Source organism: Stomoxys calcitrans, chromosome 4 (genome assembly GCF_963082655.1).
Source record: "Stomoxys calcitrans chromosome 4, idStoCalc2.1, whole genome shotgun sequence".
NCBI classification, from domain to species: Eukaryota; Metazoa; Arthropoda; class Insecta; order Diptera; family Muscidae; genus Stomoxys; species Stomoxys calcitrans.
This window is the reverse complement of record NC_081555.1, coordinates 134,925,696-134,986,643: the sequence shown is the minus strand read 5'-3', so window position 1 is coordinate 134,986,643 and position 60,948 is coordinate 134,925,696. Positions and strand designations below refer to the sequence as shown.

The following is a 60,948-nucleotide window of genomic DNA, read 5'->3' as shown; positions in this document are numbered from 1 at the left end:
TCGTGTCAGTCATGCTTGGTATGAAAGCAAAGCATTTTGTATTTCTTAGAACATTAGAAAAGTGTTTTGAAAATTATACAAGCGTTGTGTGATAAAATGTGGCATTGAATTGATAAGAAATGAAACTAAGCTGAGTCTTGTCCAGCACTGGTACTTACTGGTGGGCTTGTTTCATTCTAAATCGTAGTTTATGACTTTTTATCAATCATTATGTTTTTGATGATTTTAGTTTGAAATTAAAAGGCGAAACGAAAACAACGTTCAGAAAGTATCACATTTTACTACTTCAAAAATTTCATTATAATGAAATTCTCCAAAATCTCTGCGATTTTGTTGGCAATTTTTATCATTGGTGCGGAAGCCACCCGGGTAAGACGCCAGGATGTTGCTGACGCCAATGATGGCGACAGCAATGCCATCGATGATGTTGTGGCTGCCGAAGATGGCGATACCAGCGAAGTCATCCTTGTCGATGACAACTTGGACAATGGTGACGATGAGATCCGAGATTTAAAAACGGTGGCCATCAAATCCCGCGTCATAACCTTGGATCGCGAATTGTGTCGCGAGCAATCGCGCTATCATCCCCACTATCCCAAATGCCAGTTGTACTGTGAGAATCTCAAGCACTGGATGGGTATGTGTCGTCGCGATACTTGCCATTGTTATTCGTAATTTGCGCATGCAACGCTTGGGGAAGCAGACAGAAATTTGTATATAAGAAAAAGATACCCGCCGGAGCATGAAGGCTTTCTGTGAATGAATTACTTAAAAAACGTATTTGTGTTTATCTTTAATTTGCGTGTATGATAATTGTCCCATGCTATGTAAAGTGGGAGAGATGTAAAACAAAAAAAAATAATAAAATGTATTCAATGAAGTTTTGCATTTTCGTTGAGCATTGCACATGGAGAAGTTGAAGCACTTTAAAAATGTTTTAAGTATAAGCGAGATTTTTAATGCCAACAATATAAGGTGGGATATAAGAAACAATAATGGCAACTAACAAATAAAAGCGGTCTAAATTCGGTCGGGACGAATCTTATATACCCTCCCCCATGAACCCAATTTGTCAACTTCTTTGCCCGGCATCTCTTTATAGGCGAACAAAGGATAATGGATACAAATTAGCATGCTATTGAAGCTTTATCAGCCGATGAACCGATTCGGACCATACCTGGTTTGTATGCTGGAGGCCATAGTAGCCGTCATTGTGCACAATTTCAGCTAAATCGGATAAGAATTGCGCTCTATAAGGGCTCATGAAGTAAAATCGGGAGATCAGTTTATATGGGAACAATATCAGGTTATGGACCGATTCAGACCATAATTGGCACATATGTTTAAAATCATAGTTAAAGTCGCTGAACAAAATTCAATTCAAAATTGAAATCAGCGAAATGGGATAAGATTTGCGCCCTCTAGAGGCCGAAAAAGTATAATCAGAAGATCGTTTTAAAAGAGAGCTTTAACAGGTTTTGGACCGATTCTGACCATACATGGCACATCTGTTGAATGTTATAGAAAACGTCTTAGTATAAAATTTCAAAGACATTCTTTAAGAATAACGCCCTCTAGGAGCTCAAAAAGTATAACCTGGAGATAGGTTTATATGGGAGCTATATGAGGTTATGGACCGATTTAGACCGTACTTGGCACAGTTGTTGGAAGTTATAACAGAACACCACATGCAAAATTTCAACCAAATTGGGCAACAATTGTGGTTTCCAGGGGCTCAAGAAATTTAATCGGGAGATCGGTTTATATGGGAGCTATCTCAGGTTATAGACCGATTTAGACAGTACTTTGCACAATTGTTGAAAGTTATAACAGAACACCACATGCAAAATTTTAGCTAAATCGGACAAAAATTGCCGCTTCCAGGGACTCATGAAATCAAATCTGGAGATCGGTTTATGTGGGAGCTTTATCTAAATCTGAACCGATATGACCCATTTGCAATCCCCAACGACCTACATCCATATTAAGTATTTGCGCAAAATTTCGGCTAGCTTTACGCGTTCGACCGCTAACGTGATTTCGATAGACGGACGGACGGACATGGCTAGTTCGAATCAAAATTTCAAGACGATCAAGAATATATATACTTTACGGGGTCTTAAATCAATATTTTGAGGTGTTATAACCGGAATGATCATCCTATGATGGTGGGTATAGAAATTGACATGCTATTGGAGCTTTATCAGGCTATGAACCGATTGAGACCATACCTGGTTTGAATGTTGGAGGCCATAGTAGAAGACATTGTGAAAAATTTCAGCAAAAATGAGATAAGAATTGCGACCTATAGGGGCTCAAGAAGTAATATTGGGAGATCAGTTTATATGGAAGCTATATCAGGTTATGGACTGATACTGACCGTACAGGGTACATCTGTTAAATGTAAAATAAAATTGCAGGTACATCCGATAAGAATTGCGCCCTCTAGAGGCTCAAAAATTATAATCGGGAGATTGGTTAATATGAGAGCTGTATCAGTTATAACAGAACACTTCATGCAAAATATCAGCCAAATCGGAAAAGAATAGCGCCGTCTAAAGGCTCAAGAATTCAATATCCCAGAATGGTCTGTGTGTTCGTCAGTTGTAATCACTCTACAGATTTAGGGTCTTGAGCCTATAGAAGCCGCAATAATTACCCGATTTCGCTAATATTTGAAATAGTGAGTTATTTTAAGCCTCCCGACATCCGACCCAAATATGGTTCAGATCGGACTATATTTGGATATAGCTGCCAAGTAGACCGATCTGCCGATTTAGGGTCTCAAGCCTATAGAAGCCACAATTACTTCCGGATTTCGCTCAAATTTGAAATTGTGAGCCATTTTAAGCTTCCCAACATCCGACCCAGATATGGTTCAGATCGGACTATATTTAGATATAGCTGCCATATAGACCGGTCTGCCGATTTAGGGTCTCAAACCTATAGAAGCCGCAATGTTTACCTGATTTCACTGAAATTTGAAACAGTGAGTTATTTTAAGCCTTCCGACATCCAACCCAAATATGGTTCAGAACGGACTTAATTTAGATACAGCTGCCCTATAGACCGATCTGCCGGTTTAGGGTCTAAAGCCTATAGAAGCCGCAATTACTACCAGATTTCGCTGAAATTTGAAATAGTGAGTTATTTTAAGCCCAAATTTTATCCGATCCAAATATGGTTTACATCGCACTATATTTAGAAATAATTGATATATAGACCGATCTGCCGATTAAGGGTCTTAAGCCCATAAAAGCCACAATTATTACCCGATTTCGCTGAAATTTGAAATAGTGAAGTGTTTTAAGCCGCCCGACATCCGACCGAAATATGATTCAGATCGGTCTATATTTAGATATAGCAGCCAAATAGACTGATCTGCCGATATAGGGTCTTAAGCCTACAGAAGCCGCAATTATTATCCAATTTAGCTGAAATTTATAAAACAGCCGACAGCCGACCCAAATACGGTTCAGAACGGACGTTTTTTAGATATATAGACCAATCTTCCAATTTAAGGATTTAATCACATAAAAAGCGGATTTCTTGCTCGATTTCGCTGAAACTGTGACTTGTATAAGAGTTCTTGGAACCTCAATCAAATAAGATCCAGATTAGCCCCAATTTGCATACACAATGGATATGGTAGTGGAGTTGTTTTAAAAGAGGATGGTTAATTAAATTATCCATGGTGGCGGTGGTATCCAAAGTTCGGCACTGCCTTTACTTGTTTCAAATGGCTTGGTACCTCACAAATGTCCCCAGCATAAGCAAGAGGAAAACCACCCCTGAAAATTTTGTTTCTAATGTTCTCGCCGGAATTCAAACCTAGGCGTTCAGCGTCATAGGTGGACATGCTTTCCTAAGCGTTATGATGGCCTCTAACACAACTCACTGTTCAAAATTACCCACCACCATAGGATGGAGGATATACTAAACTTGTCATTGTGTTTGTAACACCTCGACATATCGATTTGAGACCCCATAGGTTAGGTTAGGTTGAAAAGAGGGTGCGCACATTTATTTGCACTATGCCACTATGGAGCATGGGGCAATAAAAGGAGTTACTAGAAATTAACTTCGAGAAAGAATATCTAAGTCAAGTATTTCGTGCTATTTACAAAATCTATAATTGTTTTTCATGGAGGCCACAGTAGTGCAGAGGTTTGTATGTCCGTCTATGACGCCGAACGCCTAGGTTCGAATCCTGGCGAGACCATCAGAAAAAATTTTCAGCGCTGGTTTTCCCCTCCTAATGCTGGCAACATTTGTGAGGTACTATGCTTTGTAAAACTTTTTTCTACAAAGAGGTGTTGCACTGCGGCACGCCGTTCGGACTCGACTATAAAAAAGGAGGACACTTATCATTGAGCTTAAACTTGAATCGGACTGAACTCATTGATATGTGAGAAGTTTGCCCCTGTTCCTTAGTGGAATGTTCATGGGCAAAATTTGCAAATTGCAATAATTGTTTTTCATATCATGCCCCTGTTGTTTCATGTCTGGTATTGTGTTTCCACCTAAGTGCCGGTGTTTGTTAGCCCGGAAAGCCGGACAATGATATGGGATATGCTTCAACGTTTCATCATCTTCCCTACATGGTCTACAAATGCTATCACTTGCCGCAACGATTTTGCATAAGTACGCTCGTAGTCTTATGTGTCCTGTTATGATACCGAAAGCTATATTGACCTCCTGCTTACTTCCTTTCAGCAATAGCCTCGGATTCTCATAATCTAGATCTTCCCATAGGATGTTCGTCGTCCTACCGACCGTATCGCTTTTCCACAGTGTTAAATGTGCGTTCGTGGCCCACACCCTTAAATCGGACTGCGTCGACCCAAAAGGCTTCGGGTTAACCAAGTTTACTGACGGTAGTCCTCTGGCCTTCACTGCGAATTGTCTGCTCTTTCATTTCCCCTTAATCCGCTGTGGCCCGGCACCCAAACGATACTGATTGTGCCATTCCCAGATAAGGCGTTGATCTCCTTCTTACATTCCAAGACTTTTCGTGATCTTACCCTCCTGGTTGTTATTGCCCTCATGGTCTGTTTACTGTCTGGCTCGACGTGCTTGCGTTAATATCACACCAACTCTCGCATTCCGTGATCGCCCGGATCTCCGCCTGCTAGACCGTTCGTCCCTGTTCCTTAGTGGAATGTTCATGCGCAAATTTAAATTTTGCATTGGGTATGACAAGGATTTAACTGAACTCTGATTTTTGATTTTCAGTAAAAATCATAAACGCGTTACTTTTGATTTCTTGTAACGCAAAAATTTAAATTTATGCAAACTAATGCTCTTCCTGTTTTACTTTGTCGTCGAATATGCCATGTACAAATTTTCCCCAGCAGATATGAGTAAGAATGAGGTTTTGGAAAGTAACCCACCCCAGCGTCATTTATAATTTCCCCATTGATCCACCATTTAAGAGACATTTAAATTTAAATTAATAGCCCTAGGGTATATTTTGGATTGTGCCAAAGTTTCCTCCTTAAAGGTTTCACAAATATCTTTACTTCCTTAACACCATACTAAGAGACTAAACGTCATGTTGGTCCTGTGGACCTTAGAAAAGTAAAGCATTTCCATACGCGTATGTGAGGAATTGTAATCAAAACAAATTTGGCAAATATCCCTATTGTAATAAAGTCTCTAGGGTCTGCGTTTAATATATTTCATGGTCCATTTTTATTATACCCTCCACCATAGGATGGAGGGGTATACTAATTTCGTCATTCCGTTTGTAAGACATCGAAATACTGATCTAAGACCCAACAAAGTACAATATATACATGTTCTTGATCGTCTTGACATTCTAAGTCGATATAGCGATGTCCGTCCATTTGTCGAAATCACGATAGCGGTCGATCGCGTAAAGCTAGCCCTTAAAATTTTGCATAGATACTTCTTATTGATGTAGGTCGTTGGGGATTGCAAATGGCCCATATCGGCTCAGATTTCGATATAGCACCCATATAAACCGATCCCCTGATTTGACTTCTTGAGCCGTTAGAAGTCTCGATTTTCATCCGATTTGGCTGAATTTTTGAATATAGACTTGAGTTATGACTTCCAACATCCATTCGAAGTATTGATTCGGTCTATAAACAGATATGGCCCACATAAAGGGTGATTTTTTTGAGGTTAGGATTTTCATGCATTAGTATTTGACAGATCACGTGGGATTTCAGACATGGTGTCAAAGAGAAAGATGCTCAGTATGCTTTGACATTTCATCATGAATAGACTTACTAACAAGCAACGCTTGCAAATCATTGAATTTTATTACCAAAATCAGTGTTCGGTTCGAAATGTGTTCAAATTTTGACAAATTTTGTTCAGCGATGAGGCTCATTTCTGGTTGAATGGCTACGTAAATAAGCAAAATTGCCGCATTTGGAGTGAAGAGCAACCAGAAGCCGTTCAAGAACTGCCCATGCATCCCGAAAAATGCACTGTTTGGTGTGGTTTGTACGCTGGTGGAATCATTGGACCGTATTTTTTCAAAGATGCTGTTGGACGCAACGTTACGGTGAATGAACACATTTCGAACCGAACACTGATTTTGGTAATAAAATTCAATGATTTGCAAGCGTTGCTCGTTAGTAAGTCTATTCATGATGAAATGTCAAAGCATACTGAGCATCTTTCTCTTTGACACCATGTCTGAAATCCCACGTGATCTGTCAAATACTAATGCATGAAAATCCTAACCTCAAAAAATCACCCTTTATAAACCGATGCCCGATTTTACTTCTTGAGCCCTTAGAAGCCTCAATTTTCATCCGATTTGACTGAAATTTGATCCAAGGACTTAAGTTATGATTTCCAACACCCATGCCAAGAATGATTCGTATCGGTGTATAAAGAGATATAGCCCCCACATAAACCAATCCCCGGATTTGACTTCTTAAGCCCTTAGAGGCCTATATTTTCACCTGAATTTGCTGAAATTTGGTCCAAAGCTCTTACAACATCCATGCCAAGTTTGATCCGAATCGGTCAATATGGTGATAGATGCCCCCTAAGTACTAATATCGCAATATGACTTCTCGAGACCAAAATAATTCAAATACAAACTCAGTTAATAACGGTACATTTTTAGCGGAATGGTGGTGGGTACCCACAATTTGGCCCGACGGCACTTAGCACGCATTTACTTGTTATACTCTCCACCAAAGAATGGGGATATATTAATTTCGTCATTTCGTTTGTGCTAAATTTCCCATGAACATTCCATTTAGGAACAAGGGATACATCTCCCATATCAATGAGTGCAGGCCGTTTAAAGTTTAATCTCAATGATAAGGGGCCTCCTTTTTTATGCCGAGTCTGAATGGCATTCCGCATAGCGACACCACTTGGTAGAGAAGTTTAGCATTGCAGGTTACCTCACAAACATTGCCAGCATTTGCAAGGGGATAACCAGCGTTGAAAATTTTTTCTTATGTTCACGCCGGGATTTGAACCCAGGCGTTCGGTGTTATAGGCGGACATGCTAACCTCTGCGCCACGGTTTGTAACAAATCAAAATATTGATCTGAGACCCAGTCGATTTAGCTCTGTGCGTCTGCCTGTCCGCCTACTTTTAGGTCGGTTGGGATTATAAATGGGCTACATCGATCCATGTTTTGATATAGCTGCCATGTAAACCGATACCGGATCTTGATTTGATGAGCCTTTAGAGGGCGCAATTCTTATTCTTTTTGTCTGAAATTTAGCATGTGGTGGTTTGTTATGACTGCTTACAACTGTGCCTAGTATGGTCCAAATAGGTTCATAACCTGATATAGCTCCCATACAAACCGATCTCGGATCTTGTCTTCTTGAGCCTCAAGAGGTCGCAATTCTTATCCGATTTGTTTAAAATATTTGCATGAGTGGTTGTGTTATGACCTCCAAAAACTGTTCATAACCTGATATAGCTCTCATATAAACCGATTTCGGATCTTTTATTCTTGAGCAGCTAGGGGTGCAATTATTATACGATTTGGCTGAAATTTTTCACGAAGTGCTTTGTTTTGACTTCCAACAACTGTGCCAAGTATGGTCCAAATCGGTTCATAACCTGATATAGCACCCCAACAAACCAATGTTGGATCTTGATTTATTGAGCCGCTAGAGGGCGCACTTTTTATACGATTTGGCTGGAATTTTACATGAAGTGTTTTGTTATGACTTTTTACAACAGTTCCAAGTATGGTCCAAATCGGTTATTAACCTGATATAGCTCCCATACAAACCGATGTTGGATATTGATTTATTGAGCCGCTAGAGGGTGTACTTTTTATACGATTTGGCTGTAATTTTGCAAGAAGTGCTTTGTTATGACTTCCAACAACTGTGCGAAGAGTGGTCAAATTCGGTACATTACCTGATATAGCTCCCATATAAACCGATTTCGGATCTTGAATTCTTGAGCCGCTAGGGAGCGCAATTATTATACGACCTGGCTGAAATTCTTTGAAATTTGTATACGATTTGGCTGAAATTTTGCACGAAGTGCTTTGTTTTGACTTCCAACAACTGTGCCAAGTATGGTCCAAATCGGTTATTAACCAGATATAGCTCCCATACAAAACGATGTTGGATCTTGATTTATTGAGCCGCTAGAGGGCGTACTTTTTATAGGATTTGGCTGTAATTTTGCACGAAGTGCTTTGTTTCGACTTCCAACAACTGTGCCAAGTATGGTTCAAATCGGTTCATAACCTGATATAGCTCCCATACAAACCGATGTTGGATCTTGATTTATTGAACTGCTAGAGGGCGTACTTTTTATACGATTTGGCTGTAATTTTACACAAAGTGCTTTGTTTTGACTTCCAAAACTGTGCGAAGAATGATCGAAATCGGTTTATCACCTGATATAGCTCCCATATAAACCGATCTCGGATCTTGACTTCTTGAGCCGCTAGAGGGCGTAATTATTATATGATTTCGCTGAAATTTTGCATGAATTGATTTGTTTTGACTTCCAACAACTGTGGTATGTATGGTCAAAATAGGTTCATAACCTGATACAGCTCCCATTAAAACCGATCTCTGATGTTGACATCTTGAGCCGCTAGAGGGCGCAATTATTGAACGCTTTGGCTGAAATTTAGCATGGAGTGTTTTGTACTGACTTCCAACAATTGTGCCAAATATGATCCAAATCGGTTCATAACCTGATATAGCTCCCATATAAACCAATCTCCTGATTATACTTTTTGAACCTCCAGAGGCCTCAATTCTTATGCGATTGAACTGACATTTTGCACAATGACTTCTACTTTAGTTTCCAACAGCCAAACCAAGTATGACCCCAATATGTTCATAACTTGGTACAGCTCCAGTAGCATAGCAAATCTTATACATTAACCTTTGTTTGCCAACAAAGAGATATTGGGTAAAGAATTTGTTAAAGGCGATCCATGGTGGAGGGTATATAAGATTCGGCTAGGCCAAACTTAGCACACTTTCTCTTGTTCTAACTCGAATGAAATGTGTTTCATTTCATTTACAACCATCATTCAACAGGCAACGGAAGCAACAGAAGGTATTAAGCTAACCGGAAATGTGGTCGTTGTAATTACTGCCAAAAGAAATGAAGCGAATCTTTGGCAGCTAACCCAAGTCCCATGTGTTCAATTAGTACATATTATTATTTAATAAATTCTAATAACCTTGTTATTTATGCTGGAGTTAATTTTAATCAGTTTCCAAATGAGAATGCTCATCTCACCATTAAGTCTCACTTTGTGATGGAATGCTATTTAATGTGATTATGCAATAAAAAATTAAGTAGGCCATAAGGCTTGGGAAATTAATATAGAAGATATTTTTTTGTCATTGGTGTATCCACTGAATGGATTCTTTAAAACAAAATATCAATCATATTTTTTTCAAAGGCAAAATTGCTATTGGTTTCTATTAAACAAGTAAAAGCGTGCTAAGTTCGGCCGGACCGAATTTTATATACCCTCCACCAAGGATCGCATTTGTCAAGTTCTTTGCCCGGTATCTCTTTATGAACAAACAAAGGATATTGAATAAGAATTGCTATGATATTGAAGCTATATCAGTTATGAACCGATTCGGGGCATACTTGGTTTGAATGTTGGAGTAGGTGCTATTGTGTAGATGTTATTATACGAAATTTCAACCAAATTGGATAAAAATTGGGCTTTATTGAGGTTCAAGAAGTAAAATCGGGAGATCGGTTTATATGGGAGCTGTATCAGGTTATTACCCGTTTTGGACCATACTTACAAACACTTCATGCAAAATTTCAGCCAAATCGTATAATAATTGCGGCCTCCAGCGGCTCTAGAAGTCAAGATCCGAGGTCGGTTTATATGGGAGCTATATTAGGTTATGAATCGATTTGAACCACAGTTCTTGGAAGTTAAAACAAAATACCTCGTGCATGTTGGAGGCCATAGAAATAGTCACGGTGCAAAATTTCAGCCAAAGCGGATAACGCCCTCTAGAGGCTCAAGAAGTAAAATCTGGAGATCGGTTTATATGGGAGTTATTTCATGAACCGATTCTGACCATATTCGCCATTTATGTTGAAGGTTATAGAAGAAGTCGTTGTACAAATCGGATATGAATAGCGTCCCTGGAGGCTCAAAAAGTATAATCAGGGTGGAGATCGGTTTATATGGGAGCTATATAAGGTTTTTGACCGATTTGGACCATACTAAGCACAGTGGTTGAAAGTCAAAACAAAACACTTCATGCAAAATTTCAGCCAAATCGTATGATAATTGCGCCCACTAGCGGCTCAACAAGCCAAAATTCGAGATCGGTTTATATGGTAGCTATATCAGGTTATGAACCGATTTGAATCATAATTGGGACAGTTGTTGGAAGTCAAAACAAAACACCTCGTCCATGTTGGAGGCCATAGAAATAGTCACTGTGCAAAATTTCAGCCAAATTGGATAAGACTAGCGCCCTCTAAAATCTCAAGAAGTAAAATCTGAAGATCGGTTTATATGGGAGCTATACCATGTTATGGACCGATTCAGATCATATTTAGCACGTACGATAAAGGTCATAAAAAACTCACTGTGCAAAATTTCATCCAAATCGGATAAAAATTGTGCCCTCTAGAGGCGCAAGTCTTATTATCGGGGAATCGGTTTATATTGGAGCTGTATCAGATTTTGAACCGATTCGGACTATACTCGATACAGTTATTGAAAGTCAAAACGAAACACTTCGTGCAAAATTTCAGCTAAATCGGATAAGTATTGCGCCCTCTAGAGGCTTAGGAAGTCAAGAACCAAGATCGGTTTATATGACTGCTATATGGCAGCTATATAAAGTTATGAATCGATTTTGACCTATTTTGGGTCTTAAACCATATTGTCTTTAGAGAAAATTTCCTAGAAATTTTGTCTTTAGAAAAAATTTCCTAGAAATTTTGTCTTTAGAGAAAATTTCATAGAAATTTTGTCTTTAGAGAAAATTTCCTAGAAATTTTGTCTTTAGAGAAAATTTCATAGAAATTTTGTCTTTAGAGAAAATTTCATAGAAATTTTGTCTTTAGAGAAAATTTCATAGAAATTTTGTCTTTAGAGAAAATTTCATAGAAATTTTGTCTTTAGAGAAAATTTCATAGAAATTTTGTCTTTAGAGAAAATTTCATAGAAATTTTGTCTTTAGAGAAAATTTCATAGAAATTTTGTCTTTTAGAGAAAATTTCATAGAAATTTTGTCTTTAGAGAAAATTTCATAGAAATTTTGTCTTTAGAGAAAATTTCATAGAAATTTTGTCTTTAGAGAAAATTTCATAGAGAATTTTGTCTTTAGAGAAAATTTCATAGAAATTTTGTCTTTAGAGAAAATTTCATAGAAATTTTGTCTTTAGAGAACATTTCATAGAAATTTTGTCTTTAGAGAAAATTTCATAGAAATTTTGACTTTAAAGAAAATTTCATAGAAATTTTGTCTTTAGAGAAAATTTCATAGAAATTTTGTCTTTAGAGAAAAATTTCATAGAAATTTTGTCTTTAGAGAAAAATTTCATAGAAATTTTGTCTTTAGAGAAAATTTCATAGAAATTTTGTCTTTAGAGAAAATTTCATAGAAATTTTGTCTTTAGAGAAAATTTCATAGAAAATTTTGTCTTTAGAGAAAATTTCATAGAAATTTTGTCTTTAGAGAAAATTTCATAGAAATTTTGTCTTTAGAGAAAAATTTTCAATAGAAATTTTGTCTTTAGAGAAAATTTTCATAGAAATTTTGTCTTTAGAGAAAATTTCATAGAAAATTTTGTCTTTAGAGAAAATTTCATAGAAATTTTGTCTTTAGAGAAAATTTCATAGAAATTTTGTCTTTTAGAGAAAATTTCATAGAAATTTTGTCTTTTAGAGAAAATTTCATAGAAATTTTGTCTTTAGAGAAAATTTCATAGAAATTTTGTCTTTAGAGAAAATTTCATAGAAAAAAAATTGTCTTTAGAGAAAATTTCATAGAAATTTTGTCTTTAGAGAAAATTTCATAGATATTTTGTCTTTAGAGAAAATTTCATAGAAATTTTGTCTTTAGAGAAAATTTCATAGAAATTTTGTCTTTAGAGAAAATTTCATAGAAATTTTGTCTTTAGAGAAAATTTCATAGAAATTTCGCCCCAATGTGGATATCATATTGGTGCTCTACTCCCAAATACCTTCATTTGAGCCTTATTCTACTATGGTCGGTAAATATGTCAGGTATGGGGGTATTTTTGGGGGTGAGGTGGACCCCCAAATATCTGATTCGTGCTCTAGTCTCAAATACCCCATATTGTCATTTGGCGGGCTTCGAAGGTGGGGCGACCCCCCTAGATATCCCACGCTAAATTGGGATACAACATTTTTGATTTTGAGTTATTATAAATAAACCAAATTTCGCTTAAATCGTCCCACTCATCTCCGAGATCTGGCGTTTTTGACAATTGGGTAAGGGGAGGGTCCCCTCAATAAAGTTTGGATGTTAGATTTACTTCATTCCCTTGGTTTTGGTGGTGAGTTGGAGTAGCCAAACCCTTTGTGCCGAAATTGTGATATTAGATTCATACTCTACTCCAAAAAAAACACAATTTGAGCTAAATATTGCGTAAAAAGGCAAGTATGAGTGGTTTAGGGGAGTTTATGAGGTTAGGCGTCCCTGAAACACTTGACCATAAAACAGCCCCAAGGAATATATTTTTACATCAGCTTACTCTTCTTTTAAGTACCATTCAATTGATAACCATTTTGTCCCAATTGGTAAATATGTCCTGTTGGGGAGATTTGGGGGGTGGGTAATCCCTTAAACACCAAGGAATAAATTTCTATGTCAGATTTACTTTTAAATACCTTTCATTTGATATCCAAATTGTCCAAAGCGGTGAAAGTGTCCTGTTGGTTGGTTGGTGTTCTTCCGGGTGGGGGACTCCTCCCTATAGTTAATGCAAATGTTCGTACACTACTCTTAAATATCTTTAATTTGATACCCATATTGTCCCACTCGGTAAACATGTGCGTTCGGGTGGGTTTTGGGATGGGGTTATTTTACCCCAAAATTTTATATCAATTTCGTGTTTTTGGGGTACCATAAGGTGCAAAATTTCGCTAAAATCGTTGCACCCATCTCCGAGATCTGGCGTTTTAGAAAATGGGGGTATGGAGGAGGGTCCCAAATTTTGGCAAACTCGCCTTCTATGGGCCCAAGACCTCAAATCGGAAGATCGGTCTATATGGGAAAGCCCCTCAAACATCATGGAATAAATTTTTATGTCAAATTTACTTTTAAATAACTTTCATTTGATACCCATATTGCCCAAAGCGGTGAAAGTGTCCTGTTGGTTGGTGTTATTTCGGTTAGGGGACCTCCCGGATCGGACAATAAATACACCTTGTATGAGCCCAAGACCTTAAATCGTAAGATCGGTCTATATGGCAACTATATTGAAATCTGGATCGATCGGGCCAAATTGGAGAAATATGTGGAGGGGCCAAAAACCTAAAATCTAGAGATCGGTCTATATGGCAGTTATATTCCAATCTGGACCCGTCTGCGATAAATTGAAGAAGGATGTCGGGAGGCCTAACACAATTTACTGCCCCAAATTTCGGCTACATCGGACAATAAATGCGCCTTTTATGGGCCCAAAACCTTAAATCGGCGGATCGGTCTATATAAGGGCAATATCAAGATATCGTCCTATATAGCCCATCTTCGAACTTAACCTGTCAATGAACAAGAAACAAAAAAGAATCTGTGCAAAGTTTCAGCTCAATATCTCTATTTTTAAAGACTGCGTGATTTCGAGCGTGATTTCAACAGAAGGATGGACGGACATGGCTAGATCGTTTTAGATTTTTGCGACCATCAAGAATATATATACTTTATAGGGTCGGAAATGGATATTTCGATGTGGCGCAAAACGGAATGACGAAGTGAATATAGCCCCATCCTTCGGTGGTGAATATAAAAATATGGTACAATATTTTCTCTGGGGGCTCAAACTCTACCATCTGTGAGAATTTCATGAAAATCGGTTCTGACGTTTTTAAGTCTATACGGAACAGACAAACAAAGATCAACGATTTAATTTTTATATAAAAGAAGAAGATGTTCAACAAAAACATCGGCCGAGTGCCTATCCCGCAAGAACGTCAACATTCACAATTTATTAGACCATACGAACTAATGGGCATCTTTCATCTGCTGTTGTATCACAATGCATTAAAATGACTATGAGAGTCTGATTGCAGACTGTTACTAATACTTTAGCTTACTTTGAATGTTCATTAAGATTTTAAAACGCATATTTGCCAAATACACAGTCGATATGTTACTCATGAGTTTCTGAGGAAAGCCAAATATCCAAGTTGTGGAAAATTGATACACGGAACTAATTTCCGTTACTGAATAATTTAGTTGTCTAACCAGCATTTCTCCCAAAAGGGTCCTTGTCACACTTAGGAGGACACTCATCAAGACAACAACGAATAATTTTAAAGTTGCAAAAAAGATTTACCCAAAACCGTGTGTTGCATTAGCGAGCATATACTTCCGGCTGTGTAAAAAACTCAATTTTGCTATTATTTTTTAAGAAAAATGCCCAAGGGCTTTCAGCATCTTGTCACCCCACACCTTCAATAAGTAATAAAATCAAAAGTAATTTCCGTTTCTAGTCAAACTAAATACAAACTGGAAACTTTTAATCCCCAAGTTGAAATTAGTCCTTTCATAGCATCTTGGCGTTCTTCGTAATTGGCAGCGTGAAAAGTATTCAGCGGCAAAGAAGAAATCGACTTCATGATTTTATGTCTGCACTGGCGTTCAGCAAAATGCTTCAAGACACAAAAGTTGCTGCAGATAAAAGTAATCAGAGTCAATTATTTTAAGTTGGAAGACAACAACTAGACGGCGATGTCATATACAAACTTTACCAGTTGCATTGGCGCTTTAATTGCTGCTATAGTTTGGAGAAAGGACCAACATTTTGTTTTTCTACTTTGCTTGGCTCTTTGCGTTGTTTATTTTTGTAAACAGCCTAAGGCTGTTTAAAGATTTCGCGTGAAAATATTCTGCTTGCTCCAAGCACTACTACTATTTTGGCCTCGGCAGCAGGACAAAGTTTTGTGACCTAAATGAATGGAAATGCAATGCGAATATAAAATTGTTTAGAAAATCAAAAATCAAACATTGAATATTTAATACTATGTTGTATATATGTGTGATTGGAAAAACTACCGTACCCATCACCATAGGAAAGGGGTATACTAACCTAGTCATTTTGTTTGTAACACCTCGTAATATTGATCTAGGACTCTTGATCGTCTCGACATTCTGACTCGATCTAGCCATGTCTGTCCGTCTGTCTGTCGAAATCACGATAACGGTCGGAAGAGTAGAGCTAGCAGCTTCAATTTTTTCACAGATACTTAATGTCGATTAAGGTCGTTGGGGATAGCAAGTGGGCCATATCGGTTCAGATTTGGATGTAGCTCCCATATAAACCGATCTCCCGATTTGACTCCTAGAGACCTTAAAAACCGCAATTTTTGTCCGATTTGGCTAAAATATTGCATGTGGTGTTCTGTTATGACTACCAACAACTGTGTCAAGTACGGTCTATAACCTGATATAGCTCCCATATAAACCGATCTCCCGATTTGACTAGTTGAGACCTTAAAAACAGCAATTAATTTCCGATTTGGCAAAAATTTTGCATGTGGTGTTCTGTTATGACTTCCAACAACTGTGCCCAGTACAGTCTAAATCGGTCTATAACCTGATATAGCTCTCATCTAAACCAATCTCCCGATTTGACTTCTTGAACACTTGGAAGCAGGATAACACTTGTTGATATATGCTCCTCAATAAGAATAGGAAAGGGGAGTTTCTTTTCTATTCTCACTGAGGAGCATGTATCAAGAAGGTCATCCTGCAAAACTTACCAATTTTGCGGGATACCAACCTTGGGCATGACTTGAAGTGCCCTTGTATGTTTAGGGCTATTGAAAGAAGACCTGAAGTCTCATCGACAGATGAGGGCTATAACTGATTAAGACCGATCTGAACCATATAAGAGTTGGATATCGGGAGGCTTTTATCAATTCAATATTTAAAATTTTAACGAAATCGTATAATAATTGTGCCTTTTATGGGCTTACGACCCTTATCAGGAGATTGAACCTTATTTAAGAGTGATGACGCGAGGCTGATTCAAATTTCAACGAAATCGGGTTATAAATGCAGCTTTTATGGGGTCAAGACCTTTAATCGTCAGATCGATCGTTTATGACAGCTATATCTGAATATAGACCGATCTGAACCATATTTAAGTCGGATATCGTGAGGCTTTAGTCAACTCACTTTTTCGAATTTCAGCGAAATCTGAAATAATTGCTGCTTTTATGGGCTAAAGACTCTAAATCAGTAGATTGTTTATATGACTGCTATATCTTAATATGGTCCGATCTTAACCATATTTGAGTCGGATGTCTGGAGGCTTAAAACAACTCACTGATTCCAATTTCATCGAAATTGGATGATGAATGCGCGTATTACGGGCTTAAGACCCTAAACGAGCATATCGGTCTATATGGCAGTTAAATGTAAATTGGGCGGATATGGGCCATATTCGGTTTGAATATCGGGGCCTCTAGTTTCAAATTTCAGCAAAATCGGACAAAAATGCGGTTTTCACGGACTTAGGATCCTAAAGCTAGGCGCCAGATCGGTCTATATGGCAGCAATATAGTCCGATTTGGCCCATTCATACTTTGAAAGGTCAGAAATGGATATTTCTATGTATTGCAAACGAAATGACAATAAATATACCCCTAATGGTGGTGGGTACAAAAAAATTGGAAATCGGAACACAAACAAAGATTTGGCATCCCAAAAAAATTTCGAAATACCGTGGTGACCAACTTGAGGGGCCTGCCAAAATGCGCCCGTCCAACATAGGGCCTACGGAAATAAGGAAATTTTGGACGCGATCTCGATACAACCACCTCTGATCAAATTCAAATTTCAAAGAGATATCTCTACCCGTTCTCAATTGCCATATGAAATATTCGTCTAAGACCCCATAAAGTAAAAAGTCGATCTAGCCATGTTCGTCCGAAATCACGATAGAGGTCAAACGCTTCTTAAGTCGATCTAGCCATGTCCGTCCGTCTGTCCATCCGTCCGAAAGCACGCAAACTTTCGAAGGAGTAAAGTTAGCCGCTTGAAATTTTGCACGAATACTTTTTACTAGTGTAGGTCTGTTGGGGTTGTAAATGGGCCAAATCAGTCCATGTTTTGATATAGCTGCCGTTTAAATCAATCTGGGATCTTGACTTCTTGAGCCACTAGAGGGCGCAATTCTTATCCGATTTGACTGAAATTTTATACGACGTGTTTTGTTATGGTTTCCAACAACTGTGCTAAGTATGGTTAAAATCCGTCCATAACCTGATATAGCTGCCATATAAACTGATCTTGGATATTGACTTCTTGAGCCACTAGAGGGCGCAATTCTTAGCCGATTTAGCTGAAAATTTGCATGACGTGTTTTGTTATGACTTCAAATAACTGTGCCAAATTTGGTTTAAATCGGTTTATAACCTGATATAGCTGCCATATAAACCGATCTGGGATCTAGACTTCTTGAGACTTCTTGAGACTCTAGATGACGCAATTATTATCCGATTAGGCTGAAATTTTTTACAACGGCTTTTCTCATGACCTTCAACATATGTGTCAAATGTGGTCTGAGTCAGTTTAAAGCCTGATGCAGCTCCCATATAAACCGATCTCCCTATTTTACTTCTTGAGCCCCTAAAGGGCGCAATTCTTATTCGAATTGGCTGAAATTTTACTCAACGACTTCTACTATGGTCTCCAACATTTAATTCAATTATGGCCCCGAATCGATCATAACTTGATATAGCTCTAATAGCATAGCAATTCTTTTCTTTTAACCTTTTTTGCCTAAAAAGAGATACCGGGACAAGAACTCGACAAATGCGATCCATGGTGGAGGGTACATTCGATTTTGTCCCACTGTGCACCGGTCCAGCTAGTACTGTATAAGTGCGCCCGTAGTCCTACTCCTACCTTCTTATTTTCTCTCAATATTAGCCTTATCTTCCCACGATCATCATCGCTCGATAGGATTTCCGTCGTCCTACAGACCATTTGGAGGCCTCCGTAGCGCAGACGCCTGGGTTCGGATCCTGGCGATACCATCACAAAAAATTATCAGCGGTGGCTATCCCCTCCTGATGCTGGCATTATTTGTGAGCTAATATGCCATGTAAAACTTCTCTCCAAAGAGGTTTCGCACTGCGGCACGCCGTTCGGACTCGGCCCCTCATCATTGAGCTTAAACTTGAATCGGACTGCACTCATAGATAGGTGAGAAGTTTGCCCCTGTTTCTTAGTGGAATGTTCATGGGCAAAATTTGCAATTTGCAATTTTTACAGATCGTTTCACTGTGCATAGTGCTACATGCGAGTTCGTTTACCACGCTCTTAACTCGTTCTACTTCCCCGTGAAAGCTTTTTACTCGTCATGTTTATTTGTGGCAATACTCTGGTTTTCTCGGCCAAATCGTCTGCTCTTTCACCCCCTTACTCCGCTAGGGGAAAAGTACACTTTTCCTAAGGAAAGGGTAATGAAGGGACCCTTCCCTTAAGGAAAGGCTAATAAAAGTACCCTTCCCCTAAGGAAAGGGTAATAAATAAAGTACACTTCTCCTAAGGAAAGGGTAATGAAAGGACCCTTCCCTTAAGGGAAGTGTAATAAAAGTACCCTTCCCCTAAGGAAAGGTTAATAAATGTACACATCCCCTAAGAAAAGGGGAAGTGTACAGTACCCTTCGATTGGGTGTTTAGTATCCTTCCCTTGGGGAAAGGGTACTAAAAGTACCCTTCCCTGGGGAAAGGGTAGTTAAAGTACCCTTTCCCTGGGGAAAGGGTAGTTAAAGTATCCTTTCCCTGGGGAAAGGGTATTAAGAATATCCTTTCCCAGGGAAAATGGTAATAAAAGAACCCTTCCCCTGGGCAAAGTTTGATAAAAGTTCCCTTCGCCAAGGAAAGTGTAATATAAGAACCATTCGCCTTTAAAACAAAACCTTACACTGCGTTTATCTTCTTCTTACACTTCACGATTGTTCGTCCCGTTACCTTCATGGTTGTTATAGCCCCGATGGCTCTCCGTAATGATGTTCATACCCGATGTCCTCGAATTAACACCATACCACCTCAAGCACTCCGTGATCGCCCCCATCTCCACCTGTCGCAATCAGGCACAGATCTCATTCCCTGGGTCCGCAATGTAGACTCCCTGACCCACTCTGTCCTCTAGCTTTGAACTATCCGCGTAGCATGAACTACCAGATGGCAATACCAGATATCCCTCAATGCAAGACCCTGCCACTAGCATCAGTGTCTCGCATTAGACCTCAAATATCGTCTAAGGTATCCGACCTGAAAACCTGTGTCGTGTTTTCATACCGGAACGTTGATTATCTCGCGATGACATGATCTACTCCTATCATGTATCCACTCTCCTCATATCAGCAGTGGCTGCCTTATAGTCAACCCGTATGTCTAGAATAGTCTACAATACCCTAGTAGACTTGGTTCTCATCGCTCCGCCTATGCCAAGACAAGATATTCTCTCAACTTGTTAGACCTCAAATATCGTCTAAGGTATCCGACCTGAAAACCTGTGTCGTGTTTTCATACCGGAACGTTGATTATCTCGCGATGACATGATCTACTCCTATCATGTATCCACTCTCCTCATATCAGCAGTGGCTGCCTTATAGTCAACCCGTATGTCTAGAATAGTCTACAGTACCCTAATAGACTTGGTTCTCATCGCTCTGCCTATGCCAAAACAAGATGTTCTCTCAACTTGTTCTATTGTCCTTGTGTTGCGCTTTTTCGACATTGCAGTCCTCCAAACTAAGGAAGTGTAAGTTAATATTGACGAGTGAAGAACGAGAGGAATCACAATGAGCCAAAATCTGGCCAACGTGGATTTCTGGACATCTAAGGTCATCCCATTATCTTCTGGCACGTTAACCTAGTACTGGTCTAATCGAAACAGTGGACCATCCTCGACTATCCATTTAGGCCCCATATTGAGCCTACGGCTCGACTACATAATGCCAAACATTTCAGTACGCTCTTGCATGTGACACCTACAGTAAAGTTTCCTGTCCAAAATTACACCTAAGTATTTGACCTTGTGAGATACGAAATTGTTCTGCTGAGGAAATGTGGCGCATCAAATTCGCTCACCTTCGTCTTCCCCATGAACAGGCTGATTTAAGTCTTTTCTGGTTTAACATTCAGACTCATAGGCCTAGTCCAGTCGTAAGCCATCTCCAAGCCCCTTCATATTTTCTGCATAGCTGATTTGGACCTGTTAGAAGTATTATAACATCAAAACAGTCCATTTGTGAAATTCACAATTCGAGCACCAGGTGAAATGTCTGCTTAAAGCATTCATAACTCTTTTACCACATGCAGAAAAATCTTAGTTTTCCTGCTATGTGCTAAATACTAGCATTTGGGCTAACTCAAATAAAACATTAAAAATTTAATTTCTTTATCCAACTTCAATGATCTTCTTTAAATATTCGAATCACAAACAAACTTTCTTTATTCCTTCGATATTTAAAGTCAATAAAATTCTAAGCAAACTTTCCTCGTTGTTTTCGAACATGCTTATAATCTCCTAAATTCTATGGCACTTTGCGCTTTTATCTACTCGAGTTCATATAATTCTGCCATTAACTGCTGGAGGGTAATGTCGGCCATTATCATTGCAATTTAGCAACTGCGTATGCATCTGTTTCAAATGGTAGTAGGGTTGGGTGGGCTACATGTTGGCAGTTGCTTTAGCAGCTTTTTGCTATCTTCCGATGGAAATTGGGTACAATTAAGTTGGACATCCTTCTCCGCCGGTTAAGTTGAGTGCAAACAATCGTTAAATGCATTTGTTCCGCATGACTATATGGCATCAAATGGCGTTACGTGCATCGTTGTTGTCTAGTATTCATTGCTGCAATTTTTTGCTTTGTTGTACTACTTGCGGAGTGGGCATCAAAAAACAAACGCCATTTGGTGGTACTCTCAATAGTTGGACAAATCATAAGCAAGCAAAAAAAAACAACAAAACAAAACAATCGAAGACCTGTTGGCCCCATCGTTGGGTTTACTATGCTATTATGCGTTACAAATAGGTGGCATAATTGCGTACTGTATATGGTTCATATGTGCGTGCTTGGTTTTAGCCACTGTACTACTGTATTGCTGTTGGGTATTTCTAGTTTGATGTTTTGTTCGAACATGTCAGTGAGTACCAACTGTGTACCAAAGTGTTAAATATGTAACAAAAAGGCCAGGTGGTGGTATGATGTTTTTCTCTAATGTGGAACAGTGGTCCATGTCTAGATGGTAGAATTATAGGTTAGGTTAGCTTTAGGGGCAGTTAGCAATCAGACCGTTTTCGTTCATTGTGATAACCCAGGAACAACAAGGCAAATGTTTTCTTGTACACGACTCAAGGAATGCAATAAGATTATCAGAGCGACAAAACGGGCCTCCTGGAAGCTTTCCTACAGGTCGATAGCGTTAAGGACGCCGCCAAGATAAAAAAGTTTCTCTCACAAACCCACGTCCAAACTGAAACTTTAGTAGACGATATGGGAGTGAGAGCAGAGACAACGGAGGAGGTTGAGGCTTTTGATGAAACCCCATTTTCCACAGGATTCGACGGGACTCACGAAGACACCGGAATATTGGAATAATGGCGTTGATCGAAGGTTTATAATTACCGAATTTATGGTGAAGGAATCTTTGAGTAGCTTCATACCATTTAAGTCACCCGGACCTGGCGTCTCATTTGGACAAAAAAAAGTTTCTCTCAAAAACCCACGTCCAAACTGAAACTTTAGTAGACGACATGGGAGTGTGAGCAGAGACAACGGAGGACATGTTGAGGTTTCTGATGAAAACCCATCTTCCACAGGGTTCAAGGGGACTCACGGTCACTGAAGGCTGAGGAGGGTATCGGAATAAAAGTCGCCAAGACGGATTTGGGAGAACTTGTTTCGGATTCGCTTTCCAGGCAGGGAGGAGTAGGAGGCAGATGCTACGTTTGAATTGGATGAGACCTTGGTCTTAAATGACGATTCAAGAATGGAGTCTAGGACGGGACTGGAGTATACTCGGAGACACTCAATATCTGTGTCAGAATGCCGGACGAGTCGCCGGTGCCATTACGTTGGCCGCAGAGGAGATCCAGAGGCTGGACCTGTCACCATCGAAACCCAAAATATATGTGGAAAGTATGGCGGCCAGCAAGGCCTTGAACTCAAGGACGACGAGGTCGAAGTGCGTGGCGAGCGTTGTGTTGGCCTGGATTCCTGAACACCAGTATGCCAGTAGGGGATCCTCCACGACAAGCAGACCTGTCGCCGGTCTTGTACACGTGCCTTTTGGTCGAACTACTGAACATAGTAGAGTAGGAATCTGCGGATGGTTGCCGGGTTGCCTAGACACTCTGGACCATTATTGACCGGAAGAGGACGAGGGAGTTCTTGGCCCTCGATAAGGGGTCACTGAGTTACTATTACAGGAATCATAATCTGACAATGTGCAATAGGCCATATGGTTGCACGTAACGGAGTTTCGCACAACGACAACTGTAGAGGATGACATGATGAGTATGAGGAGGAGACGATCGAGCACCTGCTCTACTTATGAATAGTCTTACAGGAGCATGGTGGCCACCTCTTTTATGCTGTGTCCGAATGGCGTGCCGCATAGCGACAACACGTGGTAGAGAAGTGAGGGGATAACCACTGCTGAACAATTTTCTGAAGTTCACGCTGGGATTTGAGCCCGGCGACATAGGCGAACATGCTAACCGCAGCTCCACGCTGACCTCCAAGAAATCAAAAAACAGTTAATATGAGTCCCATATTGAGTAAGTCAGCTTACATCTCCATTTAGAAGGTATTATGAGGTTGAGGCGGCGCCCAGAATCATGTGGATAAATTAGCATTTAACATTCACGGTCGACTTTCAAACTCATTCAATTTGATACTCATATACTATCAATCGCTAAATAACTCCGCTTTAGTAGGATTCAAGGTGGGGCATTTCCCCAAGTTGCATGACCCGAATTCACATTAAAATTTCATGTTTAAGACTTACCACAGGATTGAAAACTAAACTTCGCTTAAATCGGACCAAATATCACTAAGATCTGATGGCAAGGGGGAACCTCATTCAGCCCTTTGGATATAAAATATTAGTTCCTTGCCTTCACAGGGAGCCCTATATTGTATGAAAATATCAGAAAAGTCGGTGAAGCCAGTAGATACAAAACATATAAACCTCATTTTATATATACATACATGAAGAATAAGATATAGGACCTGAAATGAGTTTTACTTAGTATTGCAAACAAAATTCATCCTTATCTTATACTAGCCGAACCGGGCCCGCGCCGCTGCGCCTTCTTTATCTCTCTAATATCTTTATTGGGTGGGGACACTTCGACCTGAATGTGAATATCGATTTCGTGCCATTGTAGCATATGTCCGCCTATGACTCCGAATTGTCTTGATTGGTCTATATACCCATTTGGCGAGTTTTGGGCAGCCCCCATGGTGACGGCCCGTTTTTGGTGACGGAAGGTTACGTTAGGTAAGGTTGAAAAGAGGGTGCAGATATTAATCTGCCCCATGCCACTATAGGCATACACCTAAGCCAATAATCGGCTTGTTGTGCACTCTAAAACTAAAAATTAATATCGAAGAAGAAAATTTTAATTTTTAGGAAATGCTCCAACGTCTCTTCATCTTCCCCATATGCCCAACACATGCTATCACTTGCCGCACCGACTTTGCATAAGTGAGCTCGTAGTCTTATGTGTCCCGTTATAACACCAAAAGCTATACTAACCTCCTTCTTACTTCCTTTCAGTAATACCCTCGTCCTCTCACGATCAGGATCACCCCATAAGATTTTCGCCGTCCTACCGACTGTTCCACAGTGTTACATGAGCGTTTGTCGCCAACGCGCTTAAATCGGACTGCGTCGACCCGAAAGGCTTCGGGTTAACCAAGTTTATCGACGGCAGTCCTCTGGCCTTCACTGCCAAATCGTCTGCCCTTTCATTCCCCCTTATTCCGTTATGGACCGGCACCCAAACGATGCGGATTGTGCCATCTTTAAAGAAAGCGTTAATCTTCCCCTCCTTGGTGACTGTAAGAGTGCAAAAAAATTTCGAACGATTCGTATCACCCATCTCCGAGATCTGGTGTTTTCAAAAATTAGGGAAATGAGAAGTGCTTTTTATGGGAGCGATGGCAGCTCAAACATTTCGACTCAAATATGGATATCGAATTCGTGCAACACTCCCAAATCCCTTTAATTTGAGCCCCATATTGCCATAGTCGCTAAATATGAACCGTTTGGAGAGTGTTTTGGGGCAGGGGGGGCCACCGGTACTTTGCCCTGATTTGAGCTCCAATTTGCCATTGTCGGATATGAAGTTCAGTTTAGGGGGCGTCATCCCTACATCCAACTTCACCAACTTCATATCCCCCCAAACACTTGGCTCCAAAATTGGATATCAAATTCGTTTTCTACTCTCAAATACCTTTCATTTGATTCCCATATTGTTAAAATGGGTCAATTAACCTATTTGATGTATTTTAAGGAGGAAAAGCGCCACCTGGAATTGAATGCAAATTTTAATGTCATATTCGTAATCTACTCCTAAATACCTTTTATTTGAGTTTCATATAGCCATGGTCGGCTTAGATGCCCATTTGGGGGTATGTGGGGGTGGGGCGACCTCCCATTACTTGGACCTAATCTTTTATGCCTAATTTTCGTTTGGTGCGGCCTGATGAGTGCAAATGCAAATTTTGCCTATGAACAATCCACTAAGGAATACGGGCAAACTTCTCACATATCAATGAGTGCAGTTCGATTCAAGTTTAAGCCCAATGATAAGTGGCCTCCTTTTGATAACCGAGTCCGAACGGCGTGCGGAATTGCGACACCTCTTTGGAGAGAAGTTTTACATGGCATAGTACCGCACAAATGTTGCCAGCATTAGGAGAGGAAAACCATCGCTGAAAATTTTTTCTGATGGTCTCGCCAGGATTCGGACCCAGGCGGTCAACGTCATAGGCGGACATGCTAACCTCTGCGCTACGGTGGCCTCCAATGAGTACTTGATCCAAAATTTTAATACGATATTCGTTTTCTAGTCTCCAATACCTTTGATTTGATAACCATATTGTGCCCATTTGTCCACCTTTGGTTCTGGATGCCGTTTTTGGGTTAAGGGGGAGGGACCGCCCCTTTCCTTTGTCTTAAAATTATATAGCCTATGTTTCCTATCAGACAAACTTACACAATCTGTGAAAATTTTAAGAAAATCGGTTCAGCCATTTTTGATTCTACGCAACCAACAAAAAATATAGTCATGATGGGTCATATGCCCATTTAAGGCATTTTTGAGTGGTAGGGTGACCTATACTTCGAACTGATTTTGTATGCCAGATTCGCAATCTACTCCCGAATACCTTTCATTTGAGGCCCATATTGCGTGAACGTCCAACTTTGGGGGAATTTTGTGGCTGGGGCGGCCCGATGGGTATTTAGTCCCAAATTTTAATACCATATTCGTATTCTATTTCCCAATACCTTTCATTTGCTACCCATATTGTTCCGATCGGCCCAGTTTGATTTTGGATGTTGTTTTTGGGTAACGGGGGAGGGTCCGCCCCCTTCCGAAATCAAGAAATTATTAAGCCTATTTCTCCTTCTTGACCATATTTGCAATCGACTACCGAATACCTTTAATTTGAGACCAAAAATGTCATGATCGTCCAAAAAAAAAATATTTTAGGGGTTTTGGGGTTCGGGCGGCCCCCCAAATACTATCTACCTACCTATTTTTTTTATATGAAATTCGAAATTCTACCCATTTTTAATATGAAATTCGTACTCTACTCCTGAATAACTTTCATTTGAGTTCCATATTGTCCCGATCGGTTCACTTTTATTTTTGGGTAGTATTTTTGGGGTAAGGGGAGGGTCCGCCGCCTTCCGATATCAAAAAATTATATAGCCTATGTTTCCTTCCAGACCAACATACACGTTTTTTAGTCTATACGGAATAAACAAACACAAATTAAATTTTATATATATGAAGAAGATGGACTAACTGCTGCTTATTTTCCGATTTGTATGTGTGCGAAACACTGTGCTACTCTCTTACCCCATGCATGGAAACAATAATGATGCCTAAATATAACCAACTTTGCCGCCACAATGTAGTTATTACATATCACATTCAGATTTGTGTTGCTGTTGTGTTTGGTTGATTATCGGTATTGAATGTTGGTTGATCTGCTCTGCATCTCTTTTCAATTGTCAGTTTTCTAATTTAGGCCTTATTCAAAATTACATCGTATTTACGTATCTTATGCAACAGAAATAGCCTAAACTAACCAGACTTCATACGTTCGTCAGTGTATTCGTTCATACGTTTGTCGCACTGGCCTTCAGTAGTTTGTCTGTCCATAAAACTGAACCAAGTCACAACCATGTTAGAGTTTATGGTGTTCACAGCAAATTTAAGTTGGGACAATGTTTTCTTATTTTTTTTCCCTTCCCTCTCTATTGGGGTGCAAATGGTTTATGGAAATGAGTTCATTTCCTGACTGGTCGTCTATCCTCGTACATGACCAAACATTTGTGTTTCGGGGTATTGGCGACCAAAACAGCTAGCCCGGACTTGGCCCAATGGATACCAGTTTGGTGGGCTGGCGATTTCATTGAGGAAAATTCATGGTATGACTTTTATCTCTGATACTGGCATTGACTGGAGCAACATTAGTGGTGATTTGTGTTTTGTGTCAGGTTGTGGTGGTGTGGTGCCATTGGACCAATGTGACCCAAAGTTGTGAATTTAAATCATCAATGCATGCTTTAGAGGTTAGCGAGGAATACGCACTTTAGAGAGTCACAAAATGTTTATGATTGAGATGGTAAAAAATAACAGCTACAAATGTGCTAAGTTCGGCCGGGACGAATCTTGGAATCCCTCCACCAAAAAAATTTACTCAAACGACCTTAGGTGAAGGGCATATGTCATTAGGAGATTGGTTTATGTAGGAGCTGTAGCAGGTTATAGACCGATTTGAACCATACTAACGTGGGATGTTGGCAGTCTTAACAGAACTCTCTGTGCAAAATATGCGGCCATCGGGGGCTCAAGATCTTAAATCGGCAGATTGGTATATTTTGACCGATTTAGATTCGCTGCGACTTCCAGGAAGTCGTAACAGGATAATGCGTGCAAAATTTCATCCAATTCGGGACATCGGTTAAAATAGGAGCTATATCGTCAGGTTTCACACCGATTTGTTTCGAACTTATCACGGTTGCTGGAATTTATGCCAGAACACTACGTGCAAGATTTTAAGGGAGCTATATTACGTTCTGCGCCGATGTTGTACTGTTACTGTGATACTGTGGAAGTCTTAACAGAACAATACATAAACAAGTAAAAGCGTGCTAAGTTCGGCCGGGCCGAATCTTATATACCCTCCCCCATGGATCGCATTTGTCGAGTTCTTTTCCCGGCATCTCTTCTTAGGTTAAAAAGGATATAAGAAAAGAGTTGCCCTGCTATTAAAACGATATCAATATATGGTCCGGTTCGGTTAAATTATATGTTGGAGACCTGTGTAAAATTTCAGCCAATTCGTATAAGAATTGCGCCCATTGGGGCTCATGAAGTAAAATAGAGAGAACGATTTATATGAGATCTATATCGGGCCATAGACCGATTCAGAACATAATAAACACGAATGTTGATGGTCATGAGAGGATCCGTCGTACAAAATTTCAGGCATATCGGATAATAATTGCGACCTCTAGGGGTCAAGAAATCAAGATCCCAGATCGGTTTATATGGCAGCTATATCAGGTTATGAACCGATTTGAACTTTATTTGACTCAGTTGTTGAAAGTAAAAATAAAATACGTGATGCAAAATTTCAGCCAAATCGGATAGGAATTGCGCCCTCTAGAAGCTCAAGAAGTCAAATCCCCAGATCTGTTTATATGACAGCTATATCAGGTTATGGACCGATTTCAACCATACTTGGCACAGTTGTTGGATATCATAACGAAATACTTCGTGCAAAAATTCATTCAAATCGGATAAGAATTGTGCCCTCTAGAGGCTCAAGAAGTCAAGACCCAAGATCGGTTTCAGCTATATCAGGTTATGGACCGATTTAAACCATACTTGGCACAGTTGTTGGGTATCATAACAAAACACGTCGTGCGAAATTCCATTCCAATCGGATACGAATTGGGCCCTCTAGAGGCTCAAGAAGTCAAGACCCAAGATCGGTTTATATGGCAGCTATATCAGGTTATGGACCGATTTAAACACTACTTAGCACAGTTGTTGGATTTCATAACAAAATACGTCGTGCAAAATTTCATTTCAATCGGATAAGAATTGCGCACTCTAGAGGCTCAAGAAGTCAAGACCCAAGATCGGTTTATATGGCAGCTATATCAGGTTATGGACCGATTTGAACCATACTTGGCACAGTTGTTGGATATCATAGCAAAACACGTCGTTCAAAATTTCATTCCAATCGGATAAGAATTGCGCACTCTAGAGGCTCAAGAAGTCAAGACCCAAGATCGGTTTATATGGCAGCTATATCAAAACATGGACCGATATGGCCCATTTACAATACCAACCGACCTACACTAATAAGAAGTATTTGTGCAAAATTTCAAGCGGCTACTTTACTCCTTCGGAAGTTAGCGTGCTTTCGACAGACGGACGGACGGCCAGACGGACGGACGGACGGACAGACGGACAGACGGACGGACATGGCTAGATCGACATAAAATGTCTCGACGATCAAGAATATATATACTTTATGGGGTCTCAGACGAATATTTCGAGTAGTTACAAACAGAATGACGAAATTAGTATACCCCCCATCGTATGGTGGAGGGTATAAAAATATTCGCCAAATTGAATTGCAATTGCGTCTTCCAGGAACTCAAGCACTGAAATCGGCAGATGGATTCAAATGGAGGATTTATCGGATAATAGACCGATTTGGATCGAACATTTCATGGTTGTTGGAAGTCGTAACAGAACACTTTGGACGAGTTTTCAGCCAAATCGGACAGCAATTGCAACTTTCAGGGGCTCAAAATTTCAAATCGGGACATCGGTTTATACGGGTGCTATATAACAGTTCGTATTTAATTCGACTATTATGACCTCCATAGAAGGTAGGCATAGAGCTTAATCGAGGTGGAAACGTTACAAAACACCAAAACTTCGCGAGGAGTGCTTAAAACCTATTAAGTTGGGATATATTCAGAAGTCGGAGAATGTATGGACAATGTCTAGTAAGGAAACATTAGATTTAGTCGTTGATTATAGACAATGTCTATAATTTTCTTAGGAAACCCTCCAACGGACAACGTGGCGTAAGAAGAGGTTGTCACTGATATGCATCCGTCGGAGGTTATTGTGAAAATTGTCTCGGAGTCGAAAATCCTTTGGGCGATAAAAAGTTTCAACTCCTTTAAGTCGCAAGGTCCTGATGATGCATCACCGGTTGAAAAATCAGCTGTGTCCCACATACTGAAGGAACTGGAAATTCTAGGCATCAAAACAACCGTAAGAAAGATTAATAATAACTTATTTTTAATGATTCTGTAAGCCTGAAAAGATGGGCAGCAAAGGAACACCTCAAGGATGTGTACTATCTCTTTTATATTGGAATATGGCCATTAACAATATATTATTATCTCTGGAAGAAAAATGTGTAAAAGTATGGTGATAACGTGGCTATTGCGGTAAGGGGAAAGTTTCCCAGCACTCTTAGAGATATAGTTAAGGAAGCTCTATGTGCGACAGCGAAGTTGGTTACCGAAAGTGGCGAATGCGTAAATCTGTGTAAACCAGAAGAATTTTTTTTAGCAGGAAATACCAGTTCAGCGGCATCTCTCTTCTTGGGAGGAGAATATATTCCATTTACTGAAAGCGCAAAATGCCAGAGTGTTTTGCAGGACAAGAAATTGAACTTTAAATCAAACATTTTGGAAAGGGTAAGAAAGGCAACTCTTGCCCTATATACACCACGTGCTCTGCACTGGGTATATACTTGAGTTGTCTGCCCTAAAATGCTATATGGTGTTGTGGTCTGGTGGACAGAGCTTCAAAAGTCCAACTATTGTTCAATACTCAGCCAGATCCAAAGGATGGCTTGGTTGTGCATCACAGCCACCTTGAGGACTACACAATCTGATGAACTTAATCTAATGCTACACCTAATGCCTCCGAACACTGTGGGTGAACAAATTGCTGCGATCACAGCCGAGAGGATCTTTTTCTTTAGTCATGTGGGGGCTACGATGATACAATGCTCGTTGATACAATGCTCCATGTTCCAGGCGGGCTTTTTGATGAAAAGTACCACTATCCTGATAGAACCGATTGGATCTACGATATCATTTGTAAAAGAAGTTACATAGACTTCTATACGGATGGTTCCATGAACTAGGGCTGGTCATATCGAAAAGGTTATTCTACCATTGCAGTATATATTAAGCGGAGATCCTTGCAGTTAAAGAAATGGTAGAATAACTAAGATATAATGTCATAACGACGATTGGCAAAAATATCTTCTTAGACAGCCAGACATTTATGATATCCCATGAGAACGTATTTCGCAATACAAAACCGCCCCAACTGCCGCAGATCTCTCAACAAGATGACTGAACAATTCAAAATTCACCTGTTCTGGTTGCTGGGGCAGTGGACTACCTCGGATTCAGGCCTAATTTCGAGCTTACAAAGTGTGCCTGTGAGCCTTCTTGGTACGCTCTTGAATGTAACAGTTCCAATTTAGTTTCCTGTCCAAGATCACACCTAAATATTTGAGCTTGTAAGATATCGTAATCGTCTTATTGAGGAAACGTGGTGCATTAAATTGACCCACATTCGTCTTCCTCGTGAACAGGCATATTTCAGTCTTCTCTGGGTTAAGATTGAAACCTCTGGGTCTAGCCCAGTTATATGCCATATGCAAGACCCTTTCGGTCCTTCAGCATAGTTGGTTCGGATCCTTGCCCCTAAGAAGTATAATATATCCCTCCTCAGTCAGCAGCCGCAATAGGTTATCTATGGTGGCCACCCATAGGAGTGGCGATAAAAAACTCCCCCCTCTAGTGTGCCTTGTGCTACATTCTCCCATACATTTATATCATGGTTCCCACAATTTATCGAACGTGTCTTTCCAACATATAACACGTTAGCCATAAACGTACCTTTGTTTAACATAACGTACTTTGTTTATCGTAAACCCCTTAGCCGCTTCGTTCACAGTACGATAACCTTTCTTTTGTTGTTGCGCATAGATCAGTGAATGGCAGAAGTACTGAAACTATTACACATTACAGTGTACGTATACAAGAAATAATCCCAAGCAAGCCCATGGGCTTGCAAATAATTGCAGTTGTGTGCTCGTCACTGCCATAGACTCATTCTCAAGTACAAGATTTTCAACTTTTTTTTGATAAAGAGCAGTCAGTGTATTGAGGAGCTCGGTAGAGTGACGAAAGTGAAAATTTTGCCTTAGGTACATGTCCAATGACAAAAATCATTAGCAACAGTCAAGAAAACACAACAAGAATTTCTTGTCAGGGTAAAATTTGGAATTTGTAAGAAATGTTCACAAATAAAAATGTACTTTCATCGTAAACAAAGCTCAACGTTTTTTCACAAAAGAAGTTTACTTGTCGAAAATTTTCGTTAGGTGAAACCAATTATCTTTTTGCGTGTTGGCTGATAAACGGCTGCCAACTCTTAGCAAATTGTGACTCGTTGAGCCAACGTAAGTTGAACATGGCACTTAATTTCATTATAAGTTATGTGCCTTGCACAACCGAACAGATAAAGAAAATGGAGAAAGTTGGGAACCACAACTTTGAGACAGTCAGTAACTTTATCTACCTCGTCACCGCCATAACCGAAACGAATGAGACCAGTTTTGAGATTAAGCGAAGAATAATACTGGCAAACAGGCAAACTTTGGACTAAATAAGCAGTTTAGAAACAAGGTCATCTCTCGACAGACGAAGATTACACTATACAAGACACTGATACTACCCGTGCTGAAGCATGGGTACTTGTCAAAGCAAATGAGGCAGTGCTTGGAGTATTTGAGAGAAACATTCTTCGTAATAAATATGTACCAGTTTGCGTTAATGGAGAATATAGGCGACGTATGAACCACGAGCTGTATGAGCTGTCTGAAGACGATAGCATAGTTACACGCATCAAAATACAACGGCTGCATTGTCTAGGTCATGTTGTCTGAATGGATGAAGAAGCTCCAGCAAAGAAGTCTTTTGAAAGCAAACACGGTGGTACACGCAAACCGGGTAGACCAAAAGCTCGATGGAAAGATCAAGTGGTGGGAGACACCTCGAAACTTGGTGTCTGAGATTTTAGAATGAGCGCAGAAGATCGAGGCGCTTGAAACGCTATTCTACGTTCGGCTAGTGGAACAAATATTCTGTCGTAGCCAATTAAAGTAAAGTATGTGTATGGGTTAAGAAAGAAGCAACATCTTCGCAATTTTCGATATCTTTTTATATCGGGAGTTTCAATTTCAATTGGATGTAAGTGGTCTAGTATTTTGAACAAAATTATGTGTAGACAAAACACGATATAGTAGAGCAAAAAGAATCATACCCCTTAGACTACAAAGCCTAGTGTCATACGTTTGTAACAAACAAAATGACTATGATAGTAAACCCCCATCCCATGGCGGTGGATATAAAATTTGCCACTATTTTTCAAAACATATCTCTTACTAGAATTAACAGAAATTGTTCAAATTCTATTTAAAGTTTTGTAATAGACAAAATAATGAGCTTAATTTTCCCATGACATATTTCTTTTAAAATAGAAAGTTTATCTGGATACCATTTGTAGTGCAACTCTTAATTAGGACCAAACTCTAGCAACACTGGTCGCAGTAGTAATTTCTGCAATTGCGAAATACCCTTAATTTGGCATAGCTGCATTTTTCGAGAATCTGGCCAAAAGCGAAATCTGTTCATATATGAAATTTCAAAGGAATTCTAATTAGCGTTCACTCTACGCCGGTTAAGTTGAGTTTGTTTTCTTTTCTAGAAAATCTGGTTAAGCTGCCAGACAAAGAAAAATGTGCACAACATTTCTACAAATGTGTTTATGTCGCTCCACACTTCCGAACTCGTAAACCAAGGCAAAGCCTCTACGCTATGCCAATGGGCAGAAGAAGAAAATTGAAACAGTGAACACCAGCCTCTGACCGGTTGGGAGGCAAAATATTGCAGTCAACAATTGGCGACCAACAAAAAGGGGTACAACTGCATTTGACAAAATCGGCTTAAAATTCCATTCATATGTCCATGGAAAAGAGGCAAAAAAAGTTGAAGTTCGCAAAAATGTTTATAATTGAGCACTCAACTTGAATGTTCATATGGTGCAACTAAGAAATCACCAGGTGAGTTAAAATGTAACAAAAAAAAGAAACACATACCTGGTGTGGCTTGTTGCAGTGGTCATCTGAATGTGGTTATGATTTAGTCATTGCACACTTCCCGAAAATCTAAAAAGAAACAACATTAGAAGAACTTACAACATGAACAACAAAAATTAAATAATACACACATTTTGATAATAATTTCTATGAAATAATAAAAGCTTGACAAACATATTTATTAAAATTAAATTTCAAAGAAAAGTTAGCAAAAAGTAAAATGCTTATACATTTTTTGGTGAAAGACAAATTTTGAAATTTTCCTTGAAACTCAGGGTTTGGAATATTGAATTTTTGTCATGAAAACAAATATTGACAAAGTTTTCTAAGCAACAACAAGCAACAGCGTGCTAAGTTCGGTCGGGCCGAATCTTGGAAACCCACCACCATGGATTCGGCCAAAAATTTATACAAAATAAATTGAGTTGTAGGGCACAATCAAATTCTACATACGAAACTTCTGTCAAACCAGCAAAAATTAAAGCTTCTAGGAACCGAACAAAGATGATCCAGAGACCGGTTTACAATGGAGCTATATCAGGTTATGGACTGATTTGGATCGCATTTGTGACAGTTGTTGGAAGTGGTAACAGAACGCCGGGTGCAAAATTTCAGCCAAATCGGACAAAAATTGGGGCTTCTAAGAGGTCAAGAAGTCAAATCGGGAGATCGGTTAAAATGGGACCTATATCAGGTTATAGACTGATTTGGACCGTACTAGGCACAATTGTTGGAAGTCATAACGGATCATCACATGCTCAATTTCAGCCAAATCGGACAAAAATTTAGTCTTCCAGTGGCTCAAGAAATCAAATCGGGAGATCGGTTTATATGGGAGCTATATCAGATTATAGATCAATTTTTACCGTACTCGGCACAGTTGTTGGAAGTCGTAAAAGAACGCCACTTGCAAACTTTTAGCCAAGTCGTACAAAAATTACGGCTTCCAGGGGTTCATGAAGTCAAATCGAGAGATCGGTTTATATGGGAGCTATTTCAAGTTATAGACCGATTTGGGCCGTACTTGGCACAGTTGTTGAAAGTTATTACGCTGCGTGCAAAATTTTAGCCAAATCGGACAAAAATTGAGTCTTCCAGTGGCTCAAGAAATCAAATCGGGAGATCGGTTTATATGGGAGCTATATCAGATTATAGATCAATTTTTACCGTACTCGGCACAGTTGTTGGAAGTTGTAAAAGAACGCCACTTGCAAACTTTTAGCCAAGTCGTACAAAAATTACGGCTTCAAGGGGCTCATGAAGTCAAATCGAGAGATCGGTTTATATGGAAGCTACATCTAAATCTCAACCGATATGGCCCATTTGCAAGCCCCAGCGACCTACATCGATATTAAGTATCTGTGCCAAATTTCAACCGGCTACTTTTTCGCGTTCTACCTCTATCGTGATTTCGACAGACGGACGGACATGGCTAGTTCGAATTAGAATGTCGAGAGGATCCAGAATATATGGGGCCGCAGATCAATATTTCGAGGTGTTACGAACGGTATGACTACATTAGTATACCCCTAGCCTGTGGTGGTGGGTATAAAAATCGACGAAATTTTTGTTAAAGACAAAATTCAAATTATTACCAGCTTGTTTGTATGTCATGTCTGTTAAAAGTATGACTACTAACTTCTAAAACACGGTTCAAAATGTCAGCCCTAATCGGATAGTAATTGCGCTCTTTAGTAGCTCAAGAAATCAACTCGGGCGATCGGTATATATGGGAACTATATCAAGTTATGAACTGAGTTAGATCAAATCGAATAAAAATTGCATCCTCTAGAGATTAAAAAAATCTATTGCGAAAAGACAGAATGGGTCGAGGTTCTTGGAATGTTATTCTAAGTTCAGCTAATGGGACAAATGTTCTGTCATTGCCAATTTGCAAACTGCTCCATATATAGGTCCCATACATATAGGTCCCATATATATCTTTCATCCGATATGGCTGAAGGAGCCACAGTTTTGGTCCGATCTTTACAAAATTTAGCACGAGACATTATATATAACGTCCAGATATGTGCGCATATTATCAAAGTCGGTCCAGATTAAGACATTGCTCCGACATATATCTTTCATCCGATATGGCCCTTAAGGCTGTAGCAGCCACAATTTAGGTCCTATCGTAAAAACATCTTTCAAGGTTCTATTTAATATTTCAATAGGCATGCAAATTAAAAGTCTGACTAGATTTCCCATGTAGAGCTCCCATGTATTGAAAGAAGTATTCATTCTCGGTAAAAGAATTACGTATTCGCCTCACTTGTTTTTATCTACTCGGGCGAATAAAACTTTAAGGGATTTTATACCATCCATTTTGTCTTATCTCCATTTGATACCAGACCCAATTTCCCAGATTCTCTTTCGATTCTTTCAAAGTCTGCAGTTACTTTTTATCTTATTGACTTTAGGTTTTAATCTTTCACACAATACGCTCGAGAGTATCTAGTATGCGTTGGCGAGGAGACTTATTTCTCCTTAGTTAAAACATTCCGTCTTGTGTACGGGACATAGTATGCTGAGGTTCCAAACATCGGGTATGCGTTCTTCTAGTCAGATCACGCAGATAAGCTGATGAATATGCCTTATCAACATATCGCCTGCGGTCTTAAATAGTTAAGCGAGTAACCCATCGGCTCCTGCTGCCTCGTTGTTTTTCAATTGGGTCACCGCTACTTTGATCTCATTCTGACTAGAAGGTAAACATTCTATACCATCCTCATCATCATCGGTCTTCAATAGTTCAGGGGGTAACCCGTCGGCTCCTGCTGCCTTGTTTTTCTTCAGTAGAGTCCATTATCATTGATTGGGTCTGCGGTATCCTCTTCGCCGCCATCGTCGGTCACTAGCAGTTGGGTAAAATGTTCTTTCCATATCCTCAGCACACTATATGTACCAGTTACCAGATTTCCTTCTTTGTCTCTGCAGAAGGAAACTGCCTGCACCATAGCCATCGGTTTGATGTTTAATTCTTTGGTAGAATTTCCGGCCTTGATTCTGAGTCCTCTACATCTCAATTCGCTTACACTCGCACCTTTCCATTTCATTTTTCTTCTGCAGAATAGATCTCCTTTTCTCCCGATACCTCTCCTTCATCTGGCGCGTTGCTACTGCTCTCAGGGTCGCTTTGTAGGCCGCATTCTTGGCTTCAGTAGTATTTCGACACTCTTGGTCCTACCATAGGTTCTTTGGGGGAGGATTTAAGGATTTCGAGGCATTTTCCATGGAGTGGTAAATATAACCACTGCGCTGTAATATTTATCATCGAGAGAAGGAGTGCTTTCATCAAGCAGGAGGTTATTCAGTCGAGTGGAGTATGCCGTTGCCATCTGCTGTGTTTGCAGGTTTTCAATGTCCAGCTTCCGGGCAGTGTCAGATGGTATGTTTCTCGCCACACTAAGACGGGTGTGAACCTTTGCTGCAACAAGGTAATAATCCGAAACAATGTTCGCCCCTCGGATCGATGGTACCTCTAACACGCTGGTTGAACGACTTACATTTATCACAACATGATCCATTTGGTTTCTCGTGTTTTGATCGAGTGACAGCCATGTGGCCGTGTGAATCCTTCGATGTTGGAATCTGGTACTGGTAACTACCCTAATTTTTCCGATTGTTGGACCAAAAATATTTTCCTTCCATATTGTCCCATTAAAATCTCCCAGAACGACTTCAATATCATGGTTGGTAAAATTCTCTTTCTAGGCGATCGTAGAAATTATCCTTGATCTGTTCGTCCTTGTCTTCCGTCGGGGTATGGGCGCAAATAAGGCCGATGTTGAAGAATTTGGCCTTTATGCGGATTGTGGCTAGCCTCTCATCCACCGGAGTAAACCTGGAGACAAGGTGTTTCAGTCTCCGACTAACCACAAATCCACAGTTAAATTCATGACTCGTCTCAGCTATAATATAGGGCGTCAGCACTTCGTGTATGGCAGTAATGTCTGCCTTGTACCTCTCCAATATATCCGCCAGTGCGTACACTGCACTCTCTCTATAAAGAGTGCGGCCATTCCAGGTGCAGATAGGCAAATCAAGGTCCTTAAAACGTTTGCGGGGGCCATTAACATGGGTCGGAAATTTATATTTTGATGTGTTGCAAACGGATTGACTAAATGAATATACCCCCCTATTCTACGGGGGGTATAATAAAACATCACGTGCAAAATTGGGTGATCGATTTATATGAGAACTATATCAATGCATGGGCCGATTTGGCCCATTTATAATTCTAACCGACCTATCCTAATAAAAAGTCGTTGGACAACATTTGAAGCGCCTAGCTTTACTCGTACGAGTGTTAGTGTGTTTTCGACGGACGGACGGACATGGCTTAATCGACTAAGAATTTCAAGACAATCATGATAACGTATTTACTTTGTTGGGTTTCAGTCGAATATTACAAACGGAATGACAAAGTTAATATACCTTCATCCTATGGTGGTATCCCCCCATCCAATGAGATTTATACATGTTGCCTTAAAAAAACATTTTCTGGCCTCTGTACACAATGATTATTTGAAGCTATTGGGTTGCCCAAAAAGTAATTGCGGATTTTTTAAAAGAAAGTAAATGCATTTTTTATAAAACTTAGAATGAACCTTAATCAAATATACTTTTTTTACACTTTTTTTCGAAAGCAAGCTAAAAGTAACAGCTGATAACTGAGAGAAAAAAGAATGCAATTACAGAGTCACAAGCTGTGAAAAAAATTGTCAACGCCGACTATATGAAAAATCCGCAATTACTTTTTGGGCAACCCAATATGATTTTGATGATACGGTACGCCTTCATTTGCTTGCTCGCCTTAAAAAGTGATTTAACCAAAATGAAGCAGGTGCTTGCACCCTATTGCTGTTACATGCAACAATATGTGGCGCTAACTCTTAACGCTAGCTACTGTTGAGTTACAACAGCAACACCAAAGAAATACCCAAACTAGCAACCGGCAATGTGAGGCACAAGTGCCATAAAGGCGATGCCTACTATGGCCTAAAACGTCATTGCACAAACGGGGGGGGGGACGAACGTGTTTTGTTTTCTTTCCTACCATGCAATGCATTGAGATAAGACGAGATGTTGTTGAGAGTGCTTCACCATCGCGTCATCATGCAGGGGTTTGCGGGAAATGGGTTTTGGGCCATTTTCTGGCTGTTTGCTGGTCTTTGTGGTCGTTGTCCGTTGGCTTTGTATAAAACCAAACTTAAATCCTGCACCAATTTCACTTTCATCGCTAAAGTGTTACAAAATAGAGCCAAATAACTTTCGACGCGTTTCGTGCAAACCCATTGCGGCGTTATTACAAAACCAATTCACTTCAATTCGGAAGGCGAGGAGTTTACGTGCGTGTAAGAAATTTTGCGGTGTTATTCCAGTGCGAAACGGTGGCATCACATAAAACAAGAACGTGGAACTGCCAGAGTGACGGTAAAAAAAAATGCAAAAAAAAGAACTTTCTTCTTAAAAACATTTCGGGGTCAAAAATTATGAAAAATCACAAAATGGACTTTAAGTTGGCATTCCAATGCGAGTGCATGCAGTGAGGGGAAACCTTAAAGGACTTAATTTGTGCATGTGTGTGCAGAATAGAGTGTTAAAGTGAGAACAGAGTGTTGTCCTTGATGGACTGTGAACTGTGATCATTTTTTCTACAAAAAGCATTAAAACTGAGGAACTTGGTACTCGTCCCTCAAAGGTGTCACACATTCGAAACAATTACGAAATGCTGATGTTTTAAGATGATATTACAGCAAAAAAGAACTCTTGAAAATTTTTGAAAAAAAAAAAAACACCATCAAGGACTTAAGTATATCATATCAATCTACAATACACATATATTAAATTTCCCATGAACATTCCCTAAGGAACAGGGGAGACTTTTCTCATATCAATGAGTGCAGTCCGATTAAAGTTTAAGCTCAATGATAAGAGGCCTCCTTTTTTATGCCGAGTCCGAACGGCGTGCCGCATAACGACACCATTTGGTAGAGAAGTTTTAACATGGTAGATTATCTTAAAAATGTAGCCAGCATTAGTAAGGGGATAACCATAGCTGAAAATTTTGTTGATGTTCACATCGGGATTTGAACCCAGGCGTTGGGCGTCATAAACGGACATGATAACCTCTGCGCCACGTTGGCCTATATACTATATTCAAGTCTATAAACAGCTCTATATAATTGTGGTCCGATCTAGACATTATTGGGCCAAGAAATCAAGGAGTCCAAAACTGTTAACAGCTCAAATTACGTCGATATTAGGTTAGTTATAGACTTTTAATGCGCCTAGATTACGTTGCAAATGTAGCCAGCATTAGTAAGGGGATAACCATAGCTGAAAATTTTGTTCATGTTCATGACGAGATTTGAACCCACGCGTTGGGCGTCATAAACGGGCATGATAACCTCTGCGCCACGGTGGCCTATATACTGTATTCAAGTCTATAAACAGCTCTATATAATTGTGGTCCGATCTAGAGATTATTGGGCTAAGAAATCAAGGAGTCCAAAACAGTTAACAGTTCAAATTACGTCGATATTAGGTTAGTTATAGACATTTAATGCGCCTAAAAGCTTAAATCGAGAGATCGGTCTATATAGCAGTAGTATCCAAACAAAGGAAGTCGGTTCTCACTTGCCACACCAATTTTACACAAGTGAGCTCTTAGTCCTATGTGTCCCGTTATGATGCCAATAGCTATACTGACCTCCTTTTTGCTTCCTTTCAGTAATGGCCTCGTCTTCTCATGATGTGGATCCCCCCATAGGATTTTCGCCGTCCTACCGACCGTTTCGCTGTTCCACAATGTTGCATGCGCATTAGTCGCCCACTCCCTTAACTTGGACTGCGTCGACCCGAAAGGCTTCGGGTTAACCAAGTTTATTGACGACAGTCCTCTGGTCTTCACCGCCAAATCGTCTGCCCTTTCATTTCCCCTTACTCCGTTATGGCTCGGCACCCAAACGATGCGGATTTTCCCATCCTCAGAGAAGGTGTTAATCCCCTTCTTACCGTCCTGGTGGCAATTTTACTATCGGTAAAGATGTTCATACTCGACGTCCTCGCGTTAGCACCACACCACTTCACGCATTCCGTGATCGCCCGGATCTCCGCCTGCAGAACCGTATTACGGTCAGGCAGTCTAAAACAGATGTCAGTCCCTGGGTTTTCAATGTAAACCCCCAGGCCCACTATGTCCTCTAGCTTTGATCCATCTGTGTAACATGATCTTCCAGATGGCAATACTAGGGATCCGTCAATCCAAGACTGTGCCGATGGCAGCAGTGCCTTGCACTCGACTTCAAGGTTCATTTCAGGTATCCGATCGGAAATCTCTTCCATTCCTGCCAGGTTTCCTATCGTCGCCTCGATTATACCGCGATGCTATGAGCTGCTCCCATCCTTAATCCATTCTCTGTAGGTCAATGGGTCGGATATCTAGAATAGTCTCCATTGTCCTAGTGGGCGTGGTCCTCATCGCTCCGCCTATGCCAAGACAACATGTTCTCTGAACCTGTTGTATGGTCCTTATGTTGCACTTTTTCTCCATAGCAGTCTACCAAACTACTGAGACGTAAGTAAGTATTGGTCTAATCACGCTCCTGTAGATCCAGTGGACTATCCTAGGATTTAGGCCTACATAGTGCCCAATATATGTGAGCCTTCTCAGTGTGCTCCTCAATGTGACACTTCCAATTCAGTTTCCTGTCCAAGATCACACCTAAATATTTGACCTTGTCAGATATCGAAATCGTCTTATTGAGGAAATGTGGTGCGTTAAATTCGACCACCTTCGTCTTCCTCGTGAACAGGTTCAGTTTTCTCTGGGCTAACATTGAGACCTCTGGGTCTAGCCCAGTCATATTGCAAATGCAAGACCCTTTCGGCCCTTCTGCATAGCTCTGTCGGATTCTTACCCCTGTTTTACTTTAGTAGTTACAATTCAAGATGGTGTTTGGTGATGGTTGGTGTCAGTCAGTGAGACCCGTAGGTGCCTGTTCTAGGAAATTGAGCCACTCGGCCGGATTCGGTAGATTTCTACGGTATTCGGACAGGTCGGAATTGTTAAACTTAAAGGCGGTTAGGGATTCGGCTAGTATTCGATTGTCTGGTATTCGGTTGCCTTTCGGCAGTGCGCTTATTCGAGGGGCTTAGATTTGGTTTATGCGTGCACAACAGGTTTCACAACTTGAGTCCCCGGAAGCCTCAATTGCTTTGAATTATAAGAGCAGAGTTACGGGGTGTGCAATGTAGTATGGATGGGAACGGATGGCGTTGGGATGCTAACAAGACAGCGCCAGGATGCGAACGAATCAGAGCTAGGATGCATACAAGTCAGCATTGGGATGCAGACGAGTCGCATAGGGATGCGAACAAGTCAGCGTTGGGATGCAGATGAGTCGCGATAGGATGCGATCGAATCAGCGTTAGGATGTAAACGAGTCGGCGTTGGGATGCAGATGAGTCGCGATAGGATGCGAACGAGTCAGCGTTAGGATGCGAACGAGTAGCGTTAGGATGCGAACAAATCATTGTCAGGATGCGAACAAGTCATCTTCAGGATGCGAACAAGTCAGCATTGTGACCCAAATGAGTCGCGTTAGGATGCGAACAAGTCAGCTTCAGGATGCGGACGAATCGCGTAAGGATGCGAACAATTCAGCGTTGGCATGCAGGTGAGTCGCAATAGTATGCGAACGAATCAGTGTCAGGATGCAAAAAAATCAGCTGCAGGATGCGAACAAGTCAGCGTTTGGATGCAGATGAATCGCGTTGGGATGCGAAGAGCTCAGCGTTAGGATGCAGACGAGTCGCGTTAGGATGCAGACGAGTCGAGTTAGGTTGCGAACGAATCACCGTTAGGATGCGAACACGTCAGCATTAGGATGCAGACAAGTCGCATTAGGATGCGAACAAGTCAGCGTTATGAAGCGGACGAGTCGAGTTACGATATGAACACATCGCATTAGTTGGTGATGAAATCCTCAGGGCTTCGAGGCTTTCTGACTGCGGACTATGCCACACGTCATACTATTCTGATTGCTCATTAACAACTTAAAAAAGATGTGACATTAAATAACAATTGCTACATTAACCAAGTGAGAATTATATTCCACTTGTCTCCCAAAATAGATGTCGAATAACAATAATCAATGCGAGCACCCGTGCCAATAAGCAAAATGCCCATTTCTATGGGCATATGCACTTACCATTGGTGTGTCTAAGTATTCATCATTTGTACTGAAACCCATACGTATAAGTATGAATGGTTGTGTGGCCAGGTCATGTGTATTTATGTAAACAAATATGTCTATCATGCTGGGTGGCCAGTCGTGACGATCGTATCTATGCATATTTAAATAAATGTGTGTGTGAATCGTTGTGTGACTAGGCCATGCGTATTTATGAAAATAAAAAATCTGATCTGCTGATTTAGGGTCTTAAGCCTATAAAAGCCGCAGTTGTTATCTAATTTCGGCGAATTTTGAATTAGTGAGTTTATTAAAGCCTGCCGATATCCAAATTGAATATAGGCTCAGATCGGTCTATATTCGGATACATATGCCCTATAGGGCGATCTGTCGATTAAGGGCCTTCAGTCCATAAAAGCTGCATTTATAACTCAATTTCGCTGAAACTTCAAACAGTGAGTTGTTTTAAGCCTTCCGTCATTACATCTAAATATGGTCCAGATCGGAAAATATTTTGATATCGTATAGCTGCCATATAGACCGACCTGTCGATTGAGGGTCTTAAGCCCATAAAAGCCGTAATTATTATCCGATTTCGCTAAAAGAAAATAAAAATAGTGAGTTATTTTAAGCTTCCCTACATCCGAATCAAATATGGTTTAGATCGGACTGTATTTAGTTATAGCTGCCATATAGACCGATATGCCGATTTTGGGTCATAAGACCATAAAGGCCGCAATTGTTATCCGATTTCGATGAAATTTGAAATAGAGAGTTGATTAAAGCCTGCCGATATTCGACTTAAATATGGTTCAGATAGGCCTTTATTCAGATATAGCTGGCATATATAGCGATCTGCCGATTAAGGGCCATAAACCCATAAAAGCTGCATTTATTATCTGACTTCGCTGGAATTTGATACAGTTACTTAAGCCTCCTGTATTCCGACCAGCATATGTCCCAGATCAGACTATATTTAGATATAACTGCTTTTCCATTTTTGGGTCTTAATCCCATAAAAAGCGTATTCCTTGCCCGATTTCGCTGAAACTGTGACTTGTACAAGAGTTCTCGGAACCTGAATCAAATATGATCCAGACCAGCCCTCATTTCCATATAACTATGGATATGATAGTGGAGTTGTTATCAAAGGGGATGGTTCATTTATCCGTGGTGGTTTGTATTCAAAGTTCGGCACGGGCTAACTTGACACGTTTTTACTTGTTAGTGTTCATAGGTTAAGTTCGAAAGTGGGCTATAATCGGACAATCTCTTGATATAGCACTCATATACATCGATCTCCCTACTAAGGGTTTAAGGCTCATTAAAGCTGCATCTATTATCCGATTTCGCTGAAATTTTGTTTGATTAAAGATTTGTGTTAGGTTTCCCGACATCCATGCTGAATATGGTCCAAATCGGTCAACACCTCCACATAGCTCCCATATAGACCGATCACTCTATTAAGCGTTTTAGGGTCATAAAAACTGCAATTATTACACGATTTGCCTGAAGTATGGCACAATGATTTTTGTTAATATACATCTGAGTCGAATATGGTTTTGTATAGGTTTATATCTTAATATATGCCCCATAGTGACCGATCTCCCGACCAATCTCAGACCAATTCCAGCCGCATTTATTGCCCGATTGCGCTCAAATTTAATACAGTGTGCTGTATATAGCTCTTCGACGTCCTTTTCGAGTTTGGATTAGATTGGACGATTTTTGGGTATAGTCCCCATATACACCGATCTCCCGATTGAAGGTCTTTCACCCATAAATAGCGCATTTATATCACGATTTTGCGGATATTAAGTAAAGTTAGCTATGTGAAACCCCTACACATCTTTCCCGAATATGGTGCAGATCGGACCATATTTGGATACATATATCGTTTCCCGATTTATATTTTTAACTCATAGACTCATTTATTGAGTTGTTGTTTACATCCGAGGTAGCGGTAATCCAAAGTTCGTTCCGGCCGAACTAAAAAGCCTTTTTATTTCCTCTTCAATTGCCTATGGCTAGATGGTGTTAGATTTTTTCGAGGACCACGAATATACATATATACAAGGTAGATGACACGAAGTGTTACCAATTTAAACGACCTTTTTTGTGAGAAAATATCTTATATTTCCGTTTCCGTTGTAATCTAGTTGTTCCGTTTGAAACACCTTAAAATATGGATCTGTGACCCCATAAAGTTGTATATTCTTGATTATAATTACATTCTTATTCGATCTTGCCATACCCGTCCATCAGCCCGTCTGTCAAAATAACGATAGTGTTCAGTAATAAGTTTCACATCCGTGGCAAGTATGGTCTAACTCAATGTAAAGGGTGAAAGTTTTTCAAAAAAAAAGCTCATAAAATTTAGAAATATGCATGAAATCTTTATTTGAATCGATAGAACCATATTAATTAATGTTAGAAGATTATTTCATGCAAATGTTGACCGTGATTTCGCCTTAAATAGTCCAATTTTGGCTTACCCTTTCCAACATTTCGTCCAGTATCTAACGAATAAATGCTCAATGAACCACAAGTGCCTTCGTAAATCGCAAAATACAAAGCCAATCTCGGCCAAAATAAAAATTATAATAAAAATAATTGTATACAGCGTTGCCAGTCGACAAAATTATTTCCTTCCAAAATTTAAGAAAAATCTTATTATAATCTATCAAATCGCCTCAAAACCTACCAAATGTTCTACAAGCCAAAAATGCGGCATATGTTTCTTTACACACCACCAAAGAGCTGGCTATTTTGTCATTCAATTTACAAAACATCCAACTATACATGTTCAAACATACAAAGAATACATACTATCGATGTTTGTTGGAATCACTCTATAGCCTAAAGTCCAAAGATGGCCTATATCACCATTCATACCGATCTCCCGATAAGAAATCTTTGGTTCATAAAAGTCGCACATTTTTGACCCGATTTCAATGAACAACTATACCGAGTTTGGATAAACCGATCTCGCGGTTTGAGGTTTTGTTCCCAGAAATACACTTTTAGTACCCATTTTCTCTGTTACCGTAAGTTGCAACATCTGAATATGTTCTAGATATGAACATATTTGTATGCAGCAGCAGCTGAAGGCACTGAACTGGTGAATATTAAACGCACAAAAATATAGCATTTCTTACCCTGACTATACGAAATTTGGAAGAGATCCCTTAACACTTGTACTATTTCACCACCACCATTTCACCATTTCATCAGTTTATCAGTGTTTGATCCCTAAAAATCCTTGGTTTATCCGAATGCACACAGATAAAAATAATTTTGAAAAAACAATTTTTGTCGAAAAAACGACGAGGAAATTTGTTTATTTTCCTGCAACAATTTATTTTGAATTTCAACGATCCAAAGTACACATTTGTTGTTGAAAGGCATTCTTTGCAAGCAGCCATACAACAACAATAAGTTCATAAGCAAGACAAAAAACCATTTAACCAACCACCAAATGTGCTTTGCTGCACAGCTTCAATGTGGTGGTGTTAGTATTTTCTTTGTTCGGCTCGCACTGCTTGTCTTGTTCGCTTACTGCTTTAGGTTAGGTTAGGTTGAAAAGATGTAGCGGATGTTAATCCGCCACTATGGACATACACCTAAACCAGTAATCGGCTTGTTGTGCGCTCTCAATACTAAAAAAAAGTAACCACGGAAAAGAAAATCTAAGTAAGTTGAAGGGAAGTTGATCTAAGAAGGGAAGATAATGAAAAGGGAAAATTAAAAAATCGGACCACAAATGAAGATTTGATGGCCCGATCAATTTTTCGAAATGCCAAGGTGGCCAAACTTAGGGTCCTACCAAGAAGCGCCGGGACCACCTAGGGCCTTGAAATTGAAATTGGGCACATGATCTCAATGACACCTTAGCTCTATTTGGCATATTTTTTAACTAGTCTTTTTCGATTCTATCCCACTGTGCTTTGTCAAAATAGTTTTTCGCAGATGTATTTTTTTAATTCCAATATAGTGAAGGGAAGCAATAACTTCCAACTGTAGTCCATACTGATTTATTTCAAATGAAAAATGTTTAGTTCATGTTAGCCTTTTTAGTTTAATGAGTTTCCGCATTAATATGCAACCAGTACTAGTTTAAATAATTCCTTTTCATTTAAAACTGGTTATTAAGCAAATTCAAATAAGGCGAAAAAATAAATATTAAAGGAAACACATTAAAGTTGTTGCTGCCAAATATTTTTCTCAAATGTTGAGCCATAAACATGCTTCATTAAATTTTAATGTGGCTCAGTATGGACTATTAGGTTTTGCGTTAAGTTTGAAGCTCAGATATTATGTTGCGCCACACAATTTGGTAGCTCCCGTTCACCATATATAAGATGCACTCACATGCTAAAGATGGTGTATTATACATTTTTTTCTGTTGCCCACCAAAATCAACCATCAAAAGCTGTCTTTATATTTTCAAAAAGAGATGCTGCGACGTTTTGTGGCACAACTGCTCTTAGCCTGTTGGCATGGATTTATGCGTTTGCTTGTGCATATTGTTGTTCGTTATTGACAACGCTAAGATTGAGGAAGAAAAATTGTTTTTCGCAAGAAGTCTTTGCACAGTGTCGATGGCCGAAGAAAAATCAAGAATGTATTCTTTTAAGGGAAGGCATGGTAAAAGATAAAATTTGGCCAAGAATATTATTTTGACACATATTCTATATATTCATTATTTAGAAGGTTTATACTGGCGAGGTAATATTTTGTAATACAAAAAGTAAGAACCATTACAGCCCAACTTAATGGTCGAACTTTTGATACCCGTCACTTCGGATATATAGGCATATTCGTCAACTTTAGTCATAATCCAATGAAAAATACATCATTTATGAACCCATAACAGCTATATCAAGATATGATCCCATTTGATCCAAAGTCGGCATGGATGGCAATAGAATATTGGTCTACATTGCAGTATATTTCAATAAAGTCCGATCCTCGCCATATTCGCATTTAAACGAAATCGATAATAAATGCGCCTTTTATGGGCCCATATATCCAAATATATACCTATCGGACCAATATAGAGCTTAGTGTGCCAAATTTCAGAGAAATCTGATAATAAATGCGTCTTTAGGGGCCTAAACCTTAAATCGACATCGATCGATATGGCAGCTATTTTCAAATAAATGCCTATCTGAGTCATATTAAGCACGGATGTCGAAGAGCCTAGCACAGCTCATTGTTCCAAATTTCATCGGCTAATAAAAGTTGCTTTTATAGGCCCAGGAACACAAATCGATATATGTGGCAGCTATATCCAAATATAGTCCGATCTTAACCCTACTAGGTACCTGTGTCAAGGGGCCTAACACAACTCATTGTGTTATATTTTTAGCGAAATCGGAAAATAAATGCTTTTAAGGGCCTAAGACCTTGAACCGGGAGATCGGTATGCACTATGACAGCTGTATCAACATACAGCCCGAACTGGGTTATATTGAACACGGATATCGAGAGACCTATCATAATAAACTGTCCCAAATTTCAGTGAAATCGGGAAACAAATGTGGCTTAAATGGGCCTTAGTCCTTCGATCGGGGCTTTATCAAGATATAGGCCGATATTGTCCATCTTTTGATATTTTGCTGCCTATCGACAAAAAAAGGATCTGTGCAAAGTAACAGCTCAATACCTCTATTCTTAAAAACATTAGCGGGATCTCAACAGACAGATTGACGGACATGGCAAGTCGTCGTAGATTTTTATACCCTACACCACCACTGTGATACAGGGTATTATAAGTTTATGCATTTGTTTGCTACGCTAAGAAGGAGAAGAGCTAAACCCATTGATAAGTATACCGATTGACTCAGAATCACTTTCTGATTCGGTATAGCCATGTCCGTACCGTCTGTCCGTCCGTTTGTCCATCTGTCCGTCCGTCCGTCCGTCCATCTGTCTGTCTGTCCGTCCGTCCGTCCATCTGTCCGTCAGTCTGTCCGTCAGTCCGTCCGTCTGTCCGTCCGCCTGTCCGTCCGTCTGTGAGTCCATGCATTCTTGTAATCAAGATGCAGGTCGTATTTGTTGTCCAATCGTTGCGAAAATTTGCATGTAGTTACCTCAACCGATCTGCACAAAATTTGGCACGTATTGGTTTCACCAAAATCGGTTCAGATTTGGATATAGCTCCTATAAATTTTTATAGCCGGATTTGCATTGTTCGTAAAAAGTTGGTTCACATTAAGATAATTGTAGGGTAGATGTAGGGTATATATAGTCGGCTCCGCCCGACTTTTGCCTTTCCTTACTGGCTTGTAATAAAAAAAATGTGAATGTCAAACGAAGCCGACTATAAAATACTCTATACCACCTAATTTACGTACTACTTTTAATACATGGAACCTATTTCTAAATCTACTCAGCCTTTAAAATTTTTTTTCATCAAATATATAATTTTTTTTTTTAAATTTTTAACCCTTTATGGGGCATACCCTTTCGATTTTTTTTTCAATTTTACCTCAAAATTTTCTTTATTTCATCACTTTTCAACCTAAAAAGGAAATTTTGGGACAGCCATATTTGTAAGAGACACATATTTATTAATCTGGTCGCCCCAACTCTCTCAATGTTCGCCCGATTGTAATAACATCGTCATTTGTCTACCGATTCTCAATGATTAGGGACCTCCTCTTTATGCCAAGGCCGAACGACGTGCTGCATAGCGACACCACTTTGTAGAGAAGTTTTAACATGGCAAGATAACTCACAAATATTGCCGAACCTAGGTGTTCAGCGTCAAAGGCGGACATGCAAACCTCTGCGATATGTCATATCCGTTGCGATTTGTACATTGCTCCCATATAAACCAATAACTTTCAATAAAAGTGCCAAGTATGGTCTAAATTGGCTAATACCTGCTCTAGCCCCCATATAAACCGATCCCCCGATTTGAGAACTTGATCCGGTGGAAGTCGCAATTTTTGCCCGATTGGGCTGAACGTAGTATTCTGAAGATACAATGCTATGAATAATGTATAACAGACGTCAATCATGAAGGAACTTGAGTTTCCACAGGGTCGCACCACCGAAGGATGGGTATTAATTCGTTTTGTCATGTCGTTTGCAACTCATAGAAATCCATTTCCGACCCTAAAAAGTTTGGGGTCGTTGTAGAAATCTGAGACGATCGAGCCATGTCCGTCTATCTGTCTATTGAAATCACGCTACAGGCTTTACAAATGGAGATAATTGATTTAAACGCTGCACAGATTCGTTTTTTGTCCTTAGACTGGTTAGGGTTAAAGAAGGACTATATCGGACAATACCTTGCTATAGCCCCAATATGTACCGATCTGGCGACTTTAGATATTAGGCCCATTTAAGCCTCGTTTATATTCGATTTCGCTGAAATTTGGCACAATGTGTTTCGTTAGGCTCCTCGGAATTCGCATCGAGTGTGGTTGACGTATATTTGGATATAGCAGCCATATAGACCGATTTCGCAATTTAAGATCTTGGGCCCATAAAAGGCGCAATTAATACCCAATTTCGCTGAAATTTTGCACAGGAGCTATATTAGGCTTTTCGATATCCGTTCCCTATATGTATTAGATAGGTCTATATTTGGATAGAGCAGCCCTATATACTGTTCTCCCGATTTAAGTTAAGTTTGCACAGTAGGCTGCGTTAGACCCTTCAACATCCCCCATGGGCCTATATTTCGACGTGGCTGCCATATAGACCTATCTTGCGCTCTAAAGTCTTGAGCCCGTAAAAGGCTCATTTAAAATCCGCTTTCGCTGAAATTTAGCATTGGCGTTGTCAGGTTTTTTGACATCCGTGCCCTATGTGATTCAGATCGGTCTGTATTTGGATATAATTGCCATATATACCGATCTCCCCATTTTAGTTGTTGGACCCATATCCCGATTTCACTGAAATGTGACACGGTGAGCTGTGTTAGACCCTACAACATCTGCATTTAATACGGCCTATATCGGTCTATATTTGGATATGGTTGCCATATAGAGCTATCTCCCGTTTTAAGGTCTTGGTCCCACAAAAGGCTCACTTATTATACGATTTAGCTGAAATTTGACATAGTAACCTATGTTAGGCTTTTCGGTCTATATCTTGATAAATCAGCCATATTGATCGATATTCTGTTTTAACAACTTGAACAGCGAATTGAATTTGTTAAACCACTCGACGTCCGTGCAGAGTTTGGTCCAAATCGGACCATGATTTAAAAAAGAATGATGCATTTTTCTTCGGATTATGACGAAACGTGGTTAACATATATAACCGATATGATGGTATCCAAACTTCAGTCCGGCCAAACTTAATGCCTTTTTATACCCACCACCATAGGATGGGGGTATATTAATCTAGTCATTCCTTTTGTAACACCTCGAAATATTCGTCTAAGACCCCAAACAGTTTATATATTCTTGACCGTCTCGACGTTCAGAGTCGATCTAGCCCTGTTCGTCCGACCGTCCGTCCGTCTGCCGAAAACACGATGGAGGTCGAACGCGAAAAGCTAGCTGCTTGAAATTTTGCACAGATACTAAATATTGATTTAGGTCGTTGGGATTGCAAATGGGCCATATCGGTTCAGATTAAGATAAAGCTCCCACATCAAGCGATCTCCCGATTTAACTTCTTGAGCCTCTGGAAGCCGCAATTTTTGTTCGATTCGTATGAAGTGTTCTGTTATGACTTCCAATAACTGTGTGAAGTACGGTCCAAATCGGTATATAACCTGATATAGTTCCCATATAGTAATTTTATCTCCAGATTTGACTTCTTGAGCCCCTGGAAGCCGCAATTTTTGTCCGATTTGGTAGAAATTTTGCATTTTTTGTTCTGTTATGACTTCCAACAACTGTTCTAAGTACGTTCCGAATCGGTCTATAATCTGATATAGTTCCCATAAAAACCGATCTCCCGATTTGACTTCTTAAGACCCTGGAAACCGAAATTTTTGTCCATCCGTCCCTCTGTCTGTCGAAATCATGATAGTGGTTGAACGTCTAATGCTTGCCACTCTAAATTTTGCCCAGATACTTTATATTGGCGTAGGTCATTGGGGTTTGCAAATGGGCCATATCGGGTCAGATTTGGAGATAGCCCCCACATAAACCGATCTCCGATATTGACTTTTGAGCCCAGAGAAGCCTTATTTTCAATCCGATTTGGCTCAAGGACTTCTGTTATGACTTTCAACATCTGTGCCAAGTATGATCAGAATCAATCAATAAACTGATATAGCCTTCATATAATCCGAACCTCAATTTTGAATTCTTGAGCCCCTATAAGCCTTAATATTCATTGTCTGAAATTTGGTACAAAGACTTGTGTTATGACTTCCAACATCCATGCCAAGTACGATCGTAGTCGGTATATAAACTGATAAAGCCCCCATATAAACCATATAAACCGATCCCCAGATTTAGCTTCTTGGGTCACTAGAAACCTACATTTTAACCTGATTTGGCTGAAATTTGAAACAAAGACTTCTGTTATGACTTCCAACATCCATGCCAAGTATGATCCGAATTGGTCTATAAACTGATATAGCCGTCATATAATCCGAACCCAGATTTTGAATTCTTGAGCCCCTAGAAGCTTTAATTTTCATTAGATTTGGCTGAAATTTGGAACAAAGACTTGTGTTATGACGTCCAACATCCAGTATGACCCGAATCGGTCTCTAAACTAATATAGCCCACATATAAACCGATCCCCGGATTTGGCTTCTTGAGTTACTAGAAGCCCTATTTTCCATCAGATTTGGCTAAAATTTGTTTCATAAAGTAGATTAATGACCTTCAGCACTCACCCCAAAAGACCAAACCTATAGGTTTATAAATATACATTTATAGATCCCAAATAAACCGGTCTCCGAATGTGACTGCTGGAATCCTTAAAAACCTTAGTTTTTGTCCGATTTGGCAAAATTTCAGTTTTGACCACTGTGCGACATTGGTAGTTGCACCATACACTAAGATCCCGAACAGAGTTGCAGGCAGAAGCACTTGGATTATGCTCAAGTGCATCAATTACATCAATCACGCAAAATACTACCACTTGCCTTGACTCATGTATCTACAAGTACACGTCTCTTTCAAACAAGCAAGACAGCCATCGCGTGCATTAAACTCACCAAGTGTAGCAAAGTTGCACTTCACTTACCATGTTTTCTTAGCATAAATCCCCGTTTCTTTGTTAAGAGACGTTCTCGTCAAAGTCAGTGTTATTTGTTGCACTTGAACGAGAGTGATTTAAATTGTAATCGGATTAATTTTTGGTATGTAAAAGGGAATAACAGAGGTAAGCTCGCTAATAATGGTGACATACTATTAAAGGGTTTGGTAGATCAAAATCTCATACATACAATTCAATTTCTGCTTGTTTGTCGGTTTGTTTGTTTGTTCCGTATAGGCTCAAAAACAGCTGAACCGATTACCTTGAAATTTTCACAGATTGTATAGGTTGGTCTGGAAGGAACCATAGGCTTTATAATTTTTTGATATCGGAAGGGGGGCGGACCCTCCTCTTACCCCAAAAGTACTACCCAAAAATAAAAGTGGACCGATCGGAACAATATGGGACTCGAATGAAAGATATTCAGGAGTAGAGTACGAAATTCATATTAAAAATTAGGTCCAAATAACTAGGAGGCCACCCCAGCCCCAAAACCTCCTAAAATTGGTTTTTTGAACGATCATGACAATATGGGACTCAAATGAAAAGTTTTTTTCGGGAATAGATTGGGGATATGGAAAGGAAGGAGAAATAGGATTTATAATTTTTTGGATTTCGGAAGGGGGCGGACCCTCTCCTGTTACCCAAAAACACTAACCAAAATCAAAATTGGACCAATCGGGACAATATGGGTATCAAATGAATGGTATTGGAAAAAAGAATAGGAATATGGTATTAGAATTTGGGTCTAAGTACCCATCGGGCCGTCCGAACCCCGAAATTCCCTCAAACAGACATATTGGACGTTCATGTCAATAAGGGCTTCAAATGAAAGGTATTCGGGAGTAGATTACAAAACTGGCATACAAAACCAGATCGAAGTACAGGGGGTCACCCTACCTCCAAAAAAATGCCTTAAATGGGCATATGACCCAACACGACTATATGGGACTCGGTGTTTTTGTTTGTTTCGTAGAATCAAAAACGGCTGAAACGATTTTCTAAAAAATTTTCACAGATAGTGTAAGTTTGCAAACATAGGCTATATAATTTTTAGATATCGGATGGAGGCGGTCCCTCCCCCTTATCCCAAAAACGCCAACCAAAACCAAAAGTGGACCGATGGGCACAATATGGTTAGCAAATCAAAGGTATTGGAGACTAGAAAACGAGTATCGTATTAAAATTGTTGGTCCAAGTACCCAGCGGGCCTCCCCAACCCCAAAACTCCTCTAAATGGATATTTCGGCATTGGATTACAAATATGGCATAAAAAATTAGGTCCAAGTAATGGGAGGTCGCCCCAACCCCAAATACCCCCAAGTGGGCATATTAGCCGACCATGGCTATATGAGACTCAAATGAAAGGTATTTGGGAGTTGATTACAATATGACATTAGAATTTGCAAATTGAAGCTCAAATCAATGGCATTTGCGGGTAACGAACGAATTTGATGTCTATTATCAGGTCAAAGTACCGGTGGCCGCCCCAGACCCAAAACAACCTCCAAATGGTTCATATTTACCGAAAATGGCAATAAGGGACCACCGTAGTGCAGAGGTTAGTATGTCCGCCTATGACGATGAACGCCTGGGTTCAAATCCTGGCGAGACCATCAGTAAAAATTTTCAGCGGTGGTTTTTCCCTCCTAATTCTGGCAACATTTGTGAGGTACTATGCCCTGTAAAACTTCTCTCCAAAGAGGTGGCGCACTGCGGAACGCCGTTAGGACTCGGCTATAAAAAGGAGGCCCCTTATCATTGAGCTTAAACTTGAATCGGACTGCACTCATTGATATGTGAGAAGTTTGCCCCTGTTCCTTAGTGGAATGTTCATGGGCAAAATTTGCAATATGGGCCTCAAATTAAAGGGATTTGGGAGTGTTGTACGAATTTCATATCCAAATTTGAGTCGAAATGTCTGAGCTGCCATCGCTCCCCTAAAAAACACTTCTTATTACCCTAATTTTTAAAAAAAACCCGATCTCGGAGATTGGTGATGCGATTCGTTCGACATTTTTTTGCATTCTTACGGTCACCAAGAAGTGTTAGAAGGAGATTAAAGCCCTCTCTAAGGATGTCACAAACCGCATCGTTTGAGTGCCGGGCCATAACGGAATAAGGGGGAATGAAAGGGCAGATGATTCGGCAGTGAAGGCCAGAGGACTGCCGTCCAAAAACTTGGTTAAGCCTTTATGGTCGAAGCAGTCCAATTGAAGCGCGTGGGCGACAAACGCATGTGGAACAGCGAAACGGTCGGTTGGACTGCAAAAATCTTATGGGGTGATCGGGATCGTGAGAGAACGAGGCTATTACTGAAAGGAAGTAAGAAGGAGGTCAGTATAGCATTTGGTGTCATAGCGGGAGCTCGAGCTCACTTATGCAAAATCGGTGCGGCAAAAGATAGCATGTGGGGAAGATGATGAGGCCTTGGAGCATTTCCAAAAAATTAAAATTTCCTTCTTCGAGGTTACTTTTTAATTTTTAGAGTGCACAACAAGCCGATTACTGGCTTTGGTGTATGTCTATAGGGGCATGGACAAGATTAATATCTGCACCGTCTTTTCAACCTAACCTAAGGTAACCTACCGTCACTAAAAACAGAACATGGTTGTAGTCTGGTGCCTCGGGGGTCGCCCAAAACACGCCAAATGGACTTATAGACTAATCGCGACAATTCAGCGTCATAAGCGGACATATGCTACAATGACACGAATTCGAAATTCACACTTAGGGCGAAGTGTCCCCACCCTTAAAAGATATTGCAGAGTTAAAGAAGGCGCAGCGGAGCGGGCCCGGTTCGGCTAGTAATAAATATAATGAAAAGGATAGTGTAGCTTTGTTCAAAATAATGATTTGACCCATTTAAAATGCACAATGAACCGCATCAAAAATAGGGTTATGTGTAACCTTTTTAATAGGATAGCTTATTTTTTCGTAAGCTATGGCGATTCCTGATTCTGATAGAAAAAACACATTTTTATTAAATTGGAAAAGCTGAAGATTCTTTTTAAGGCGATGTAAATATTTCAAAAAACTTGTATTCCCCTATTTTAATAAACACACACACACACAGTTTTTACTTTAAATTTTAACCTTGAACGAAATATTCAACATTAACCATCAATGCTCCAAACAACCATATTCTCATGTTGGTTGAATCATTCATTCATGCTTGTGCGCCTTATAAAAATATTTATTTATTTATTTTGGTTGAGGAAAAAATAATTTAATAATTTACGTTGTGGGTTTCATGCTTTATTAGTCTCATTGCCATTTTTAAATGCGAAATTCGCAATTCATTTTCAGTTTAATTTACTCCCTACAGCGTGAAGCTGATAGAGTAAAACATTCAATTTCGCTGGGCAACTAAAGAGCACACACAGATAGAGTTGTGTGCGTTGAGCATGATTTATTTACCACTGTGATTAAAAAAATATACATAACGATAATATTTACCATATTCTATAAAATAAAGATGAAAGATGAAGAAGGATGAAAGTCGGCAGTAAAATATTCATAGCACTGAATGTGTAATGGACATGGAATGAATATGATTCGATAGCTGAGCAATGATACAACTGCATCCGACTAATGCGTAGGTACACCAGAGTCTGCCGCAGCAGGGCGACTGAGACAGAACTCAATACTAATATCAATATGAAAAGGCAAATAACATACTCCCTACAGGTATAGAAAAGAGCAGGAAAGAAAATTGGTTAGTATTGGAAGAAGATGAATATGGAATGTTCGAGAGAACCATGGACATTATCGTCTGCAAGCTCTTTTTCCCGACTCCACTGAAGAGAAGAAGAGGTTTATGAAGAATCTGAAATGTAAACCCATTTACAATGAATAAGATAAGAAATGCGGTTCATAGGCTTCCATAAATAGAAAAAGCCCCGTTCCTGATGGAACGAGTTGCTATCATAGTTTGGTGGCTATGCCTACCATACAGAGGGGCCCATATGAGGATCACCTTTATCCTTACTTTTGTTGCTTCCAACCATCCCAAAAAGACCTAAAAGTAGGCAGCTATTGAACATTCTCAAAATGCCTCTATGGTCAGCACGGAACGATGACTGTGTGTCCGTCAACAATGATTCCAGTTGGAGATATACTGATAACTCTCCATTCAAAATTTTCTCTCAAACACCTGTGAGAGACAATTGAGAATTGAAAAATTTTCATTTAATTGTACCCACCACCAAAGGATGGGGGTATATTTATTTTGTCATTCCGTTTGCAACATATCAAAATGTCCATTTCCGACCCTATTTTATATATAAAAATCAGTCTGTGTTTGTTTGTAGGTTTGTTTGTTTGTTTGTATGTTTGTGTGTTCCTTATAGACTCAGAAACGGCTGAACCGATTTTCTTGAAATTTTCACAGATGATGATATTGATCCCGTGGTGAAAATAGGGTACTATATTTTTTGATATCTGAAGGGGGGCGGACCCTCCCCCTTACCCTAATTTTCAGAAACGCCAGATCTCGGAGATGGGGGTGTGATTGAAACGAAATTTTGTGTGCTCTCATATAGTACCCGAAAAATAGAAAGTTGGTATCCAAATTTCGGATGGGGTACCTAGGGGGGCTGCCCCACCCTAAAACCTACCAAACATTTATTTAGACCAATCGCAACAATATGGGACTCAAATGAAAGGTATTTAGGATAAGAAAACGAATCTGACATCCAATTGTCGGACCAAGTGTTAGGGGGACCACCCCAAGCCCCAAAACACCCCTAAATCGGACATATTTACCGACCACGGTAATATGGGACTCAAATAAAAGGTATTTACGAATAGAATACGAATCTAATATCCAAATGTGGGACCACGTTTCTGGGGGTCCACCACTTCCCCAAAACAGCCCCCAAACAGGACTTATTTACTGACTATGAGAATATGGGGCTTAAATAAAATGTATTTGAATATAAAATACGAATCGGATATCCAAATATGGGACCAAGTGTTTGGGGGGGCGCATCTCATCAAAAACATCCCCCAAAGGGGACAAATTTATGACCATAGCAATATGGGGCTCAAATGAAAGGTCTTTGGGAGTAAAGCACAAATATGATATCAATATGCGGGAAAAGTGTCTATGGGGCCACCCCACCCCCACAACACCACCCATATAGTAAGTATTTTCTGACTATAGCAATATGAGGCTCAAATATGAGGGTTTTTAGAGTAGAACACGAGTCCGATATATATTTTCAAGGCCAACTCACTGAGTGGCCGCCCATCCCCCAAAACACCCCCCCAAGCCGATCATGATTGCCGACTATGAAAATATGGGGCTCCAACCGTCTAGGGGATGTCCCACCACCATAACAACCCCCAAATAGGTCATATATGCTCACTAAGATAATTTGTGTCTTAAAGAGAGTGGAACTAAATATTTATAGTTTTTAGGGCCAATTCCCCAAACCGGATATATTTCCTGACTTTTGCAATAAGGAGTTTAAATGAGATTAGAAAACGAATTTGATATACAATTTTGAGGCCAATGGCAATATGGGGTTCAAATATATGATATATAGATATATGAGAATAGAGCACGTTGCTGATATTTCTTCCGGGCTTAGTGTTTGGGGGACCACCCCAATCCCCAAAACACCCCTAAATCGGGCATATTTACCTACCATGTCAATGTGTAGCTTAAATGAAAGGTATTGGGGGGTAGAGCTAGAATAGATACCCACTTTCGGGACCAATTTTTTGGTTCAAGTCTTTCCTCCTAAAAATACGTGGAATGGGTTAATTTTACCATTATGGCACTATAGGACTCAAAAGAAAGGTATTTGAGAGTAGAATACGAATTTGATATCGAATTTAGAAAACGAATTTGATAACTTATATTGGGGTCATGTGTTTGGGGGACGCCTCATCGTGTTAACTTCCCTTAAACCAATGGCAATATGGGCTTTAAATAAATGGTATTTGAAAGAAGAGCACGATGCTGTTATTTTTCAGGGCCAGGTGTCTGGGGGACCACCTCACCCCCGAAACACCACTAAATCAGATATCATGCGAATATCTGGCTGAAATAGGGTCTTTGGCCCATAAAAGCCACATTTATTATCCAATTTTGCTGAAATTTGGAACAGTGAGTTGTGTTAGGCCCTTCGACATCCTTCTTCAATTTGACCCGGATCGGTCAAGTTTTGGATATAGCTGCCATATGGACCGATCTCTCGATTTAAGGTTTTGGGCCCATAAATGGCGCATTTATTGTCCGATTTGGCCGAAATTTGGGGCAGTGAGTTGTGTTAGGCCCTTCGACATCTTTCTTCAGTTTGGCCCAGATCGGTCTTGATTTGGATATAGCTAATATATAGACCGATCTTTCGATTTAAGGTTTTGGCCCCATAAATGGCGCATTTATTGTCCGATTTGGCCGAAATTTGGGACAGTGAGTTGTGTTAAGCCCTTCGACATCCTTCTTCAGGTTAGGCCAGATCGATCGGAATGTAGCTGCCATATAGGCCGATCTCTCGATTTAAGGTCTTGGGCCTTTAACAGACGCATTTATTGTGCGATTTCGCCGAAATTTGGGACAGAGAGTTCTGTTAGGCTTTTCGACATCCGTGTCTTATATGGTTTAGATCGGTCTATATTTGGATATAGCTGCCAAAAAGGCTAATATGGGGGCATAATTTGTGCATTTTTCACCGGATTATGACGAAAGATGGCTTACATATATACCGAAAGTGGTAGGTATCCAAAGTTCGGTCCGGCCGAACTTAACGCCTTTTTATTTGTTTTCCTACAGTCTGTCTGTCCGTCCGTGCGTCCGTCAGTTGTAGCCACGCTATGGCTTTTAAGAATTGAGATATTGTGTTGAAATTTCGCACAGACTAGTATTTCTTCTATAAGCAGGTTATTAGGCGATTTAGGGTCTTTTACCCCTAAAAGCCGCATTTTTTGTCCACTTTTGTCGTAATTTGAAACAGGACTTTGTATTAGAGGCCCTGATATTCGAACCGAATATGGCCCATATCAGACTATATTTACATAGAGCTGACATATAGACCGATATGCCGGTTTGGGGTCTTAAGCCCGTAAAAGGAGCATTTATTATCCGATTTCGATGAAATTTTAAACTGTGGGTTGCTTTAAGCTTACCGACGTTCGGCTCAAATAGGTTCAGATCGGACTTCATTTAGATATAGCTGCCATATGACCGATCTGCCGATTTAGGGTCTTAAGCCCATTAAAGCTGCAATTATTATCCGATTTCGCAGAAATTTGACACACTGACTGGTTTTAAGCCACCCGTCATTCGACCGGAATATGGCCCAGATCAGACTATATTTAGATATAGCTGCGATATAGACCCATATTCCAATTTTGGGCCATAATCCCATAAAAAGCGGATTTGTTGCCCG

At 39.9% G+C, this 60,948-nt stretch overlaps 1 protein-coding gene and 1 long non-coding RNA gene across 3 annotated transcripts; one reads left to right on the top strand and one right to left on the bottom strand.

The window, feature by feature from the left end:
• Positions 1-209: 209 nt before the first annotated feature.
• LOC106085212 (uncharacterized) lies at positions 210-880 on the top strand. Its single transcript, XM_013249338.2, has one exon. It carries the CDS (start codon positions 304-306, stop codon positions 673-675), a length of 372 nt encoding a protein of 123 aa, XP_013104792.1. The 5' UTR covers positions 210-303; the 3' UTR covers positions 676-880.
• Positions 881-14,769: 13,889 nt separating this feature from the next.
• LOC106085213 (uncharacterized) lies at positions 14,770-34,262 on the bottom strand. 2 transcript variants are annotated; one of them, XR_009398033.1, is made up of 4 exons: positions 34,164-34,262; positions 15,423-15,619; positions 15,182-15,342; positions 14,770-15,123 (listed from the first exon to the last, which is right to left on the bottom strand). It is a non-coding gene; the product is annotated as an uncharacterized LOC106085213 (long non-coding RNA). The 2 variants fall into 2 exon arrangements; XR_009398032.1 differs by having other exon boundaries at positions 14,770-15,342.
• Between the last annotated feature and the right edge of the window lie 26,686 nt (positions 34,263-60,948).

Bases quoted from the DNA above. Each gene is read 5' to 3' on its own strand.
- LOC106085212 (XM_013249338.2), top strand. From the start codon at position 304: ATGAAATTCTCCAAAATCTCTGCGATTTTGTTGGCAATTTTTATCATT.